This window comes from Mercurialis annua, linkage group LG3 (assembly GCF_937616625.2).
Source record: "Mercurialis annua linkage group LG3, ddMerAnnu1.2, whole genome shotgun sequence".
NCBI lineage: Eukaryota > Viridiplantae > Streptophyta > Magnoliopsida > Malpighiales > Euphorbiaceae > Mercurialis > Mercurialis annua.
The window spans coordinates 10,460,441-10,532,529 of record NC_065572.1 but is presented as its reverse complement, the minus strand read 5'-3'; the positions used below and the strand labels follow the sequence as shown (position 1 = coordinate 10,532,529).

At 31.8% G+C, this 72,089-nt stretch overlaps 4 protein-coding genes and 1 long non-coding RNA gene across 7 annotated transcripts; 3 read left to right on the top strand and 2 right to left on the bottom strand.

Annotated features, from left to right (window-relative positions):
• Positions 1–30,201: 30,201 nt before the first annotated feature.
• On the bottom strand, positions 30,202–39,492 carry LOC126675234 (uncharacterized). Its single transcript, XM_050369842.1, has 4 exons — positions 39,366–39,492; positions 38,808–39,256; positions 37,764–38,361; positions 30,202–30,768 (listed from the first exon to the last, which is right to left on the bottom strand). Exons 1-4 carry the CDS (start codon positions 39,459–39,461, stop codon positions 30,310–30,312), a joined length of 1,602 nt encoding a protein of 533 aa, XP_050225799.1. The 5' UTR covers positions 39,462–39,492; the 3' UTR covers positions 30,202–30,309.
• A 5,341-nt stretch (positions 39,493–44,833) lies between these two features.
• Positions 44,834–49,006, top strand: LOC126671965 (pentatricopeptide repeat-containing protein At3g09040, mitochondrial-like). 2 transcript variants are annotated; one of them, XM_050365812.2, is made up of 3 exons: positions 44,834–46,852; positions 47,469–47,764; positions 47,939–49,006. In XM_050365812.2, the coding sequence occupies exon 1, from the start codon at positions 45,086–45,088 to the stop codon at positions 46,850–46,852; it is 1,767 nt and encodes a 588-aa protein (XP_050221769.1). In that variant the 5' UTR covers positions 44,834–45,085; the 3' UTR covers positions 47,469–47,764; positions 47,939–49,006. The 2 variants fall into 2 exon arrangements, with proteins under 2 accessions (XP_050221769.1, XP_050221768.1); XM_050365811.2 differs by having other exon boundaries at positions 47,930–49,006.
• A 2,074-nt stretch (positions 49,007–51,080) lies between these two features.
• On the top strand, positions 51,081–53,623 carry LOC126671967 (uncharacterized). Its single transcript, XM_050365815.2, has 8 exons — positions 51,081–51,260; positions 51,387–51,556; positions 51,642–51,704; positions 51,805–51,824; positions 51,918–51,962; positions 52,853–52,914; positions 53,185–53,309; positions 53,409–53,623. Exons 1-8 carry the CDS (start codon positions 51,188–51,190, stop codon positions 53,505–53,507), a joined length of 657 nt encoding a protein of 218 aa, XP_050221772.1. The 5' UTR covers positions 51,081–51,187; the 3' UTR covers positions 53,508–53,623.
• A 209-nt stretch (positions 53,624–53,832) lies between these two features.
• Positions 53,833–56,595, top strand: LOC130015316 (uncharacterized). Its single transcript, XR_008790342.1, has 2 exons — positions 53,833–54,081; positions 56,357–56,595. It is a non-coding gene; the product is annotated as an uncharacterized LOC130015316 (long non-coding RNA).
• On the bottom strand, positions 54,378–57,433 carry LOC126671966 (type I inositol polyphosphate 5-phosphatase 4-like). Of its 2 annotated transcripts, none has more exons than XM_050365813.2 (7): positions 56,823–57,433; positions 56,640–56,733; positions 56,429–56,551; positions 55,742–56,350; positions 55,214–55,477; positions 54,888–55,077; positions 54,378–54,750 (listed from the first exon to the last, which is right to left on the bottom strand). In XM_050365813.2, exons 1-7 carry the CDS (start codon positions 56,923–56,925, stop codon positions 54,652–54,654), a joined length of 1,482 nt encoding a protein of 493 aa, XP_050221770.1. In that variant the 5' UTR covers positions 56,926–57,433; the 3' UTR covers positions 54,378–54,651. The 2 variants fall into 2 exon arrangements, with proteins under 2 accessions (XP_050221770.1, XP_050221771.1); XM_050365814.2 differs by having other exon boundaries at positions 56,429–56,539; positions 56,823–57,431.
• Positions 57,434–72,089: the final 14,656 nt, after the last annotated feature.

The following is a 72,089-nucleotide window of genomic DNA, read 5'->3' as shown; positions in this document are numbered from 1 at the left end:
TCGTTCGTGAAACCTCAATTTCTTCGTCCGCAAGCTACGCTTTTACTCGTACACGCAATCCACCATAAATTTGCCCCAAATAGTCGTTTTTCACCTAATTTCCACTGAAACACTAACAAACACTATTAAACGTAAAAACGCCAAATAATGTATAAAAATAATACTACGCATGATGAAAAACCGAGTAAAATAGACCTTAAATATAGGAGTAAAATACTCCTATCACCCAGCTAAACCATACTCCTTCAACAAATCTAGCACATATTTACACTGAGATAGTGAAATACCTGATTTATTACGAGCAATCTCCAGGCCTATGAAGTATTTGAGAGAACCTAAGTCCTTCAATCTAAATTGGCTGGCCAGATATTATTTGAGAGTAGATATAGCCTGAAGATTTGAGCTAGCAATTATTATATCATCTACGTATAGCAGAAGATCTATGAATCCACCAGAGTCTGATTTTGTAAACAAAGAATAATCAGATTTTGATTGAGTGAATCCTTGAGACAAAAGACAAGCAGTAAACTTCACATTCCATTGTCTAGATGCTTGCTTAAGGCCATATAATGACATTTGGAGTTTGCAAACCAGTTTGCCAGCAGATTTGGACTCCCCCTTAACAGTATATCATTGAGGTATTGACATATAAACATTCTCATTCAACTCTCCATTGAGAAATGCGTTGTTAATGTCAAGTTGAGACATGTGCCAACCATGAATAGTTGCCAAAGCCAGAAAGACTCTTACAGTAGTGTGTTTAGCTACAGGACTACATGTGTCCTGGTAATCAAGACCAAATCTCTGAGTGTAACCCTTAGCCAGTAGTCTAGCTTTATAACGAGCTATACTGCCATCAGAATTTGACTTTATCTTGTAAATCCGTTTTGATCCAATAACATGCTGACCTGGTGGTAATGGAACAACAGACCAGGTATTGTTTTGTTCCAGAGCTGTTAACCCTTCTGTCATGGCTTGTTGCCAATTGCTGTGTAAAGCTGCTTCCTTATATGTTTGAGGTTCATGATGAGAGGAAACTTGAGAGACAAAAGAAAAATAGGATGGTGATAATTTGGAATAGGAAAGGTATTTTTGAATGGGGTGAGAAGTAGAACAGGTTGAAGCTTGATGATGGTAATCAGAAAGATAAGAAGGTATAATATGTGGTCTGGTGCTTCTTCTAAGAGGGATAAAAGAAGTAGGCTGAATTTCAGAAGATGGTTGTGTTTCATGAGTAGGATTGGGGACAAAAAAGTTGTAAGGAGGAATGATTGGTAGCACAGGGGATGAAGGAGCAGCAGAAGATATTGAATGAAAAGGGAAAATGGTTTCATGGAAATGGACATCTCTAGAGATAAATGTCATTTCAGTTATGAGGTCATATGGTTTATAACCTTTAGTATGCATAGGATAGCCAATAAAAACACATCTTTTGGCTCTTGGATCAAACTTCTTTTTATGAGGATCTACATTTGTAGCAAAACACAGAGACCCAAAAACTTTAAGGGTAGTATAATCTGGCTTGTGATGAAATAACTTTTCATAAGGACTCTTGTTTCCCAGAATTGGAGTAGGAATTCTGTTGATGAGATATGCAGGAGTAAGAACAGCAGAACCCCAAAATTTCAGAGGTAAATGTGCTTGAAACAGTAAAGATCTAGCCACATTAAGAAGATGTTGGTGCTTCCTCTCTGGAACACCATTCTGCTGAGGTGTGTAAACACAAGTGGTCTGATGAATGATTCCCTTGGAAGAGTAAAAATCAGAGAGAAAAAACTCTTTACCATTATCTGTTCTGATAGTTTGAATGGACTTATGAAACTGATTGTAAATCAGTTGATAAAACTGAGAGATTATGCTTGAGACTTGGGACTTGTATGCCATCAAATATATCCATGTAACTTTGGAATAATCATCTACTATGGTGAGAAAGTAGTGATTTCCATTCAAATCAGGAGTAGAATATGGACCCCAGACATCCATATGAACAATTTCAAAAACTGACTGTGTATTATTATTGTGAACAGGAAAAGGCAACCTTTTCTGTTTTGCCAAAGGACAAATATCACAAACATGATTCAAGCAAATATCAGATATATGTAACTCAGATTGTAGATATTGCATTCTAGGCTTAGAAGGATGACCTAGTCTACAATGCCACAAATATAAGTTTACAGCAGCATTAACTATGACAACTTTCTCAGTATTAAAACTACTAACTATCTTATTCTTATAATCTTCTATTTGAAGATAATACAGTCCTTGAATGACTTTAGCATGACCAATCTTCATCATTGTTAGGTGATCCTGTATCACACAATAATCAGCAAGAAACATTAGACCAAAGTTTCTGCAGTGAGTCAATTTACTAACTGAGAGTAAATTAAAGCTAAAAGAAGGGACTAACAGGACATTGTGAATGATCAATTTGGAAAATAATTGAACAGATCCTATGTGTGTTATAGGGGCTTTCATTCCATTAGGTAAGTGAACAAACCAATTAGATACAGATTTGTATTCATAAAACAAATCTTTGGAACAAATGATATGGTCACTGGCTCCTGTATCAACAATCCAAGTATTCAAGTTCACTTTTCCAGAACATGCATTCATAGCTGTAAAAATGGATGATGAAATAGTCATACCAGAGGAAGATGAAATTGGCATTGGTTCTGATAAAGATGGAACACCAGAGGAAGGAGAATTATTCAGCAGCATATACAACTTCTGCATCTGCTCATCACTCAGATTGAAAGAATTGGAGCTGTTTGACATTTCTGGTGTAATGGGTGTAGAGTCAGTCCATTGAGTCTGAACACTATAGGCAGCTCGAGGACCTTGTGAAGATGAATACTGATTATTTGAAGTGCCTCCAGGCTTATGAAAGGCTGGAGGATGTGATGGTGGCCTGTACTGATTATACTAGTTGTTACTAACCAAATTAGGATTCCGGGTTGGTGTTCTGAACTTGAAACCAGGTGGAAATCCATGTAATTTGAAACAACTATCCTTATCATGCCCTTGCTTGCCACAATGTGAACAAATTATGTCAAGCTTGGGTTTTCTTACTGCCATTGCTGCTATAGAATCCACCATACTGAGTTGTTGAAGAGATAGAGCTCTCTGACTCTCATCTCTCAAAATCATATTATAAGCTTGGTCAATATTGGGAAAAGGTTTAGTGTTAAGAACTTGTGATCTTTGGTTCTGAAAAGTGTCATTCAAACCATTGAGAAACTGGAACACATAATCCTTCTACTGCAAATCATAGAATTTTTGAAAACATTCTTGATTGCAACGCCCACAACTACAATGTGGCAAAGGTCTATAACATTGAAGCTCCTCCCATATAGCGTTCAATTCAGTGTAATAAGTATCCACAGACTTAGTACCTTGAGTTATAGTGCACAGTTTATGTTGCAATTGACAGATTTTTGCATCATCTGGTTGCAAAAACCTTTGACTTAACTTTTCCCAAATTTTACTAGCATTGTCCATAAAGAACACAGTAGATGCTATAGATGGAGAAATAGACCTTAATAACCATGCTATCATCAGGTTGTTGCAACGAGTCCAGGCATTGAAGTGAGCATCTGTATATGATGGTTTAGCAATGGTTCCATCAAAGAATCCCTGTTTGTTTCGAATAGAAACAACAAGAAGAAAAGACCTTCTCCATGTAACGTAATTTGACGAAGTAAGTTCTGGTTGAACTATGACAGAACTATGATTTTCAATAGGATGCAAGTAAAATGGAGAAGATGAAGAAGAATCTTTAGATTGTTGAGAAAACGCCATTTTAAGATCAAGAATTGGAAATTTCAGCTGTGAAATTGATGTGATTCAAGTGGAAATCCAACAACAATACTTGGATATTCAGAAAGAGAATGATATGTAGATTCAAAATATGTGATTTGTGATGAGAAAATCAAAAAAAGAAAGAATGGGTCAATAGTGTTTGGTTGCCGAGAACAATGGCAGTTACCAGTGAAAATCAGAGAAAAACCTGCTTTGATACCATGTTAAATGAGAAAGTGAAAAGAGAGTAATTTGCCAAATGAATCACGTGATTATTCATTAAGCAATGAGCTGTTTATATACATAATGAAGAGCTCACTATATCTATAATACAAGCTGAAGTAGAGAATAAATATCTCTAACTAACTTCTCTAACTAACTATTCTTTACAATTAGTAAGCACGAAGAACATATACATATTTGTAATTTAAATGTATTAATTAATTAAACAATAAGTTATAACTTAACTGAAGATATAAACGCTTGGCAGAAATATGATAGGTCATGTATTCAATTATTCCACAAGCGTTTAACCTCCCAAATTATAAAAAAGTGGCTTTTTACAAAAGTACAAATTTCAGCTAAATGTTTATAAAAATACGCTCTAATTTTATTTTTATTTTATAAAAATACGCTTTTTGGTAGATTATTAGTAGATCATTGATAACATATTGAAAAATGAGATATTTTTTTCAAAAAAAAAAAATAAGTTAAAAGAAATAGTTTTGCAACATCACCAAGTTAAGCGTATTCTTATAAAAATATATAAAAAAAAAGATGGAGAGTGTAATTTTCCCTAAAAAAGGTATTGATTACTAAACTTTGTAACATTAATTTTTAGTAAATATGATTTTTCTTTTATAAATTATTTTAAAAAAGGTTTAATAAATTATGATTTTTTTCCAATGAGTTTTTTTTTTAAATTACCTTTCAAAATTACTTTTATATTTAATATTTTCGAATTGTCAAACTTCATATATTTGTTAAATAGTGTTTAATGTAATATCTTTGAAAATTAATATTTTCCTGGAATTTAATTTTGAAAATAATAGTTTTTCAAAAAATAATTTCAAGATTCTTACAAAACATATAATATTTTTTAACTAATTTTTTAAAATAATTTTTATATACTATTTTTAAGAAATATTATATTTATAAAATTAATTTTTGAAATCAAAAATAAATTATATACTCATTAAAAACAATATTCCTATTAATACTTATTTTTAGATAGTAAAAAAATTTCACTAATGTTTTCTGAAAAATAATCGTATTTTTTCCAAAAAAATAGAATCTTTAAATTTGAATTTGTTACACGTTTGTGACAGATTTAGACCTTTTGGAAATGCGTCACTCATCTGCAACAGATTTACATCTGTCATAAATTTATGACGCCAACAACTGTCATAAATTCGTCACAAATTTGTGATGGATGTAAATTCATTATAAATTTGTGAAGGATATGTGATGGAAATTGGCGTCGCACAGTGATGGAAATCTATTGCAAATGTATGACGGATTTGTGACCGATTTTCCGTTACAAATATTGTTTGAAAAAATAAATATTATTTGAACAAAAGATTCTTCATAAAACCGTCAAAATTTGTGACGGATTTAGGATAAAATTTGTGATTCAAAAACTCCTTCACAAATCTGTCTCAACTGTATAAATTCCTCAAAAATATGTGATAGGGTTTTCTCATTACTATTTGATAGTTTTTTTTTTATAATTGTGTAGGAACATTGTCGAACACTTGGAAAGTTTATAGAAATTTTCTAGCAACAAATTAATTTCCAAATTTCATAAGTTATTACATAAGGAGATCGTAGGAGAGAACTCTACAGTAACAAGACGTGAACAATGAGAAGAGCAAAGCATAGTGGGACTTTGCGAGGGAAAAATTAAGGTTGGTATGAGCAAAGTAGTTTTCAGGAGCAGACTATGCAGTTCGCAAGCGCGAACTTGGAAGGACATAAAGACTAGAGCAACGACCATTTATTATCTCAATGAAGACCTGATAAATCAGTAGAAATTAGTCGTTGGGACTTTACCAAATTCATGGGCGAACTACAATTTATATGCGCAAACTTCACCAACATTATTTTCAAGTTCAAGACGTCTAAGATTGATAATCTTATTTTCATAAGCGTTACTCAAGCAGTTTTATTTTACAAGTCATTCCATCCGGCTTTTAGTTACTCTTGTTTAGACGTTTTCCGTAGTTTGAATATGTTCTTTATCCATTCGTGATTGTATTAGTTCCTTTGCCATCCACTATTTGTGGATGAGCTAATACAAATATCTTTTTTATCAAAAAAAAAAAAATTCACCAACATTCTTTAAAAATGAAATGCTGGTTTGTTGCTCCTTGGTTCACACAAAGGAGCAACAAGAAGATTTGTTTCAGGGGACGTATATATCATACCTTTTAGGCTTTAAGTATGTTTGATGGTTAACAACTTTAGCATTCAAACATTTAAACCAAATTTTAATATTTGTGTGAAAATCCCTTATAATTTTGTTGGTTGTGAGTTATCCCTTGAAACTTATTTGTTGTTGTTTGTTTTTTTCTAATTTTTTCTTTGTGAAAAACTAGGGTTGTTGTTGGTTTTGTTAATTTTTCCTTTATTTAATCAGCTTTCTCTGTTCACATATAAAATAAGTAAGTTAAATCAAGATTTAAGCAAAGTAAACAATACTCAATCAATTCAAAAGTTCATAATCCAATCAGATCAAATAAACATAATCCGAGAGTTAATCCTTAATTAGGGTTTAGCAATGATAGAAGAATTCATAATAGAAGAATACAAACAATCAAATATGATGAATCCATTGTCGTCGTCTTCTTCCTTTTCAATCTTCAATCTTCTTGTTTAGGGTTACAAAAGTAAAGAAAAAGATGTAAATATTATGTTCTATGTTGCTAAGTAAAATTGCTAACTATTGCCAACTCTAACATACTATTCTAATTTGCCTTAAGTGTTTAATGTTGTAGGAATGATTCCGCTCTTGTCAAGACTTTCTCTTCGAGTTTAGTTAACTTTCGGTATGTTGCAGTACAAACCGGCTCGGCCCTATCATGATATGGCCGAATCCTGGAATATTGCAGCGGACGCCTGTTCACTGAGCACAAAATATGCTCGACAAGCAGGTCATAAATTTTTCCTTCTTTGCTTTATGCTCGTCTAGTTTGAAGAGCAATGAGTCGAGCATGTTATAACTTTGGCCCGTAGAAGTTTTAGGCATTCTTGCTCGATGAGCAAGATTAATTTTGGCCAGTAAAATTTAGTTCCTTGTGATCCGAATTTGACTCTTCATGTGTCTAATAAAACCTGAAAACTACGAAAATCATATGCATAGTGATTGAAACACTTAAACACAAATATTAGCATAATAACGCTCAAAATTTTCTTCATCTCCGGGAATATGTACATCTACAGTTGAAAAAAAGCTAAATATTTTTCAGTTACCAAATTATATATATTTTTATATGATAATCAACGAATTATAAAAAATTTATAAAACTATTATAAAACTATTGTAGTTTTATAAAATTATTACCGAACTATAAAAAAAAATTGTGACTGTTTTGTAACTTTCTAAAATTTGGTAACCATTTTATGGAAAGGCCATATCTAATTCGGTAACCAAAGATATCTAACCCTAAAAATTGTGTTTTCTCATATATAATGTGAGTTATCCAAAATATTGCCTTACCTTTTGTGTGAATAGATCATTGATTACCTTCTTCTCTCGAGATTACTGATGAATTAATCTTTAAACTATAGGCTCATTTAACATTATTTTATTACCTTTTTTATGAACTAATAAAGACTTCCCTTCTTGCTTTGTTTGCTTGTTAGCTGTAGAAGATCTTCATTTCCTTCAATTCCAAACATTGAGCATCAGGAGAATGGGTTACATAATAATATACCAAAAATCGCCAACTGAATCTACAAGTCGTAAGCTAATCGATATTCTGAAATAAAAAATGTTACAAATATTATAAATATAAAATTTCGGAATGTAGAATTTGATACTAATAAGAAGAAACCATAGCTGGGATATAATTTTGTTGACATGAGCGAGATGACACCGGGAGTTCCCCCAAACACTTCAGCAGGGCAACAGTAGAGAATAAAGGCCCCAATGAAGCGTTCAGGAGAACTCTAGACGACACCTCACAATTTCTTTCTGCTTTGTTTTTGTTGAATATTATTGGTAATAATGCATGTTTTGGCTTTTAAAATACATAACTTCCTTCGTCTATATATAGACATTCTGAACTCTGAATCTCCTCTTATCTTTAGATATTATGTCACTAAATTTTCTCGTGAAGGGTTTCAGTTAAGTGCAACAAAAATGAGTTAATTATTTTTGCGGTTACGAAATCACTGTTGAAAATAAACCCAACTTGTAATAGAGTGGACCTAAGTCCGAGTTATCGATCCCACAAGGAGTGAATTCAAGAGTGATTATCGATGAGAATGAACTTTAGTTGCGATTCAATTCGTTTAGCATAATAGACAATTGGAATTTGAATTCAAGTATCAATTTAACAATAGCAATTAACTAAAATAAAACTTTCAATTAACAATTAAACAACAATTCTAGAAGATTAAAGCGCGTAAACAATTACGGATAACTCAATTAATAAAGGGGTTTGGAGGTCGAAACTATACTTAGGTCATGCAATCAATGGTTCGGGTCTAGGGCTTCAACAAGTGAACCGAGCGTTCCTAAAGCATAACTCACGCTCTCTCGAGCCTCAAGGAGTTATAAAATCACAAACAAGCCAACTAACCAAGCCTAATCCACTCTCGTGGCACTAAACACGATTAACAAACCAATTGGTGATTAACAATCCACTCTAAGGTTTCCTAATTTCTAACCCACTCTCATGGTGTCATTAATTAGGATCCTAATTGATCTATCCAATTAATTAACCTTCTCTCAAAGTGTTAACCAACCTAGAATCATGTTTTAGGTAGCTAAACTAAAACAAGCATTAGGGAAATCAATTAGAACAACAACAAAGAGCCCAAACCCTAACCCAAATCATACATTTCTAAACTTCATTTCAACCCCCAAACAAAAGGGGTTTTAGCCAACCATGGCTAAAACAACAAACATCAAGCAAATAGAATAATGAATCATTGAGAGATAGATCTAATTACCTTTGTAGAAACCCAAACCAATAACATTCAATAAGATAATACTTCAATAATAAAATGAGAATAAATCTTCAATAGAAAAAGCTTAAGTATTCAACAATGGAGAAAAATAAGAAAATCTGGAAATTCTATTGAAGAAGGTAAGGACTAACACTTGGGGATTTCTAAAATTAGGAGAAGATTCAAAAGTACAAAATAGAATAAAGTCTAGCAAAATCTTTTATACCTAAAATAAAGATAAGGCCCCATATATAGTACCTACAAAAGAAGGAAAAAGACAAACATTCATTTACACATGTGTTGGGCCCAAAATAGCAAATTAATAAAGCCTTAATGCATCTTGAATTAAGATTTCCCCATTCCAGCAAGCCCAAGCTCGAATAGAGCTCCTTGGGCTAAATGAGAAGCCCGATTCGAGCTGCCATTTTCTGCTCCAAATCTCGATCTTCAAACCTTCGTAACTCGGTGTAGAAATGTCCGAATAAGTCGATTCTTGAACCGTTGGAAAGCTCAGGACGTCTACTTTAACTTTCATGAAGATCACGAGTTCATTTGAGGCTTCTAGCTAGTCCAAATTGGTCAATTAGTGCCCCGGGGTCAGCTTTTCAGATTTGCAAATGAGCTTCCGCATCGCTTTTGTCGTCTTTTCCAACTATTGCACCAAAATGCTTCCGCAATGCTCCTAAGTACCTGAAATACTAAAACACGTAATAAGGCATACGAAATACCATAAAACCGTGATAAAACGTTAATAAAGCATGCGGAAACGACGCTAAAGATAGGAGTAAAAATACTCCTATCAATCACTCACCAGATCAAAAAGTTACATAACAGTTACCGAATTGTAGACCTTTTATGAAACGGTTACTACCTTGTTGCGTGACTGTATATTCTTACCTCTTCTACATAAGCAAGTGTCCATCAACAAGCCAGTATACAAAAATTAATAGTTCGATAACAATTTTATTACTTTTTATAATTTGGTAATTTTTTTATAGAGAAGACATATTTCGATAACCATTAATAAATTTTATAATTCATCAACTGTTTTGTAAAAGAATTATACTTAAATACATAAATATTTAACTCCAACAAAAATAATAGAAAAAAAAAATTCTTAAATTAAAAAATAAGCTATATTAACTAGGTAAAGTGAATTTATTTATACAAAACTATACCTCGTTTGTCATATATTTTATAATCTTTAAATCTTTTTTTTTATGAATGAAAATTTTATAAATACGGACTTATAATTTTGCATTATGTGAGCTCTGTTAAGTTGTGTAAGCTCTGGTAAGTTATGTATATATTTGGCAAAGGTCGTAAAAATGGTAAAACTGAAAAAATTGGCTTAGTCCATAAATGACGTGATAAACTACGATCTATCAAGAATTTTTTTGCTTTCATATAGATAGGGGGACCAAAATATATGAGAGATACTTACTAGAATAATGACCAAAACTGAACCTGGTCAGAATGGCGGATAGGAGAGAAAGATGAGGGAATAATAATACCCTTTTATACTCTCTAGTCTACCCATATATTTCCAGAATTGCAGTGAAAATGAAAGGATCGGGAAAAGGTTGGAATTGAACACAAATTGCAACTCAATCGAATATCTTATTCCCTATCTTCAATCTCTTCCATCTTCCAAATTTCTCTGGCACTACTTCCTGTCCAGATTCAATTTCATAAAATGGAGTCTTTTCTATCCGCTTAGAACTAAAATCTCTTTTGATCGTAGTATTATTCCTCAATGTTATTTGTTTTATATTTCTTTGCTACTTTTTCTTTTCTTTTTTGTGGTTGCCCTACTAATCCGGATCCGACCTGCGTCGTGCACCTGACATGTTGGGTGAGTCCGCTAGCTGGGATTTTTTAAATTCACAAGACTCGAATCTGAGACCTTTTTTAAGCGATATCAAGCCACTTACCATTTGTCACTGTTCTTTAATTCAAAGCAGTAGTGGACAAACGACAGCAACCATGTCTTCTCCTTAGGCACCAGCCGGGGATGAACAACAAAAAGGAGAGGAAGTTGATCCCAGGCAGGGGCGAAACTAGAAATTATGTAAAAAGGGAGCAAATTTTATAGTTTAGTACAAAATAAATAATTAAGGTGGCCAATATATATAAAAACAAGTACTATAATATATACAACTTAAATTGATTAATACTACAAATTAGTTTTTTTTTAAGAAGCACCGATCCCAGGCGTTGCATCGTACATGAAGAATAATTGGACGACGGTTGTGGCATGAAGAAAAAGATGACGGTGGAGGTGAAGGAGCAGCAGTTGTGAAAGAAGAAGAAAAATTAGGGTTAAGTTTTTTTTTATGATGAATTATGTAAAGAATGAATAAAAAGTACAAAGATCCTTTAATTTTTATCTAAAATTAATTTGATTTCTGAAGTTTATAAATATAAGGGTTCTGATTAAAATTTTCAAATCATTATATACTAATATTAATAAAATAAAAGTTAGGGATCTTTTAAAAAAATTCTATTTATAATGGAAAATGTATCTCACTCGAAGGGGTGGAAGTAGGGGCTGAGCTTTTATATACAAAAATATCAATTTCTTAGTCTGTTTGATTCGCTGTGCTTGAGAATAACGTTTTTGATCTTTTTATACCAAATTGAGATGGTGAATGATCCTTGTTCTTTCTTTAATTAATATTTCATTATTGCTTTTTTTTTGACAAATGATGATTTTACAAAGTATAACTACAAAAATTAAAAGGTAAAAAATTCAAAAAAGGACTACTCAATTGTTCTCAACAAAACACAAAAAATAATGAAAAAAATCATTATCCGAGAAAGGAAATTGGGATGAAAAGAAGAATAATATAAAACCGCCTTCTAAATCGTTAAATAGATCAAAGAATCCAAGAACAGGTTTACGTTTCAAAAAAAATATTATAAGGAGCATTTGATAACTCCAATACAATATAATTTTAGTGATTTCAAATAGTTTGAACTTAAATAAAAAAAAATTGCACAAAATACTTCCTTTTTATAAATTTTTTTTTTTTCAATATCTCAATTTTAAAAATTTATTTTTTTACTTTATTTTTCTATTGTTTTTAGTTATACTCTCAATTAGCAAAATAACTTATTTGTATTCTTACTCTCACTTTTTTAAGGACATACATATTTCATTTTTTCTTTTTTTTTTCTTTCTTTTTTCTCTTTCTTCTTCATCCTTCTTCTTTTTTTTCTTTTTCTTTTTTTTCTCTGCAATTTTTTCTCTATCTTCTCGTTTTCTCTCTCTTTGTTTTCTCTTTCCTCTTCCTTCTTCTTCTTCTTCTTCTTCTTCTTCTTTTCCTTTTTTCTGCAATTTTTTTCTTTTTTTCTCTTCGTCTTTTTTTTTACTAATTGTGAATGAGATTAAGGGATAATATGATGGTTGATAGATGAGAAATTTATTCTTCTTCTTCTTTTTTTCTATGTTGTTTTAAATTATTGTAGTTGGACTTTTTTCAATTTTTTTTGAAAAAAATCGTCATTTTCTTCATTAATGATGTTTTAACCTGATTTTAAAACGTTTTTAATTAATTTGAGAAATCATTTGAAACTGCTTTTTCGAAACTATTTTATATTATTCGAAATCTATGTAAACGGATTGAAACTATTTTATATTGTGCGAAACTGTTTGAAACTGTTATTTTTAGACTGTTTGAAAGTGTTTTTTAGAAACTATTTTAGACTGTTAGAGACCTTTGTAAACGGTTTGAAACTATTTTACATACTGTACGAAACCTTTGTAAATGGTTTGAAACTGTTGTTTTGAAACTGTTTGAAACTGTTATTTTTTAGACTTTTTGAAAGTGTTTTTTAGAAACTGTTTTAGATTGTTTGAGACCTTTGTAAACAGTTTGAAACTGTTTTATACTGTTTGAAAGTGTAATTTTTTAGACTGTTTGAAAGTGTTTTTTAGAAACTGTTTTATATTGTTTTAAACATTTGTAAACGGTTTGAAACTGTTTTATATTGTTCGAAACCTTTGTAAACGGTTTGAAACTGTTTTTTACAAAACCTTTTAAAACTATTTGAAATTGTTTAAACTGTTTTTAATAAATTTTTAATTAGAGAAAATGAATTAATAGCTGTAAAATAATTCGATTTACTAATTTCTTATCTATTCTTTGTAAATTTTGCAGTTTTTAAAGAAGTTTGGATCTAAATTTGAACAACTTGATTACAATTTGATAAAAATGCAATAATTCGAATAAATCTGAAAGAATATTTAAAAAATAATTTTTGGAATTGTTTATAAATTAAAATCTTGAAAGGAAATAATGAGCTGGAGGTTTTATTTAGAGAAGAAGATGTTTGTTATAAAAGAAAACATGTAAAGTAAAGTTTCGGTATAAAAACAAAATGAGCAGAGTAAAAAAGTAATTTAATGACACGCTAGGGTACAAAAATAAAGTCAACAAATAAGGGTTATGAAATGCTAATATTTTCTCTAATTAGGTATTCTCCTAATTTTCCCCTTAAATAAATTGCTTGAATATCCAATATATATGATTATAATAACCATACAATATAATATTAACTCTTGATTCTTTAATCCATTATTTTAAACCTTAATTTAGTAATTATTATTTACTTGATTACATAGTTTTAATTTAGTTAAATAAAATTCAAAAATACCATTTTTATCGTTAGACAATGATAAAATAAATTAAATTGGTGAATGAATCGTATTGTCCTTGTGGGAGCGATATTCAGAATTCTAATGTTATATTACTTGTGTGATATAGTTCACTTGCGGCATTTTTTCAACATAATTTCAGTAGTAATTTTTATTGTTGTCGTTGTTACATTTTCAGTAACAATTTAGATTTTTCTAGCAATCAATTAAGATGATGATGTATACGCAACAACATGACATAAATTTTATTTTTGTTTCTGCATGTTAACAGTAGCAAATTTAATTGATTTTTTCAATAAAAATATTTGCTCGTAGCTCTAATATTACGTGTAGTGAAAATTCATCCCATGTTAATACTAAAAGCAATTCTTCGAATGCGGCTGATAGGAGTAGATATACTCCTATACTCGATATGTATTTTGGGTCATATTCGGGCAAGTTACGTTTGTTTTGGACTTCTTTATATTCATTTTGTGTATGAGTATTTCTGGCACCATGTGGCCATGTTTTATGAATTTTAAGCCATTTATAAGCCTTTGGGATCAGAATTGAATTATATTAGAATGCGGTACAAAAATCCGATGAAAATAGACGCCGAGAGCACAAGCGCCTAGTTGTGAAATTGACCCTGCTACATTAATTATAGATTTTAGAGTACTTCGAGACTTCTAGTGAATTTGTATCCTTCACAAGAAATAACGTAGACATCTTAAAATTTTCAGAAAATCAAGAACCAACTCATTCTGAGATGTCTACATCGAGTTATGGTATTTTGACGTTGATCATTGCGCAGCTGAAAAGGGTGTGCTAGCACACATGCTCTTTGAGCTGGAGCGAGCTCCGTTCGAACGTACATGTTCAGTCAAGTTTAGGTAGTAGCATATGAGCCATAATTGTGCCAGAAAAGACAATGGGTATGCGAACACACACTCCAAGTATGCGATTGCACACTCTACAAAGTAGAATGCTGAAATTCCGTTTTAGCCATACAATGACATTTGAATTTATTTAAACTCAAGGGTGTTTCCAGAATTTCACATGGGTATGAACCAAAACCCTTCTCTAGAAAACATATACCGCCTCTAACATCAAAGCAAGGGTTAAATCCACTTAGACCTAAACCCTAGATTAGCTTAATTTTAGTTGTTTTTCATACCCATTACTAAATATTTATTATTAACTCATCAAGATTGAAGGCAGAGCCAAGGAACGATGATTATGATGATTTTGCAAGAGACTGATTAATTGTTTGTATCTTTTCATACTACTAGAAAACAGTCGTTTAACGGCGGATCTTAGTGATGAATTTTAAATCAGTCGCTAAAATCAGATTTAGTGACGGATTTAGCGACGGAATTTGCATCCGTCACTATCCTAAAAATATACAGACACTTTTAGCGACAGAAATTCCATCGTTAAAAATGAATTTTCGTCGCTAAAAACCCCGCCAATTTGTATTTAACTTTTGTGACGGATTGTGAAATCTGTCGCTAAAAATATTATTTTTATAAAAAAACTATTTATTAAAAAAATAATTATTTATTTAAAAAAATTATATTAGAATGCGAAAGTAAAGTGTAAAAATAATAATTTATTGTTTTTATTTACAATAAGTATTAAAAAACTAATTTATTCATTATTTATTTAAAAAATAATTAGTATAAAAATAATTATTTTATAATGCGGGAGAAAATTATGGGAGTAAATATTTGTTCTTTTTAGTTATATTTAAATATAATATACACAAATATATATCTAGAATTTGAGTTGGTTAAAATGGAGTTACGCGCGGGAGAATTATAAGACTATAGATATTAGGGTGGAGTAATGAGAGGATGGGTGACCTACTGAGAAGTGGAAAGTTTGCAAAAATTGCGGGTGGGTAACAGTGTGTGGTCTATCGCGGGTGGGTGGGTGACGGTGGGTGACTGATAAAATTAAAAATAAAATTATTTCTTTATTTTTGAAAATTAGCGACGGATTTAATCGGTCTCTAAATCCATTGCTAATTTTCTTTAAATCTATCATAATTGTTTTTGCAACTAAATATTTAGTAACGGACGTTTTCCGTCGCTAATTTATCTCTAAATGATTGTTTCCTAGTAGTATAATTATGAGTAGGTAAACCCTTATTATAACTATGGGTATTGTCATGGTCATTTTATTATTGTTGAATTTCTTTGGATTATGAGTATGTAAATCCTTATTTAGGGATTATTGACTTAAATTATGTGATTCTAAATATATTGAATTATGAATATTTGTTCAAATTATGTGTTGGTTATTGTTTTTAATGTTTACTTTACTTTGTCTATGTAAATAATTGACATGCGTTTTGATTAGCATTTGACAGAGTTTAATTGAAATAGACCATGACAATACACAATTTAAAAAATCAATTATACGAGAGCGAATTAATGAATAGGTGTTTTCAGAGTTTTTTTAGTAAACATTAATTGATTGATTAATTAGGTTAATAATTATGCGAGAGTGAATTATTTACATGTTAACTAATTTAATTAGATTTTTTTCTGTAATAATTCGAGAGAACTGTATAGGTGCTTTCGAACAGTCAGAACTATAATTTAATAATTTAATTCATAATTCATTTGACTGATAGCATAAAGATAATTAGTAAACCTTAATTTTCCATCTTATAAATTTAAAACCTTAGTTTAGTTCAGCTTTATTTTATTATAGTTAGGCCAAATGTCGTAGAAAGGCCAAATATTTTACAAAATTTTCACAAAGTCCTGATCTTTTAATTTTGTCGATTTTGGCCAAAACTGATTATTTGGTTTCACAAAAGTCCTGACCTTTCAATTTTGTCGATTTTGGCCAAAAATGGATTATTTGATTTTACAAAAATCCTGACCTTTCAATATATGGCATGCCATGTAGGCGCCACATAGACAAATTGAAATCAAATTGAGAGTTGGCCACAATTGAAATTAAATAATCTGTTTTTGGCCAAAATCAAAAAAATTGAAAAGTCGGAATTTTTGCGTAACTTTTATGAAAAGTTTAGTCTTTTTACGACATTTGGTTTTATAGTTATTAGTTTAAATTGCTTTCTTTCCAATTACATTATTTACTGGATAAATTAAGATTCACAATTAGTGGATATATTTTTCTATGGGTACGATATCCGGACTTTACAGTCCTATATTACTTATTTGATTGCTTTATACTCGCTGTATTTTGCTAACGGAGGCTAACGAAAGATTTCATGTTTACAATGGGTAAAGAATAGCGCAATGTGGGTAAGTAGTCCATTATTGCTATTGAAGTTTAGAAAGTGATAATGTGACATTAGCTGTTACACATATCAGAAAAAAGAAAAAATGTAGTAGATTGATCATAAATGTAGAGCTTAAAGCTCTATCTATACAAAGCAAATTATAACCGTTTTTTCTTTTAATAACAAACTAAATCCGAAGCTCTAGCTGACGTAGCAAGCTGAGGGGGAAACGAGTTGTAAAATGCAGTAGATGAGATAAGGAGTAATAGTGTAGAATTTGAAATAAAAAATGTTAAAAATATTATAAATATAAAATTTCGGAATGTAGAATTTGATACTAATAAGAAGAAACCATAGCTGGGATATAATTTTGTTAAGTTGACATAAGTGAGATGGCACCGGGAGTTCCCCCAAACACTTCAGTAGGGCAACGATAGAGAATAAAGGCCCCAATGAAGCGTTCAGGAGAACTCTAGGGGACACCTCACGGTTCCTTTCTTCTTTGTTTTTGTGGAATATCATTGCTAAGTTGCTAACACATGTTTTGCCTTCTTCAATACCCAACGTCCTTCACTTATATATACACATTCTAAACTCTCCATCACCTCTCTCAATTCTTAGTAACTTTCTTTTTCCACCTTAAAAATTAAAGATTTAAATCTGCCATTCTTTAATTATAATATAAAATACATATTCACCAATGAGCTATAACTCAAATGGTATACGCACTAAGCAGTAAACTGTTAAATCGTGGATTCGATTCCTCCCACAAGCGCCCCCTTCCCCAAATTATCAAAAAAAAAATACGTATTCAGTTTATGTAATATTTTTCAAAATAATATTTAGACAATATGAGATTATAACTCGTTTGTCTTTAAAAAAACTTCTCAATTTGGTGTACTGCGACTTTTGTCAAATATATCTGAAACTTCTTTAGAGTTGACGTGACGCTATATTGTACGTCCACATATAAAAAATATGTCATACTTGATATATATAGTAGGCTTAATCACCAAAAAGAACCCCATCTTTTATTCCCTTTTCAGTTCCACCCTGACATTGCAATTTTATCAGCTGCACCCAAATTTGCACCGTTGGATTTCAATTCCACCTTCAAAATCAAATTGGATACTTTTCCACTCGAGAAAAATTCATAAAAACCCTTATAAAGTATTTGTTTAAACTCTTTTTCATATAAAAAGTTAAAAATGAATGAGTTATTTTAACTTTTGCCAAATGGAGAAGAGATCAATTTAGTACTTGAGGGTGGAATTGAAATCCAAATGTACAATTTGGGTGCAACTGACAAAATTGTAACGTCAGGATGCAATTGAAAAAAAAAAAGCTAAAAGGTGGGTTTTTTTTATAATTAAGTCTATATAATATTGCTTCGCATCAGTTCCAAGGTATATGTACAGAAATATATGGAAAAGGTAGTAAACATGATAGATCAAACTAATAAAGTTTAAGAATTATTATATGTATTTAGTAAATAAACTATTTTTGTGGAAAAACAAATTTATTGTGACAAAACAATTACTATCATTCTTCTCTTAATATAATAAAGTTATTAGCTTTTGTAAATTTTTAAAATTTAGATTTTTTACTTTGAATCTTTAGGTATTAGGTAACTAAATTCTTTTTTTTTTGTATATAAAGATTTTTAGTTAAATGCAGCTAAAATACTCCATTTTAAAATGATAGTTCACTTTATTATTTTTATATAATTTTAAAAAATATGATTAATATTCGAAACTTTACAAATTTCTCTTCATTTGTTTTGTTAAAACCGTATTCTTATTAAATATTATGATTAATTCATTTCTTTAAGATAATGATAATAAATAGTGGGATTTAAATAAAAGCAATATCTAAAGATTAATTATAGGATGGATATTTACTAAAAATTGAAAAATATTTAGAGAAAAGCTAGAAGGGATGGTGCTTTTAACTTATCGGTACTTGAAAGAATTAAGATTAACATATATGGCTTTCAAAATGGGGACCAAAGGTCCAAAATGTACCAGAGCTGCTTACTATAATTATTACCAAAACTGAACCTGGTTAGAATGGTGGATAGGAGAGCAAGATCACAGAATAATATTCCTTTTTTTACTCTCTACTCAACACATTTACTTCCATACGAGAAATTCTTAGGTAGACTCGTTCTAACACGTCATCCGTGGACTAAACCTATTACGTTATGACACGTTATTAAAATAGTGGCACTATTCTAATATTACCAGTCAAAAGTGTAAATAAGTTAGTTCACGAATGACGTAGTAAACCGAGTCTACCTAAATCTCTCCTTCCATACTTTTCTCCAGAATTGCACTGAAAATGAAAGCATGGGAAAAGGTTGGAATTGAACACAAATAGCCACTCCAACGAATATCTTATTCCCTATCTTCATTATGTTCCATCTTCATGTCTAGATTCACTACTCAGAACATTCCTGTCCAGATTCACAATTATTTGGCTCATATTACATTCACAGATATCCAGATACAAGAAACTATCCACTAATTAACAGATTAGTTGCTTAAAATCTGAAATATAATTTGCAGTGATGTTTTTGATGTCAGAATATCAAATGTCATCAATGTTTAATTTGTCGATATTGTGAACTATCTAGTGCTCCAAACCATAATGTGCAAATTTAATTAAAGGAAAAATAATTTTTCCATAATATTTTGCCAAATATATATATTCCTAAAATAAAATTTGGACAATTTTTTTATTAATTTTGTAAAATGGGATAAACATGTTCTGAAAATGTCTCGTCCAACATGAATTGCTTACATTGATTTACTTGATTGGTCTATTTAGAAAAGACCAACATTATAATTTTGATTAAATTAGTTGAAATTTGGATATAATTATTTCAATTAGCAAAACTCACAGATCATATTTTTCAAATTCTTTTTAAAAAATATATTTGGCAAAATGATCAAAGTCATTGATGTGCAAAATTGCATGTATATAAAATAATATAAATACGTAAAGTATCGATCGTGATAAATCGGTGAAAACAGGGGGGTGATTTACTAAAATTTCGGGACCTAAGAATAGAGAATAAGGTCAAAAAGAACGCGGAAGGAATTTTCCGGGCACTCATTCCGACGCTCAAATAAGTAGTTGGTGAAGAAAAAGAGAAATTTAGAAATCAAAAAGGAGTACCTTAGAGTTTAAGAATAGAACGTTTTTATTCATTGTATTTTTTTCTTCTTCACTCGTACTTCTTGTGGTGAGATGACCCTCTATATCGTAGTTTTCGCTAGCTTTTTCAATTATTTTAGTGTTCAGAGTGCGGATGGCGTGGTATGTGTATATTCTCTTGCCATAGAATTTTTAGTGGTCCTCTTTACTAATGTGAGCTTCCTTTTTTTCTATACAAGCGATGCCTTTATGCCTCAATCCCAACTGCTTCCTTGGTAACACTGGTCCGGGTTAACTCATAGGGCAATCCCGGATAAAGACTTCATTAGTCCGGGATTAAAGTACTTGTGGGCCTATGGGCTTGCCTAACTCCGTTTTTTAGAGTTGGTGATATATGTATTCTTCGGAAGTTGTTTCGCCCTTACTAGATTATCATGGATTATCACTAGTCCACCCGCTAAAAGACGTGCAATTATTCATGTCCGGGGTTGATGTTTTTCTTTAATTTAAATTTTTCTTTTCTATAATAGGGACTCGATGAATCCGCTGTTGGGTATGTGTTTTGATTGGGTTAAGTGCTACACTGTCTTTTGATATATTTTTGGGTTAAAATATAAGAAAATAATTATTCCTTCCTTCATTTTTGATTTGTAGATTTTTCCTGGGCCTTTGAATTGAATTTAGGGTTTTTTACACAATTCCCTCAAAAGTGTTATGGTGTTTTGTTTTTACCTCACAATTTTAATTCTGGATCACCCAGAAAAATAAAAAACTTTCGCAAATCCCTCAAATAGGTTGGTTTTAACAATAAATAGGACAATTATACCCCTTCTTCATCTTCTTCTTCTTAACATAATAATCGGTAATGGCCGAAGATCATAATCTAAGGATTCAAGACTTGATTGAAAGTAAAGTTAGAAAATTGGAGAATCGATGAAATTTCAGAGAAAGATTTGAAAGCGTCAATTTTGAAAATAAGGCTACAACGTGATAGAGACAATTGGTTTGATATGGCAGCGCGGCGGTCGGACCGGCAACATGGAGGTTGGACCGGCGGTGCGGTGGTTAAATCGTTGGCGCGGTGGTTAAATCGGTTGTGCGGTGGTTAGATCGGTGGTCCGGTGGTCTGACTTCTTCGTATTTGGTGGAAGATATTGAATAAGTTAACATTTGTTGTTTGTCCAGATTTGGTGGGATAGCTTACTTGATGTTATGTTTGTGCTAAGACAAAATTTGAGGTTGAAGATGATGAACAAAATACTATTTTGATTCGAATGGTGTTAAGTGATATTTTAGCCAAAACTAAGAAAAGTCACTATTCTTGTCAATGTCATTATTTTCTAATTTTTAATTGATGTAAATATCGGTAGATAAATTAAAGTTGATTTGGATTTTACATGTATTTGATATTAAGAAGAAATTATGAGTAATTTAGCTTTGGGTTCCCTTTCTCATGTAATTTATATGCATCATACATTTAAGCATTGTTTTAGATATGTGTGTTTCATCTATAGAGGGAATGCATGCTGATTGGGATGAATGCAATGGAAAGATTGTAAAAGTGATGTTTGTAAAGCCAAATAAAGAGATATTGGGGCAATGGTTTTTTTTATAGAACATACAATAATGCTGCAGAAGTTTGTACTAATTTCATTGTTTATCTTGGTGTTTCAGGGGCTGGACAAACAATTAGATTCAAAGAAACTACGTGGAGGATGTATTTGCAATTTTGTAGCCTAGAAAAATAGGTTAACAGTTAGTGTAGTAAAAGTTCAAGCTAGAATGGAAATGCAAAATGTGGATAGATATGAATAAGTGGAAAGTGGTACATATGGCAAGCATTATAGGTTAGCTAATAACTTAGAAAATTTTATAATTCTAAATAAAAAAGAATAATTATATTTTTTAAAAATATGACCTAAAATTTCACATTCAGTTTATATTTGGTTATTTCTAGTTCAAATTCAATTTAATTTCACTAAAATCTTATATAGTTAACCATTAGTTTATTTGTGAATTTATAAGTTTATTTTGATAAACTAAATTATTAATAAATTAATTTTATTAATTTAAAATAAATTTTATTAAAAATTAAATCAAGGTAGTTCGGTTGATATAGGTTCACATAAAGTTCATATCAGGTTGATTTTCGATTTTATAAATTATTAAATATATTTCACGAGATATTAAATTTGTAGATTACACTTTCAAAATTCTCTCAATATAAAATGTCAGTTAAAATTATAAAGAGCAGTAAGATAAATTTTACAAAAAAATGAATTAAGATAGTTCAGTTGATATAGGTTCACATCTGGTTGATTATCGGTTATATAGATTGTCAAATACATTTCACTTAAAAGAAATATTCAATTTATATATTACACTATATTTCAAAAATCTTTCAATAGAAAATGTCAGTTAAGATTGTAAACAGCAACAAGACAAATTTTATTAAAATAGTTCAGTTGATATAGGTTCACATCAGGTTAATTTTTGGTTTTATAATCTGTCAAATATATTTTACTTAAAAGAGATATTCAATTTGTGATTACACTAAATCTCAAAATTCTCTCTATATAAAATGTCATTTAAGATTGTAAAGAGCAGGAAGACAAATTTTATTAAAAATAAGATTAAGATAGTTCAGTTGATATAGGTTCACATCCGGTTAATATCAGGTTGATTTTCGATATTATAGACTATCAAAAACATTCCACTTAAAAACAGATATTCAATATGTATATTACACTAAATCTCAAAATTTTCTCCATATAAAATATCATTTAAGATTATAATTTTATGATAAATTTTAAATTAAATTTAATTTATTCAATATTTATACCAAATAAAAAATTAAAAAATATAATGACATGGATTATGATAAAAATATAACTTTTCTTTAATAATGGTCAAAATATTAATTTAACATCATCATGATTAAAATGGTATTTTTTACATCATCCTCAATCTCTACTATTTCTCTTTTCCAGTGAAACAAACCATTGATATAATTCAATTTCTACTTTAGTGGATTGTAAATTTGAAGGCTAACAAAATAAAAATAAAACTGACATTGATTTAACATTAAACATATTCAAATCAAAAACAAAACTAGAAAGCCATAAAAGTGAAAACATTTGAATTAAAATGACATGACAATGGATTCACTATAAAATGCAGAAATATAGAAATTTCATGCTAAAATTACAGCACTCATAGACTTCAAAATGACCACTACAATTATTATAGCAAAGATATTACATAGGGTGAGAAGAAGGTCGTGGGACAAGTTCGCGGCGGACATTCTCCACCCAACCTTTGAGTTACAAAATCCCTTTCTTCTTTATCAGCTCATCATCGCCGTAATTAAAATAGACAACATCATCCATCTTAAAATTTTCATTGATCGGAGAATGAATCATCGTTCAGATCTGTTAATTCTTTGAAAAGACAGCAAGATTTGTAGCTTTCCTTTTTGAATCCGACCACAGCAGTCGATCTCCGACCACCGTTGATCCTACCTCCAACAACCTTCAGAGAATAATGAAAATACTGAGGGGGGAATTGGGTGTATGAATTGCACAATAATAATTATATGACAAGGACAATTTAGTAACTTGCAAATGAAAGGGGTAGAGATGAAAATGAATAATTAAAAAAAAAAAATTTCTGCAAAAAAATTATGTTGGGTCACTAACATAAACTTTTCAAAATTTGGGATATATGGTGACATTTTCTTTTGAATTTACGTTTCTTTCTGGGCCTCTTTGTCTTGGACCTACACTTCAGGGTTAACAAGTTTGTTTTTCCTTAATTGCCACTTTAAGCGGTTGAATTTTAATTCAATCTTTTTATTATTACGTTCTTATATGTAATTGTCTGTCATAATTATCGTTTTCTTTCCAGTATATCGCTTCAATTTCTTTTTGACCGTTTCATCTGCCCTTCTATTTCCATTTATTTCCTCTATAAAATAGGTGTTCCTGTTTTATCTTTCCTTATTCCATTTTTCTGCATCATTCCTCCTCTCTGTCATTACATTTATTCTTTATAATAGTATTGAGTTCTATTTCCTTTAAATTATTGCTACAAACTTTTGAATGAGAGTTGTTTTTTGAGACAAAAACTGTTGATTCGCTCTTTATCGAGTGTTAACTTCACTTTATACGATGATTTTCTAATGAATTGATGGATTGGTTGTTTAAAAATCGCAACTTTTAAAAAAAATGGACTCTCGTTATTGTCTTTTCCATTTTCTCTCTTGAAGATTCTATTTTCCTTAGATTACCCGGCAAGAGATTCCTATCTCCCTTTACAATCCGACAGTTATGTCCTGATTTCTCTATTGACAAGTTTGATATGCTTAATTTGTATAGTACATTTTCTAAGTATAATGTGTGCATTATATATTATTTTGTGGTTATTATGCTTGGATATGTGTTGTTTTGTAGGTGATTTATGCAAGAAAGTCATGAACCGAGAATCGAAGTAATTTGCAAAGAAACGAAGAAATTATATCAAATTGATCCTTGTTCATGAACTGATAGTTATGTCCTTCTTCAAGACCTCAAATTGGAAAGTGTTCTTCATATGAATTGTTGTAGACATCCCAATCTTTACAAAACATTAAGAATTACAACATTCGGATGTAATACCCCATGTTTTTCTGATGAACTGTCTATTATGATATATGTGATCTTTGGTGGTTTGGTTGTCTTAAATCTTGATTTGGTATTCTTCAACTTTGTTTTGATTTGATCGTGTTTAGGTTGCGTTTCAGATCGTTTGGAGCGACTTTGAGCATAGGCCAAAAAATCAAATTTTTATGTCCATACCCTCTATCACGGGCGTGACAGAGGAGTGTTACGGGCGTGATATGTCTGTCACGGGCGTGATTGAGCATGTCACGGGCGTGAAAGACACTGCACAGCTCGTCGTTTTTCTGTTTAAACTCCCTTATTTTGACCTAAAAACATTTCTTTCAGTTCTTAAAACCCTAAAACTGCCCAGACACTATTCTAACTCATTTTCTATCATAATCCCTTCATTTTTTTAATCATTGGTAAGCAATTCTAATCTAGTTTTCATTGTGTATTTCATTGGTTCAATATTCAATTGAATTCCTTTTCATTTGTTCTTTGTCATAAAGCTGATTTGGATTATTATTTTCTGGGTTTTGATCTATTTGTCCATTCAAAAGATATGCAACTCCATTTCTATTGTTTTCATGTAAGGATCTACAGGTTATTTTGCTAAATTGTTGATGTTGATTGTTAGTGTTGTGGCATGTAAATTACCATTTTTGACTTATCTAAAATCTGGAAATGTTTGTTAAGATTAGTGCTTAGCTTGTTGTTGTTGTTGTTTATACCTTGAGTATGATGGAATCTTTGCGTAGATCTAGATGTTATGTCAATTTGTGGGTTCGCTAAGATTATATAACTATTTAAGGAGGTTTAAGGGGCTGAAAATATATGATATAGGGCTGATCTAATGTATTTAGAATTGTGGCTATATGGATGTTCATTTGGTTGGTGATTTAATTGTTGGTTTGCGAACTTTCTATACATGAGAGTCATTTTTGCATCTTCTTTCAAAATAGAATTATGGATATATGACATTTAAAGAAAAACTAATAAAATCTAAGCGGCACGTGTCAAAATTTGGCTGCTACACATATGCGTTTTATTTCGAAAAACTCATTCAAAATAAAATTATACTTTAATAACAATATAAATAAATAAAATTTGATCACCAAATTTTTTTAAAAAAAATATAGTAGTTTTGATACCTACAATATCAATTACCCCATAATTCAATTATTGAAAGCCATTTGCAGGGAGGATCTTCATTTCGTTCAAATGTTGTGCATCAGGATGAATGGGACTTGTGAATCTGCAAGAGCTAATTAGTTAATGTAGGCCTAATGGCAACCAACTGAATCTGCAAGAGCTAAATTAATAGAAATGGTGAAATGGTGAATTGAAAAAATGTTAAAATATAATAAATATAAAATCACTGAATATCAAAATGTTTTTGAAAACTAAAAAACAATACTCCGAAATGTTGAATTGGATGAGTTTGTATAGTATATGCATAGAATAATAACAATAAGTGAGATGACACCGGGAGTTCCCCCAAACACTTCAGCAGGGCAACAGTAGAGAATAAAGGCCCCAATGAAGCGTTCAGGAGAACTCTAGACGACACCTCACAATTTCTTTCTGCTTTGTTTTTGTTGAATATTATTGGTAATAATGCATGTTTTGGCTTTTAAAATACATAACTTCCTTAGTCTATATATACACATTCTAAACTCTGATTCTCCTATTATCTTTTTTTTTTTTTGAGAAAAAATTGCTCTTTATTAACTAAGAAGAATTAACAAAAAGTTCATTGATCGGGAAAGGAACTTCACCGACAAACGAGCAATCTCTACCGATAAACATCCCCCATTTAGCCATGGCATGGGCAATATGGTTACAAGATCTTCTAACGTGCTTGACCCTAATCAAACAATTCAACTCCATAGCTAAGCAATCCTCGACTACAAGCTGAATATGGTCGATAGCATTCAGCGGGTTATTAAAGCGTTGCACCACTCTGACCATTATTAAAGAAAAGTTATTAGTATATCACTAGGTATTAGTATATCACTAGGTATTAGTATATCACTAAAAGTTATGAAGGATTTTGCTAAATGCAACAAAATTGGATTAAATATTTTTACGGTTATTGAACAATAGTTTATAAAATTATTATTGAATTATAAAAAATCATAAAATAATTACCGAAATATATTTTTTACAAAATGGTTAGGATTAATGGCAAAAAAACCCAAACCTTTACGATTTGTTGCAATTATATCCAAACCTTTTAATTTTTGCATTTAAATTCAAATTGCATTATTTTGTTACAATAATATCCAAATTGCACTTTTTATGTGAATTTTTTTGAGTTTTTTGCCATTTTTTTGGGACTTTTACTATATTATTATACATCAAAACATAATAATAGCCTAATATCTTAATTGAAAACAACAAGTTTAGCCATCAATTTAACTATTATTGCTAAAAAAACGCAATTTGGATATTACTCCAACAAAATAATGCAATTTGGATATTATTGCAAAAATTAAAAGGTTTGGATATAATTGCAACAAGTCGTAAAGATTTGGTTTTTTTTTACCATTAGGCCAAATGGTTATTAGGTTGCTGCTTGACTATCTTTGCATCATCCTCATCAGCAAGTTGGTATATAAAAAAATATAGTTTGATAATCATTCTGTAATTTTTATAATTTAATAACAGTTTTGTGAATAAAAATTATAGTTCGGAAACAGTAAAAATATTAGAGAAAAAACAATGAATTTTTAATTTCAGAAAAAAAAAATAGAGTAATATGAACTAGGCAAAATAACCTTATCTACCGACAATAAACAATAGCTCATTTGCCAAATATACTGTAATTTTAAAATTTTACTAGTTTGTCCCATCATTTGTATTTGTCAAATATAATCATATCTAATTTTAAGCTTATGTGGTGCAACATTTTGTACGCGTGAACTTATAATATTAAATCATGTAAGCTCTAAATGAGTTGTATATATATTAAACAAAGCCTGCAAAAATAATAAATTAAATTAATAAAATTTAAAGATTGATATATTCAGGTAAAGTCATTTGGCCTTTCAACTAACATCCGGAAATGATAGTAATCTTCCTTATGGATACTTTTTTTTGTGAAAACCTTGTGGATACAAAAATAATTACCAAAACTGAACCTGGTCAGAATGATGGATAGGAGAGCAAGATCACAGAATAATATTCCTTTTTCTACTCCCTAGTATCTACATGAGAAATTTTTAAGTAGACCGAGTCTACCACGTCATCCATAGACTAAGTCACTCATAATACAGCACCTCATTAAATTGATGGCAACATCGTAATAATTGTGCAATAAATGCAATTAAATTTTAATGGTGATATTATGATATTGCCATCATTTTAATGAGGTGTTGTATTATGAGTGGCTTAGTTTACGGATGACGTAGTAGACTCGGTCTACTTAAGAATTTCTCCTTTCATACCAAAAAATCTAAGCTTTTTGTGCCAGAATTGCACTGAAAATAAAAGGATAAGAAAAGGTTCGTATATGTTAAGCATTCCTTATCTTCAATCTGTTCCATCTTCCTGTCCACATTCACTATTCTGACCATTCCTGTCCATGTACAAGAAACTTTCCAGTTAAAAAGTTCTAACTTTTAAATCACAATATCAAATGTGATGAATGTATAATCTGTGTGGAAATGGTGAAGTATCGAGTGCTCCAAACCATGATGTGTAATCTATACTATCTATAAAAGCACGGATGGGGGGGGGACAGGCAAATTTACCAAATAATCCTTTTAAATTTATTACTAATTGATTAGTTAATTAAAGGTTTTATGGTAATTAATTAATTAATTAATTTTAAATTGAAATATATATTTAAGTATTTGAGTTAGAATAGAAATAGAAATTGATTTGAATAAGAAGTTAAGTACAACGAAAACTGTTAATTAGTATAAAGTCTACTGTAACTAATATTTAATATTTGAAAGTTAATATAAATTATGGTTAATTTTTATTTTAATTGGTGGGTTGTTGTTTGTTTATTGAGTTATTAAGGAAAACCGTGTTCTTTGTTGTTGGTTTTTGTTAATTGGGTTGTTTATTTGTTGAGTAATGAAGAAATTTGTTTGTTATTTTGATGTTGTAATTTGTAGGTTGTTAAAGTGTATGTGTCTGTTTTTGGAGATGTAGAAGAAAAGAGGTTGCGCTTGCAGTTGCAGGGTTAAAGGCGAAAGCTAAATACTCTTGAGATACGGTTTGTAGAAGATGAATCTTTTGAGAGAGGAAGTAGGGTAAGTCCTTTTACTATGCATATGTTTAATTTTATTTGTAAGCATATGTTTAATTTTTGTTTTGAAGCACTAAGTCGTGAAGATTATTATTATTCATATAAATATTATTTGTTTTGCTTAATTATAAATATAAATATTAGTTATCAATAAATACAATATTTTTTATATATATTTGTTTCTGTTTAGTGGAGCTTTTATTTTAATTTTTAAAAGAGATTATATATTGTTAAGAACTATAAAATACAATGAAACAAAAAGATGATATCGTATCTATAATTTAAATTCAAGTAAAAATTAATTATGATGAATATTTAATAATAGAATTTAAAAATATCAGTTATTAGATGAAATTAGTAATAGAAATCTATAGTAATTTATTTTTAGCGTAAATGCACCAAAAATCACCAATTTTTACGTGTTTTACATATTTAACATAAACTTTAAATTTTGGTATGAAAGTACACGAACTTTCCATTTTTGCAATTAAGACAAACACCGTCTTGAATGTAACGACACCGTTTTAAATGTAAAATGACACCATTTTTCAGAAGAGACACATTGCAAAAATTAGAAAGTTCGTGTACTTTTTTGCCTAAATTAAAATTTTATGTTAAACATGCAAAACACGTAAAAATTGGCGAATTTTGCTATATCTAAATCTTCATTTGTTCAGGTAAAATGTCTATTTATCTTAGATTAATTCATGTTAATTTTTTAATTAATAATAATAAACTTAAAATAATATTACTATTAAAAGGTAATTATCAAATATTATTTATTATTTGTTATCAACTAAAATTATACTATTTTTTTATAAATAAAATCAGACTATTATTGTCTTATCACATTACGAGCCACGTGCGTAGCACGTAAAGTAATACTAGTATAAATAAATGCAAGAACATGAATCTGCTGATGATGAGTTATTGATTTTTAGATTTAAACAATTTGGTACCTCATTTTTGGTTCCGTCAATAATTTGGGGCTTCTGTTAGTTCCGTTAATAATTTGATATAAACTTTCCAATGATTTGGTACCTCACTTTCAATTATATTAACAATTTGGTACCTTATTTTCAAACGATTTCACATTTTATTCTATTAACGATTTGATACCTATATTTAACAGAATGTAACTGTTTGCAAAATCAAAACTGATGTACCAAATCGTTTGATTTTAAATAAGGATACCAAACTGTAAATTATGACAAACGTGGGGGGTTTAGAGTAATTTACTCTAATATTTATGTTATTTACTACACAATTACTAATTTATCACGTTATTCAATTTTATTATTACAAACTTATAGTACATATGAAAAGCATCCATGTTTTATTCTTTAATATATTAATTACCACATCAAGTCTTTCTTTATAGACACAAAGCATAGAGTGAAGTTCCGGCAGTCCATGTGGGGTGGAACCTTTTCGCTAAGCCGACTGTGAAACCATTCCCAAAGTAAATACAGCCATAGGCCGCCGATACACCTCCATAAATAGTAGCACCAGAATTATAGGACCATATAATTTTTCCAGTTCTCGTCTCCATTGCATATAGAGGACCATTAGGAGCCACTGACCCAGCAAAAAGTAGATCATTGACTACTGTGACGGGGCCATGGGCAGTCTCATTGCTAGGGTTTTCCGTGGACCATAATATTTGGCCGGAATTTGCTTCCAAAGCTACCCATGCCCCGGCTGTTGTTGTTTGGTTAGAGGGCGCTAGAATGAATGTCTCTCGGAAACCGTTGACAATATTGGTGTAGACTGTCCTACTATCGGTGGCTGCACCCCATAGTCCTCCTCCCTCCAAGCTACCTGGTCCAGCTAGCTACACAACTTAAAAAAAATTTAATGAATATCATGTGTATATTAATTTATTAGATTAGAAGCACTCTTTTGGCCATACTTTTTGAGTTAATTACATTATTATATCACCAACTTTACACCGTTTTTCATTCAATTATGTTTTCTAAATTTTGTCATATAAATCAACCATCTTTCAAATATTTTTAAATTTATCACCGTTTTAAAATCCGAAAAATTTGATATGGCTGGAAAAACAAAAAATGATGAGATAGAACACGTCGGGATTCCACATATGATGGTTGAATGGAAGCCTCTATCCTATCATAGATATGAAGAACTTTGAAAGGTTGTTATAAAATTGAAATATAGTGTAAAATTGGCGATTTAATATGTCATTAACCTTTAAAATAATAGTCTTCCACGTCCTTCGCCGGATTTTGAACCGGTAATAGATTTACAAAAATTTGAACAATTTTTTTTTAAAAAAAAAACTTGATCAAATTGAAAAGGGATGTCAATGCGGCGGTTATTTAATATGCAACTATCCCTACTTTTTTTTTTCTTGACTAAATGTACGATTTGGACCTTCATATTTCTCAGTTTTTGAATTTGAATTTAATAATTTTTTTGTTTCTAAACTTGCTTATCATTTTTAAAAAGCACAATATATTTTTCTACCCACAACTTTAGTCATTTTATCAAATATATCATATTTTTAAAATCGTGTCACATTTCATATTTACGACCTTTGCTAAATACACCCATGATAAATTTAAAGATGATGTGGCACAATGTTGTATACGCCATGTAAGATTAATTTTCTGCAGGTAAAAATATACATCGAGTCACATCAAATTCAAATAATTGTGGGTATATTTGACAAAAAGGTCGAAAAAATGAGTGTAAAGATGGCACGATTTTAAAAACTTGGTATATTTGACAAATTTTTTTTTTTTGATAAATGATGGGTATATTAGCTCTACCACAAAGCAGTGGAAGGCGAAAAGCTCAAAAGAGCTAAAAATCGTTACAGAAAAAGACTAGATTTCTGAAAACATCATTTGCAGAATAAAAAAACCCAGGATGATGATCCTTGTAAAAGGTTACTGCTCTACAAATACCCATATAAACTAAAGTATCTCTTTCCTCGAATTTATGCCTGAAAACCCTCTTGTTCCTAGCTTTCCAAATCTCCCAAATGCAAAAAAACCAAATACACTGCCATAATGGACGATGTCTCTTGCGAGAAAGCGAACTCCAAAAATCGAAAAAATCATGAATAGAAGAAGGAGCCACCCAAGAAATATTGCAAAGATTGAGAATAAAACTCCAAACAGCCCAAGCGACTTGACAGTGAATAAGAATATGACTGCAATTCTCTTCCTCTAAACATAAAGAGCATAAAATCTGATTTGAGGAAAGAATACCACGATGAAATAAAGTCACATTTGAAGATATCCTGTCCCTTTCTACTAACCACAAGAAGAACAAAATCCTTGGGGGAGCTTTAAATTTCCAGAATCGACCATAAGTGTGAGATAAAACCCGACCTGCAGGCTGCCGATGCAACAAAAAACTGGCTGGAGTATAAGAATTGTTACCTCTCCAACTGGCTGTATCAGTATTGCAATCGAGCTGAGGCTGCCGAGAACCAATTAATTGCATCAACTCCCCAAGCTGCTGCTGCTCTCCCAAACGAAGCCTCCTGCGCCAAGAAAAAGAATACCGAACCTGCTGGAAATCGAAGACAGCAGCAACAGTTGAATCTTTATTCCGAGAAAGAATAAAAAGCCCCGGATACTGAGAGATAAAAGGATCTGAATTACACCAATTATCATGCCAAAAACGAGTTCGAGAACCATCCCCTACCTTAAGCTGAAGACCCAACTTATAAGCTCCCCAAACGGCTTCGTTTTTAATGCAACCATTATAAATTCCTTTCCAAAGGTGCGAGAGATGTTTAAAGTTCACTGATTCTAGATCAAACCAAAAATTTAAGTTCGAGCTACATGAGACAACATTATACCAGAGAGAATCTCTATTGGAAGTATACAATTTCCAAATCCACTTGATAAGTAAACTTTCATTTTTTAATCTAAGAGGAACAATATTCAGACCCCCTAAATTAAGAGGAAGACAGACATCAGACCAAGCAACTTTACTAAAACCCATCTTAGTTGCAGAACCATTCCAAAGAAAACGACGCATAAGTCTTTCCAGAGCATCAATCACAGACCGAGGGATATAGAACGAACAAAGGAAATAGACAGGCAAACTGCTCAAAACTGACTTGATCATAACTAATCTACCAGCCGGAGATAAGAGATTACCTTTCCAACCTGCTAGTTGCTTCGAAAAGTTCGATATAACAGGATCCCACGAATGCGCCTTAACTGGTTTTAGAGAAAGAGGAAGACCCAGATAGGTGATAGGTAGCTCATCAATTTTGCAGCCCAAGATACCCGCAGCATCAGATAAAGAATGCTCATCCACATTAATACCAACAACAGAGGATTTTTGGTAGTTAATCTGGAGCCCAGAAACCAATTCAAAACAACGAAGAATCCGAAGAAGATTCCTTACCATCTCCAAATTATTAGGCAAAAAAAGTAATGTGTCATCCGCAAATTGCAACATAGATATCGGCTTCTCATAACCATCAATGTGAATACCATCTAACAAACCCGCGTTGACTGCATTATCAAATAAAGCTTTCAACCCTTCGACTACCAAAACAAATAACATTGGAGAAAGGGGATCTCCTTGTCTAACCCCTCTTCCCATGTTAAAATTCTTTGTAGGACAACCATTAACCAGGACCGATAATTGTGCAGAGGCGAAAAAAGAAGAGATCCAAGCAATCCAAGACTTATCAAAATTCATCCTAGCAAGAACTTTAATAATGAAATTCCAAGAAATGGAATCGAAAGCCTTTTTAAAATCAAGTTTTATAAGAAGAACCTGATTTTTGCGCCTATGAGAAAGGTGAATCAATTCCGAAGCAATCATATGGCAGTCGTGAATACTTCTTCCCTTAATGAAGCCAAACTGGTTTTCAGAGATAATATGAGGCAGAATAGGAGAAAGTCTATTAGCCATGACTTTCGACAAGAGCTTAAAGACCCCATTAATAAGGCTGATGGGTCGAAAATCTTTAATGTCTCTTGCCCCCTTCCATTTAGGAATTAACACCAAAAAAGCTGTGTTTAGGCCAGCAGGAAAAACACCAGTGCTATGAAAGGAGGAAAACAAGTCTAAGAAGTCTTGTTTGAGGAATTTCCAAGCCTTCTTATAAAAGAAGAAATTGAAGCCATCAGGACCCGGAGCTTTATTATCCACACAATCTGACAAAGTCGTAAAAATTTCCTCTTCTGAAAAAGGCCGAACCATACTAGAAGATTGGGCGTCAGATAAAACTCGAATAGGTAGGCTATCAATAGAAAAAATAACCTCAGTCTGCCTCTGATAAAGCTTCTTATAAAACAAGTGAATATGCAACTTAATCTCCTCAACCTTAGAATAAATAATATTGTCCACAACAACCTCAGAGATCAAATTGTTTCTAGAGTGAACTGAAGCCATGGTATGAAAAAACTTGGAATTTTTATCCCCTGAAACATTCCAGTTAATCCTAGCCTTCTGGTGCCATAGAGACTCCAGCTGCTTCGAGATAGAGAAGAAATCTGAACGGCAGGTACACAAATCAACTTCTTCTTGCGTAGACAACTCTTTGTAGTCGGCTGCAGCTTCTAAATCTTGGATATTATGCTGGGCAGTCTCTAATTTCGTGTTCAAATTACCAAACGAATGAGTATTCCAAGTTTTGATAGCCTTTCGCAACTCCCTAAGCTTTATGACAAGGCTAGCATTAGGGAAATTCAAAGAAACAGAATGCAAAGAAGTTGAAAGGATATCAGGAAAGGAAGCGTTACACCACCAAGCATTAATGGAGCGAAACGGTTTCGGACCCCAATTCTTAGCTGCTGCCGAACAGAACAGAACTGGACAGTGATCTGAAAAGCTACGAGGAAGAGCATGAAGAGCCAGGTCGGGCCATTGAACAAAAAAATCCGGCGAGAGGAAGCAGCGATCAATCTTTGAACGGGAAATCGAATTATGCCAAGTAAAGAAACGACCTTGAAGCGTGGCCTCCTCGAGGTTGGAAGAGCTAATAAATTCCATAAAATGCATCATGCCAACAGAATACCCATTACAATTCACTCTCTCCGTCGGGTGCAAGATCTCGTTAAAGTCGCCAGCCATGATACAAAGCCTATCCGAAAACAATTCAGGACCAATACTAGACCACAAAGCCCGTCTATCTGCTGCCTGAGAGCATCCATACACAAGAAAAAATCTAATGCTGATGTTAGAAATGTTAAAATCTAAACAAATCCAACGCGGGAAGATAAGAGTCCTCGATACTGAAATTAAATTTTTATCCCAGACACAAATAAGACCTCCTGAAGCCCCAATGGAAGGAGAAAGGCAGAAATCAAAATCCATATTCGGCCATAAACGACTAATAAGAAAATCATCGACCAATTCTTTTTTAGTTTCTATGAGACCCAAAAGAGAAAGTTGATTTTTCAAAACCAAAGAACGAATTACCCTTTGTTTTCTTGAAAAGGAAACACCACCTCGACAATTCCACGATATAAAGTTAAATAAATCAGACATAAAATGATATTTAACCTTGAATGAGAGAAAAACCTCTAAGAGAAGTTTTTGATGCCCTGTGTAATGAGAGAAAGAATTTGTTGTTCATTCTCCACCTCAAACAAACCCAATTGAAGCCCTACTGCCCAAGTTTTCCTTGCTTCTGCCTCTATTTCTGCTTGGATAATGGTATCCTTGTCATTCTGAGAACTTTCTTGTATGTTGCATGTTGGAAGTACAGAATCAGGCCTTGATGTTTCCTCAATTGATTTTTCTTTATCCCCGTAAATAATTGGTTTAAATTTCTTCCTGAGTGTCACATTATGAAGGTCCTGAGTTGAAGATGATTCTGTTTCTTTAGCTGCTAAATCAGCCGAATTGGGTGAGTGCAAGATAAATACTGGGCTGCTTGTAGGAAGTGTAACAGTATCTGAATATTTCTTAACATTTTCCATCTCAAAGCCAGGAGGGAAATCAGAAGTAATAGAAGCAGACCGCTTTTCACCAACAAACTTAATTCCAGAATGAGTATCTGAGGCTTTGGATTCATATTCTGAACCTGAACCACTACATTCAGAAGAATCAATGTCTTCCAACTTCAGAACCATAGGCAAATCTGATTCTCGAGCCGTAATCGTAAATTCCTTACCATCTATAAAAGCTGGAAACGAGCAATCAATAAAAGGTAGCGCTGTAGACACAAGCAACGAGCCTGCATCCATCCGTTCTTTAGTTAAGAACATGTTATGAGCTGAGATTACATCTCCAAAACGATTGCCCAAAATAGTGAAAAAGTCCTCATTCCAGACACCAATAGGTATCCCTGTAAATGTTATCCAAGTGTAACGTTCCTTGGCTACAAAAGAGCCATCCCATGGAAGAATTTCTGAGAAAAATAATGGTAGTAGTGCTGCAGAATTCAATTTAAACTCCTCCAAGTGAGCAAACTCATCAAACTCTAGTGATAGGTGTCGACCACCAAGGTATGAGATAGAAGAAAAAGAAAACCTCTTGTTCAATAGGACAGATTTCACGTTAGGTAAATCTGAAATTCTTGAAACTGAAACAATTAGTCTCAATTCAGATTCAACAAGCCTCTCTGAAGACTTGTAAATCACAGGTTTGTTGAGAAGAACGTTAACATAGGATCTAGAGTCTCTGGTGGAGTCCTTGAAGGGTCTTGGATTAGTTAAACCTTGGTTGATATTAGGGGCAATACCTAGTTTAGGGTTTTGCATGGATACCTTCTCATTCCTGTTATGAGTAACGTCAAAAATTGGTTTGGGAAATCTAGAGATGAAAGCCCTAATTCTGAAAGACCCAATTGATACTGAATTCATTCGATTAACCACATCAGTAATGGAGTGATTGTTGGCTATGTGTAAAAATCCAAATCTCTTATTCATTCGATTCTTCCTCCTGATAATTATTACTTTCCCATAAACCCCAAATTTCTCAAAAGCTTTCTGCAGGTCCGAGTAAAACCAATGGTCCGGGTAATTCTCGAAGTAGATGACAGTGGCATTCCCCGAGATGTTGCGCTGATCGGTAGAGGGTTTGATGCTGGCCGGAATTTGGTGGCTAACGGTGTTTGGCTTAGGGTTAGGGTTGAAGATGGCTGTCATGGTGCTACGTATCCGAAACAAAAAAACATGATTATATTTGACAAATTGGTTAATGTCATGGATAGATATGAATATTTTACAAATTAAAAATGTCAAAATTGATCCTCCTATAAATAATTTTTTTTAGCCGTTACTCATGCTGACATAAACAGTATGTGTTATTTATAGAAGGTCCAGTTTATATATTTTTCTAACATTATTCTAAATTGAAATAAATTAGTTATATATTAATCGAATAAAATGTCACATGTATACCACATGTTGCTCACATCAACAGAAATAACGTTGAATTTTTTTAGAGGGTCGAGTTTACTATTTTAAATAAAGTTAGATTCCACTTTAAAAAAATACTATTAAAGTTTAAATTAAAAACTAACATTTAGCTTTTTTTTTTTTTTTTTGAAGTTTCCGGTTCAATTTTTATATATTTGTTGGCAGTGGCGGAACCAGGACTCCACCTTAGAAGGGTCGAAATTTTTACGTTCGGTTATTTAAAAAAAATCAAACGGCTGTAATATAGAGTAAATTTATAAATTTTCTGTTGTAGGGGCGGTTTAACCGCCCCTACATGGAAAAAACCGCCCCTAACACATGTAGGGGGGCGGTTATAACCGCCCCTACTGAAAAAAAAACTTGTTTTTTTTTTCCGGCGAGGAGGGTCGGCCGACCCTCTTCGACCCTCCCTAGTTACGCCCCTGTTTGTTGGATTACTTTAATACCTAAATATGCTCACCTTAAACCAGACGAGATCACCAGTGTCACGGTCGAGAGCCCATGCAAATCCACTCTTCGGTACAGCAACTGCAACATCACGTTTTTTTCCATTAGCAACTATACTAATCAGCATTGGAGCCTCTCCAAAGTCTGCATCCTTGTTAGGACCTACTGGACAAGTAGGGCTATTGGGAACCAAACAATTAAAAGTAAAGGCATCATAACCCCCCAGTTGAGTTGCCCATGCGATCTCCCCCGAGTCGAGTTTTATAGCGAGAATCGAGTTGAAATGAGCATCTGGTCCGAAGCATGGCTGAGATGGTTTTGTTGTTAGATTGTTTTGTGCTTCTTGACATTGACTCACTTCAAGAGGAACTGCGTACAGGTTCCCGGTTCCCACATATACTAACTTTCTTTTCCAGTCAATCGCAGGGCTGCTTCCCCATACCGCGGCTCCTGCGTAGCCTCCGAGATTTCCTCCATTGTCGGGAAGCATATAGGTTTGCCATTTAACTGCACCTGTTCGGATATCTAGCTTGGCTACGCTTCCCCGGAAAATGCAGCATTCGTTAGCTGGTAACGCTTCTTCTAATGATGATACTCCAACATAAAATGCCCTACAATAAATAAATAACAATACGATTGATACAGAAAAATGTGTCATTTCATTTTCTGATATTCCATCTATATTATATTGAGGGGAAATGACGAAAAATATTAGCAAAATGCTATTTTTGCAAGTTTTGATACGTGGCAATCTAAATTTACTAGTTTTACATTAGAATTTTGTCATGTATGCATAATTTTATTTTACACTGAAATTTTAGGACAATTTATGCAATATATTTCAAGTTTTTAAGTAAAAATATAAATTTGGCTGCCATGTAAACATTTTTTCTGGAAAATCGTTCGTTGAAATAAAATTAAAGTTTAATAATCAAAATGAAACAAATTAAAACTTGATCACTAAATTACAAAGAAACGATAGTTTGAGACCCTTCAAGATTAATTATCAAGTTTTTGTGCAATAACAAAAACTTATGACTCAAGAGTTTTAACTAACCCTATGTAAAATGTTCCAGATTGTGTGATCAAGGCTCTAGGACGTGGATCTAGACGAGTTAGCCAAACGAATCTTCCGCTTGATCGCTTTACTGCAAGAACATAAGCCGGTCCATAAATTGTGATAATCAAGAGATCACCGGCAACCGTTGGGGTTGATCTAGACACGGTTACATTCACTCCGGATACGAATCCTGTGCCGCTTAGTCCTGTCAATTGACTAATATTCTGCTTCCATATCAGTGCACCATTGAATGCATTCACAGCATACACATATCCGTTCCACGACGGGAAGTAGATAGTATGATCTGCTATAGCTGGGGTAGCAGATATATCTTTACCGGCGAAAAACGACCATTTCAAACGCAGATTTTGCACCGAAAATCGGTTGATTAACACCTCTCCCTTTGCATTCCTTGTATTGCTCATATCAGCTCCATGATTTAGCCACTGGAAGCAAATGAAATGTCATATTGCATATGGAACTGCATATAAATTGTAAGAAACATTCTGAAATTTAGCTTGAATAAGTAAAATAAAAATCTTTATTGTGACTTACGTTTGCAACACTGTCATCTAACATTGAAAATAAGCATAGAAGCATGACAATGATTCTGATGATGCCATAATATTTTGGGGTTTCAACATTAGCCATGTCCCTTTGAAATTGAACTGATTTTTTTTATCATCTATTAAATAAAGGTTTAATGGTATTAAAAAGGCAATTTTCTTTATTTTTAAAAAATATATCCAAACATTTAAAAAATTATAAATCTATCACAATTTAATTCGTTGGAGATCTATCTAATTTCTTAAAATCAATTTAATATTTTTCAAAATTAATTTATCAGAATCATGTGATATCCCATTTGACAAATTTTTTTCTATTTAATTTTGGAAAAACATTACATATTCAACTGCTATTGTAGGAATAATTAAATCAATTTTAATAAAATGGATATGGGCTAAATGTATATATTGGACTATCACGTTTAATTCGGATTTGAATTTGGACCCTAACGAACTTCTTTTCTATGAAGGTACTTAACGTTATATAAAAAAATTCACATCGGATCCTCCGAACCTAAAATTACAAATCTCCGTTAGTGGCTGGCCAACGTGAACAATTGAACCTGGTGCTAAGTTGGCCAATCACTAATATAGACATGTGGAATTTTAAGTTTGAAAGGTCCGATGTGAAATTCTTTTATAACATGAAGTACCTCCATCGAAAAAAAGTTCATTAGGTACAAATTCGAAACCGAACCAAACGTGAAAGTTCAATCTGTACATTTGGTCATGGATATATTTAAATGAATTTAAATTTGAATCGATTTACAACTTTTAAAAAGTTTGGATATATTTTCAAGAGATCGAAAAGATTTGACTTTTTGACACCATTAGACCTTAAGTAAAAGAGTTTCTGAACAAAGCAGATAATTGATATTGGAGATATTCAACTAGTGCTTTCTTTTTCATTTTGGTGATCGAATTTTGATTACTAAACTTTAATGTTACTTTAATAGAGGTTTTCCAGTCAAAATAATGATGTGTGGCAGTCAAATTTTGCCACTTGATAATCGTTCTTTGCTTGTATTTTCCTGAAAGATTGTCACTTACGCAAAATTTTAATTCAACATAGAGTTTCTTGATCAAATTATGCAAACATGTCAAGTTTCTAGGCAAAAAATAAATAAAATCCAATATGTTTTTTCTTCCGAAATTTTTTTAGTTGAAATAAAATTAAAATTTAATCATCAGAATATAAAAAAAATATAACAGTTTGAATACCTTTAGAGTTAAGGCCAAATGTTGTAAAAAGGCCAAACCTTTCGCAAAAGTTTTACAAAAGTCCTGATCTTTTAATTTTGTCGATTTTGGCCAAAAACTGATTATTTGGTTTCACAAAAGTCAAAACCTTTCAATTTTGTCGATTTTGGCCAAAAATGGATTATTTGGTTTTACAAAAGTCCTGACCTTTCAATATTTGGCATGCCACATAGGCGTTACATAGGCAAATTGAAATCAAATTGAGAGTTGGCCACAATTGAAACCAAATAATTTGATTTTGGCCAAAATCGATAAAATTGAAAGGTCATAAATTTTGTGAAACTTTTATGATAGATTTGGCCTTTTTATAACATTTGGCCTAGAGTTAAATACCCTAAAACTAGCAATGAAGCTCAAGCTTGGTGGTTGTTCCATATCTAAGTTCCAATTTTGCTTCCACCTTTTCTAGTTTGCACAAGTTGAAAATAAATGTGAGTTTTGACTTTGCAATTGATAGAGTAGAGCAATTTAGGTAGGGATGCACATCATTAATTAGAATTTATATGTACTGCCAGCTTTCTAGCATCTTGCAGTGATAAATTTATATTTTGTTGATTAAAAAAAGAATATTTAAATATATTTTTTAAAATCTATTGAATCAAACATATTTTAAACATTCAAACAATTGTTAATTCAATTGAATATCGAAATTGAGAAAAACAATAAAATCATGTTCTTTAACATTAAAAAATATTGCCTCTAATAGTCTTAAACTTACATATAATTACCAAAAACCACTACTAGAAAACAGTATTTTAACGACGGATTTTAGTGACGAATCTAAAATCCGTCGCTATTGTTTTGATTAGCGGAGGATTAAAACACCACATTAAATTGGCGGGAGAGATCACGCCAACTTTAGCGACGGATTTTCCATCGCTAAAGTTGGCGGGAGTAGTCCCGCCAATTGTTTTTCATAAAATTTAGCGACGGATTTTAAAATCCGTCGCTAATTATTGCGCGGGAATACTTCCGCCTTTTATTTTCTGCAATTAGCGACGGATTTTAAAATTCGTCGCTAAATTACGCCTTTTGCGACATAATTAAATCCGTCGCTAATTTGCACTGTTAAAAAAATTAAAAGGTATTAAAAATATTATTTAAGATAGTATTTAATAAAAAATAGTTAATAAAATTTTTAATTAAATTTATATTATTTTAATATAACGTTTTTGTTTATAAAATAATAATTAAATCTTATTTATGAAATAATAATTACATATTATTTATTTATTTAAAGTATATAAATATTTTAAAAAATTATTAATTATGAAAAAAATTATCTTAAAATGCGGGATTAAATTATGAAAACAAATATTTGTTGTTTTTAGTTACATTTAAGTATAATATATATAAATATATAACATGAATATGAGCTGGTTAAGGTGGAGTTACGCGCGGGAGAACTATAAGGTTAAAGAGTCTTGAGTGGGAGCAATGGAAGGATGGGTGACCTATTAGGAATTTAGCGAAAATTGACAGGTTCCGTCGCTAAAACTGAGACCAAAATTCTTCGCTAAATTTTTTTCCGTTGTTATCAAACGTTGCGACCAAAAATATAGCGACAGACTGTTTCCGTCGCAGATCCGTCGCTAAACGTGTTTAGCGACGGAAAAATTCGTCGCTGAATGACTGTTTTCTAATAGTGAACACTGAAATACTACTGTGAATTAAAAATGAAACCCTAACTAGGAATAAATAAGTAATTTAAGCATAAACATAATTTACAATTTTGAAGCCCTAACTATTGAGTTTGGCAAAAAGTGATGGACCTCATGAGTAAAACTGATGTGTATCGATTGTTAGCCGATTTCTGATGAAATTAACTCAAAAAATCGCTCAAATTGCACACCTCAAATTTGAGCAGAAATATAGAACTATCACTATACAGCTTTTTGATTCAATTTCCCCAAAACTCTAATTATTCTCTCGGAACAATTTATAAATTTTATAAGTTAGTTAGTTTGAAAATGTTTCACGTAAATATTGTCTTTTACGAGCTATGTAAATCTTGTGTTTTTTTTAATTCAATTCCTTATTTGTTATAAACTTGATTTTGTAATTGATTTTCTTCTATTCCGCTGCGACTAATATCAAAACAACTAGTATCATAGTAATAGTTCTGATTTGGAATTTATTATTTGTGAAATTATTTTATATGGCTTTGACAAAATTTGAAATTGAGAAATTTGATCACACCAAGAGTTTTATATGGAAAATCAAGATGCGTGATTGTTTAACAGAAGTTGGATTACAAATAGGATTATTGAAGAATGAGAAGCTGGTAGAGAAGATAAAAAAGATAAGATTGAAAATTTGAATGGAAAAACTCAATTTATCCGGCTATGTTTATCTGATGATATTTTGCGTGAAGTCCTACACGAGAAATCTGCTTTGTATTTGTGGAAGAAACTTGAAACGCAGTTGTTGAAAAAAAATCTCACTACTAAACTTGTTATCAAAAACCGTCTACACATGCTCCACATAGTTGAAGGTACGTTTTTGAAAACACACTTTGAAAAAATCAATTCCATTAGAGTGGATTATGATAGTTTGGATATTAAATATGATGAAGAAGATTTGTCTCTTATGTTGATTCGTTCATTTCCTTCTAATTATTAGAAATTTCGTGAAAATTTAATATTTAATCATTATGCACTTTTTGTTGAGAGAGTTAAATCTGCCTTTTTTTGAACGAAATTATGGATAAGAAACTAATGGGAAATTCTAGTCAGATGTATGATACTGCTTTTACAATCAGTGATAGCATGAAGACAAATTATGATGACAATTGTATGAAACACAAAAACTCTACTTGTAACTATTGCAAGAAGAAGGTGCATCTTGTTGAAAAAATTCAAAAAGCAAAAACTATTAAAAGCTTGTCTTTAAGGTTAATATTATTGAAGATGAATCAGATGAGTACTATGAAGATGGACTAGGAGTTTAGGACAAAAAATTTGAGTTTTTCAGGCGTTCTCAGTGTGAACTGGACCTACGGCCAGTACTATCGAGCTAATCGGCTAGAAGCCGAGATGGACAAAAAGGTGAGGCGGATCTTCCCAGAGAACCGAATGCTTAACTAGTCAGGTTTTAGGGGGGGCGGTTTTACAACCTGTTCAACTTAGAAAACTGACTGCAAAATCGGTTTGGTCCAAAACAGCAGCATAAATATTATAGTCTAAAAATTTATGTAGATTCAGGTTGTTCATATCATATTTTTGCCAATTTTGATTGGTTTTCCGACTAAAACAGAGTTGATAGCATAGTTGTAGTTATGAGCAACGATCAAACTTGTAGAATTTTACACATTGGTTCAGTCAAAATCAAGATTCATGATGGAGAAGTTAGAACCTTCACCGATGATCAATATGTTCCTGAAATGTTTAAGAATCACATTTTACTGTTTACTTTAGAAATTTTTGGATATAAGTTTTATGGTGGGAATGAGATTTTGGATATTTTTGAAAGATGTTGTGGTGTTACTGAAAACTCATAGAGTTGGTCGTTTGTATAAGATCGATGGATCAGCTACGACTTTGTCTTTTATGCCAGATTCTATAAACCCGAATAGATTCGTCCTTTAAGGAGGATGACAACGTTCGTCCTCCTCCAAGGGACTAACCCGGATCTGGGTTTATCCCTTAGAGGAGGACGATTAGAGGACGACGGCGGCCAAAAATATTATGGCGGCCGAAAATGTAGCCACATAGGTGACCTGAATATTGAAGGGAATGAGGTTGTCGTAATTTAAAAAATTTTATTAATTATTTAATTAAAAAAAAATTCAAGGGTATTTCGGGTGTTTTAAATTTGTAGAGTTTTTTTTATTAAGTGTTTAGTGATGTGAAGGTGTTTGTATTTCCTTTAAATGACACCTCAGCAATGATGTCTATGTTTTAAAAACCGAACTGGTTGCTAAATCGGTAAAGCCACCAGTTTCCGGTTTAAAAACTAGTTTAACCAGTTTAATAAATTTTAGAAAATTAAAAACAATTCCAGCTCAACCTCCTATTCACCGGTTCAACTTCCAGTTTTTTGCCGGTTTGATCTGGTTCATCTGATTTGATCTTATTCAGCCGTATTTCAGTTTTTTATAGTTTTATATCGAACTACTAGCCGGTTTTCGATTTAACCGGTTCACCGTCCGGTTTTTAAAACACTGGTGTTAGTGTTTATTTGGTCGAAAGAAATTTACCAAAACACTAGGAGTTTAGTTATCAAAAATAAAATTTAAGAGGTTTATTTTAAGAGGCCTAAAGATCAGGGGCCATGAGTCATAATTAGCCCTCAACGGAGGAGTGCGAAAATCGCCACCCGTATATGGGTCTTCTTCTCTTTATTTTGTCTCTTGACCAGTAGCTTTTCTTAGCCCCATCGTCATTCATTCCTTCAAACTCGGTTCCATAAACTACAAAAATAAAAAAAATACAGCAATTGCTCTCTTTGATGATTAGAGAAACTATTGGCTACTTATTGCACCGTTGTACCAAGATTAAAGCTTTTAATCATGGGTTTTCTCTTCATGCTGCTGCCTTGAAAACCGGTTTGATATCCGACACTATTGTATCCAACCATGTTGTAAATTTATACGCAAAACGTGGAAACATAAAACATGCTCGTCAAGTGTTCGATGAAATGTCTGAAAAGAATCTTGTTTCTTGGTCAGCTATGATTTCTGGTTATGACCATACTGGGCAGCCTTTTTTAGCGCTCAAGTTGTTTTCTCAAATGAAACTCGTGCCGAATGAATATGTTTTCGCTAGTGTTATTAGTTCATGTGCTACTGTTATGGCATTGCCTCAAGGGAAAGAAATTCATGCTCGGTCTTTGAAGTATGGTTTTGCGTCTGTTTCTTTCGTCTCGAATGCGCTTATTTCAATGTACATGAAATGTGGTCAGTGTAGATACGCTTTGTTGGTTTACAATGTAATATCTGAACCAAATGGTGTCACTTTTAATGCTTTGATTTCGGGGTTTGTCGAAAATCGACAGCCTGAGAAAGGGATGGAATTTTTTAAAGCTATGCACCAAAAGGGTTTTGTTCCTGATAAGTTTACTTTTGCTGGACTGTTGGGAATTTGTTCCAGTGATAATGATTACTGGATAGGAATACAATTGCATTGTCAGGCTATTAAGGTTAATCTTGAGGATTCTGCATTTGTTGGTAATGTGATCATAACTATGTATTCAAAGTTTAAACTGGCAGAAGAAGCGGGGAAGCTTTTCGGGCTGATAAAAGAAAAGGATCTGATTTCTTGGAATACGTTAATAACTGCCTGTTCTTCTTGTAAAGATTATGAAACAGCTTTGAAGGTTTTTAAAGAGATGATAGATGATTGTGTTGTGAAGCCCGACGACTTTACTTTTGCTGGTGTACTAGCTGCCTGTGCTGGACTGGCATCAATTCGGCATGGGAAGGAGATTCATTGTCATCTAATTAGAATACGACAGTATCAAGATGTTGCGGTTGGTAATGCCCTTGTCAACATGTATGCCAAATGTGGTTCTATTAGACACGCATATGACGTATTCAGCAGGATGATTCGTCGCAATTTAGTCTCCTGGAACACTATCATTGCTGGATTTGGAAATCACGGGCTTGGAGCAATAGCCCTTGGACATTTTAAGAAAATGGAGAGTATGGGGATAAATCCAGACTCTGTCACATTTGTTGGACTTTTAACAGCTTGCAATCATGCAGGACTTGTGGAAGAGGGCCAACATTATTTTGATTGTATGGAAGATATTTATGGGATTTCACCGGATATAGAGCATTTTGCATGTCTTATTGATTTGTTGGGACGGGCTGGGAGATTACAAGAAGCAGAAGCTTACATGAAAAAGCTTCCTTTTGGGCAAGATCCTATTATTTTAGGGAGTTTGCTCTCCGCATGTCGGCTTCATGGAGATGTTGTCATTGGGGAAAACTTAGCAAAACAGCTTCTGAAACTTCAGCCTGTAACTACTTCTCCGTATGTTCTACTGTCAAACTTGTATGCTTCGGATGAGATGTGGGGTGGTGTTGCGGAGGCATGGAAGATGTTGAAAGGCAGTGGACTGAAGAAGGAGCCTGGCCATAGTCTGATTGATGTGATGGGAATTTTTGAGAAGTTTACAATGGGTGATCTTTCACATTCAAGGGTTGAAGAGATAAAATACATTCTCAGAGTCTTAAATTGGGCAGTGAGCGAACTTTCTATCAATCCAAAATAGGTAAGCTACACTTTGTTTGCACTAGCATTCTCAAAAAACTTGTAATTTCATCAAGACTTGAAATCTCTGGTTCCTTAATCAGAAAAACATTTTATTTTGTATGATGCATATTATCTGATAGTCAAGATTTTAAATTGCTAAAGTTTTTGTATTTTAATGATTTGGAATTTATGTAGTTCTGCGAGGAATTAGGTAGCTTAATGAGAAAAAATATTCGCAAATTACTGCTGTTGCCTGTTATGCAGACTTCGAAGTGCTTAGTTTAGAAGGATTTCAAGTTATTGGTTTTATCTGGCTATCCGAAGTAGGATTTAGTGAAGTGTGGAGATCATCATTAAGAATGTTGCTATATTTTTGGTTTTGTGGGGTTGCACACTGCTCACTCGGTAGAAAATTTCATTTAATAGCTTTAATCTCTAGTTCGGCTTGCACAAAAAACTTATCCAACTTGACATTGCACTGAAACATCTGCTTGATGTTTTGAATATTAAATTTTTGAAAATAAATTTTTGTCTTCTGAATTGTAGCTTGTGTGAACCCGTGTGTACTTTTCTTCTGTTAAAATTGTATAGTAGAAAATTCTAAAGTTTGACTGGTTTCTTATCATTATGATCAGAGTTCTTTCAATAAAGGAGAGATAGTGGTTTCATCTAAAGCACCTGTTTCTAAAACTTTTGTGGAACATCCAATGAAAACTCAGCTGGTTCTGAATGTTGGTGCTGAAAATGGAGTGGGTTCAGAACATGGAGTAGCTGCTAAGTTGCAACATGAAGAGTTTGCTTTTTCATGTGCACAAGGAGATGAGAATGCAGAAGAGGTCATAAGTTTGGCTCCACAGGAAGATCCTGAGAGAATCAGGCATGAAACAGCTGCCGGCCACAAAGGCATCAGGCTGCTATTAGAGGTTATCTGGTAATCTCCTCATCTTACTACTGTGTTTTGCATAATTATTTATTTGCTGTCATGCTGTTTATGCCGTCTCTTATTGATGTGGCATTAGTTTTTCAGTTTTTTTGTTAAACTCCCTGTCTTTTGATCATTGGATACTAATATCTGGAGACCCCTGGATTTTGGAAGGGGAGTCAGGTTTCATGGAGACTGTTGCTGGCCAGGGTTAGGCGGCTCCATAGTCTGGCAGTTATTTGAGTATGACGTCAAACAGTGGGATAGAGATGTGCTAGATGACATGTTCAATACTTGTGATATAGTTCGAATTCTTAATATTTCTTTAAGCATCCGAGACTCAGCTGATAGTTGGTATTGGAGGTTTGTGTCGAAAGGGCTTTTTTCTGTCAAATCGTGCCATAGGGCCTTGCGGGGGAAGATCTGGTCCAGTTTCAAGCGTTTGGAAGAATATTTGGAAGTAGGAAGTGCCCTTGAATATTAAGAATTTCTTGTGGAGAGTTTGTTCCGGGTTTCGTCCCTACAGCAGACGCTTTAGCTGGAAAACATTTCTATATCAACAGCTCTTGTCCGGATTGTCGCCAGAAGAAGAAACCATTTGCCATCTCCTTAACTCCTATGTGTTTGCTTCTGACTGTTGGACCTCAGCTCTCCTGAGGTCAGTTGTTTTGAATAAGTAAGACCCAAAGGCCTGGTGTCTTAACTGGTTAGAGGTGCTCCCGTGCTAGGGAGAGAATCGAGATGATCAAGCCCTAGCTGCTGTTATTTGTTGTATGGAAAAACTGTGGGAGCACGGCAGCTGGTGTGGTTAATGAAGCAGGTTTATTCCTGCATGCATGGAAGAGGGTGAACGTGGAGGAGAAGGGAGGTTTTATCACTCAGAATATTGGTGATGGTGATGGAACGGTTTCTTGGGTCAGGCCTGGTTCGGAATGGGTGAAGGTTAATGCAGACGCTGCCGTGTTCCGTGAGACTAGCAGCATTGGAGTTGGGTGTGTTGTCCGGAATGAATCTAGGTCAGTGGCCAACCCAGAGGTGTTAAGTTGGTTCCATGGTTGATCGAAGTTAGTGACCGGATCGGATACCTTGGCAGTTATCAATGACTTGAGACATCTGGAGATGGAGAGCGGTGATTTTATTTTGGATGATTGCTTTGGTTTGTTGAAACAATTTATCTTTTCTTAAAACGAACACACTTATTAGCGCAAAATGCTCGTTTATTAGCGCAAAATGCTCGTTTTGTCAGGTTAAGTCATCGACTTTGGTTTGACAACTATCCCGAATTCTTTATTGCTGTAACTATTTCAAACTTGATTTAAAATATCCATCCTTTTCTTTTAAAAAAAGTGTGTTTGATATCTTCAAAATTAATTTTTTTAGTACTTGTTTTTGTGATAAATATTTAAAACAATATTCGCTAATTACAACTTTAATCATTTTATTAAACTAGTTTCGCATTACGTGCTATGCACGTGGCTCGTAACGTAACTCGTCAATGTACATATTAGTAAATTTATTATAATTATATTAATTTTTTATTTATAATTAATATTAAATTAGTTAAATTTTTCTGTAAAAGTAAATATGATATATTCGGTTATTAATTTTTTTTACATACTGAATTTATTCTTCTTTTGATTTAATAACCACAATTAAATAATTAAGTTAATTTTATTAATAATATCTTTAAAAATAATAAGATAAAAATTTAAATAATAATATATTTACCAAATACAATATTTTAATTTTGTAGTTAAATCAAACTAAAAAATAGGCATTCCTACTAATTTGGAGACAATTTTGCTATTTTTTATATACTAAAAATTAAATTGGAGATAATATAGCTACCTATTCTAATTAGGACTTTAATTATAATAGTGATTAATTAAATAATTAATTAGTTAATGACTATAAAACCTTTATTTAGTAATAAACTGAAAGGGATTATTCAGTAAATTTGCCTGTCCCCCCCCCCCCCCATTCGTGCTTTTATATATAGTATAGATTAATATTAAATTAGTTAATTTTTTTTGTAAAAGTAAATATAATATATTCAGTTATTAATTTTTTTTACATACTGAATTTATTCTTCTTTTGATTTAATAACCACAATTAAATAATTAAGTTAATTTTATTAATAATATTTTTAAAAATAATAAGATAAAAATTTAAATAATAATATATTTACCAACTACAATATTTTAATTTTGTAGTTAAATCAAACAAAAAAAATGGGCATTCCTACTAATTTGGAGACAATTTTGCTATTTTTTATATACTAAAAATTAAATTGGAGATAATATAGCTACCTATTCTAATTAGGACTTTAATTATAATAGTGATTAATTAAATAACTAATTAGTTAATGACTATAAAACCTTTAATTAGTAATAAACTGAAAGGGATTATTCAGTAAATTTGCATGTCCCCCCCCCATCCGTGCTTTTATATATAGTATAGATTAATATTAAATTAGTTAAATTTTTTTGTAAAAGTAAATATAATATATTCGGTTATTAATTTTTTTTACATACTGAATTTATTCTTCTTTTGATTTAATAACCACAATTAAATAATTAAGTTAATTTTATTAATAATATTTTTAAAAATAATAAGATAAAAATTTAAATAATAATATATTTACCAACTACAATATTTTAATTTTGTAGTTAAATCAAACAAAAAAATGGGCATTCCTACTAATTTGGAGACAATTTTGCTATTTTTTATATACTAAAAATTAAATTGGAGATAATATAGCTACCTATTCTAATTAGGACTTTAATTACAATAGTGATTAATTAAATAACTAATTAGTTAATGACTATAAAACCTTTATTTAGTAATAAACTGAAAGGGATTATTCAGTAAATTTGCCTGTCCCCCCCCCCCCCATCCGTGCTTTTATAGATAGTATAGATAGATATATTTCTAAAACGTAATTTAGAAATTATGATCTGTCGTTTTTACGAATTGGGGTATATATGTTCAGCGTCAAATTATACTCATTTTTAATATTTATTTTTATAAATTTTTGATTCCATAAATTATTATTTTGCACAATTGATCTTTAATTGAATTTAGGATCTAGTTTAAAATGAAAATTACATCTATGAAAATAGATTTAAATTGAAGATTAATATATTTATCCTCAAAATATCCAAATTATATTTTAAGAATATATTTAAAAAAATAATTAAAGTTATGGACATGAAAAAACATTTTATCTTTGACAAAAAAAAAACAACATTTTATCTAAAAATATTTTAAAAATGTTTTGCAAACTTATCGGGCTTAAATATAAAATCCACATGCTGACCAACAGAACCATGAATAACTCTATAAATAAGCAGCAGTCCAATTCATAACTATTCGTTCAAAAGAATTTGCAGCGCCAAACAGAAAACTCCTCTCTCAGAAACAAAAGAATCAATGGCGGGAATGGATTCAAAAAAACAATTTCTAAACCTAATTCGCGACTGTGTTTCGGAGAAATCACGAGGAGGTCAAATTAACAATCATAAATCTCAGAGACGATCAACGTTTAATCGCGTTTCTTTTAATTAATTCCTGCAATTTTTTCTCGATGATCAAACCTAAGCTATTTTTAATTTCTGTTTTTGAAATGCAGAGAGAAGATTGATCGGATTGAAGAAGAGAATAGACGAGATTATATCTGATCTTGAATCGACAAATGCTGAGCTAGAACTGTCGAAACGGTTAAAAGAAACTGCTGAACAAGAATTTAGAGGCTACGAAGTTGAACTATCTATGAATGTTGCTTTTATTCAATCCCTAGAGGTTCTGATTTCTACTATTTGATTCAATTTTTGTGTTTTGATCTGTTTTTTTTTAAAAAAAAAATTGAAATGTATTAGCATTTCAGGCAAGAAATTCTCATATTCAAGACGACATATCTTCTATTGGATCAGAAATTGAGAGTTTGAAGGTGATATTATTGACTAAATTACTAGATTGATTTGTTTGTATGTTTATAGCTGTTGTTTGCTAATTCTTGTTTTTTGCTCTTTTTTTTTGATAATTTACAGATTGAAGCAGCTGGCTCTCGGTAATGGACTTTTTTTGTTAATTTGTGTTTAACGAATAAAATTAGTTTTTAATTAATGATATATTGATAATGGGAGCATTAATTTGATTGCAGAGATGAGTTTATTTGGCAGATGTTTGAGCTAAACACAAAGATAAGGTTTGTGTTTCTTACTGTTTGAAATGATGATATTTTTTTAATCTATAGTTTCTGGTTGTCTTTACGAGTACTTGGAAGCTTACATAATTACTAAGTATATATAAATTAGGCAATTGTCTTTTAGTTAAGGTCAAGATATCTGTAACTGTTGGTGGAAGGTTAATACCTTCATACATTGTTTGGATAATTCATTCCTGCAAAATCGTGTTAATGTTGATATAATTACAATACTTTCAATATTCTTTTTAGTTTTTCGGATGGGAAAAAACTGAATTCTAGCAATTATGAACTTTCCAAGCATGAGATTGGCAAGATATAATTGAGTTGAATTCTTGCGTTTTTTTGCTGTTCTTGAGTGTTAGGCAGAACATTTATAATATTTTTGCAAGGTTTTGCATGTCTCGTTACCTGCTGTTATCTGATGCTATGCAATTTGTAGAAACAAGTTTGGATCCTTATATTTGTGAGCATGATGTATAATAGCTCAAGGCTTTTGACTATGAAGTAACAATTTCAACTTTTATTTAGTATTGGTGCTGCTTGCACAGATGTGTATGTGCATTTCGAAATTGCTAAATCTAAAGGGGAGGCTCTATCTTGATGTACCAAAAAATAAGAAGAAGCTTCATATGCTATATTTCTTGTTTAATAGGTTTATAGCTGAGAACTTAAAATATCAATTACATAGATAGTACATACATTATTTTGTATCTCATAGCAGATTATTAGATTTATATATCTGTTGATACATTTGTGCTATTTTCCGTTGCTTCACTGGTTTATATTATTCAAAACTAATGTGAGGAGTCTACTATATCAGATATTTAAAGTGCTATTAAGTGCTTGTTTATGTGAAACTACTGATTTGCAAACCTTACTTGTCAATTTAGGAAATTCCAGGAGACTGTATTATCTGGATTCCAGAAAGAGAACAGCAATGGAACTATAGCAGGTAATAGCCCATCTAAAAACTACTCCACTATTCAGGACTTCTAGCTATGAGGCCTGCCAATTTAACTGTTTTTCTGTTTTATTGAGAACCTAAAATGATTTTGATAGTTGCAAAATTACAAAGACACGTGCACTGCTGCCCATATCTGGATCAATTAAAGCAGCCACCATTCTTTCCCTATGTACTCTTTCATGATTAAAGCAAATTCTTTTATCAGATAGATTTTGTTACTTTTGTATATATCCTTTTAACACTGCACATTCATTTCAGAACCAAACCATGAAGTTGCAGAAAAGAAATCTACTGAAACTGAATCAAACGCTCTTGCGCATGTTATTTCTCAAACAACTAAAGAGGAACAAGAATATCTAGCTGAGCAGAATATTCTAAAGCAGGTAGGATCAAACACATAGAAATGATGCATTGTCATAGCATATATCTGATTGTTAGAAAACTCAAATGTTTTCTTTATCAACAATAATTGGTCTCTGCAGGTCCAACAGGAGTATATTGGCCTTGAGAGGAAGGTATCTTTGGTAGGAGTGATAATGAAAGAAACAAAAGCGCTGCAGGATTTGACTAGATATCCTTGAATATTTTATATTGGTCAAGTTGAACTATCATAAATTCACCATATTTTTGCTGGATGGGGTAGAATACAAACAGTGAAAGCAGAGAATGTATAAAAAGAAAGGTTCATGTTTGAATTCATGGTAAATGTTTTGAGAGCAATATTATGCACGAGTTCCCATTAAAACTATGTCTTTCACTTTAGAGTACCTCACAGTCAAAATTTATCCTTTTTAAATTAACCTATCTTTTTCAAGGTGATCTTAGGGTCAACAGGAGAAGCTTTGGAAAAATTTGAACCAGCAAGGTTAAAAGGTTTTGTGAATTATTGTGAGGGCCTGAACTTGTTTTTACCTACCTGGTTAAGAAAGCAAGAACATACTCTAAGTTATACCAGCTTCTACTAATGTTGTACTTATTGTAATTATTGCCAAAATTTTATCTTTAACTGAAAACAAGCAATCTTCTGATTTGGAGCAAGCTTGTGCTTCTCTTGGTGAGGAGTTGCAGCAGAGATGTGCTTGTCCCAATTGTCTTAGAGATAATGTGGAGTCCCTGAGTGAAATTCTTCAGGAAAATGAGGCAATCTGAACTCGTGTAAGTATTCTAATTGCTATTTCCTTGCCAATCCCTACTGCAAATTTGCTCTCCCTGGTTTTAGTATTTTTAGTGCTTATCTTGATGCTGGATGACCTCAATGACACACAGACACTGAAGGACAATTACTACAAAGTACTGTGTTTTTTCAAAGTATTTAGTCAAATCATGACGTCAACAAGTGTCTTAAACTGATTCTTGGATTTAAGAATTTCGTTTTGCATCTAGAAATATTTCAACAAATCAAAGTGGTTAAATCATTACCTGCTCTTTACTCTGATGTCTGTTGATACACATGAATGAAGATATGTTTACTTTGTAAAGTCAAAATTGCTGTAGAAAGTCCCCTTAATACAAAAGTCATAAATAAATTAGTTAATAATGAATACATTCATCTATTCAACTTCCCTTTCTTCTATAAAAGATCGTAAAAAAATATTTGCACTTTAAAACCTGAATGCATTGGGTGAAAAAATTATGAAAAGAATATGATTTTGAGAGCATGGAATATCTCCAAAAAGCTATATACTGCAGGAACATAGTAATTCAAAGGCCTATCTGCACATTTTATCATCTGTTTCCGCTGTAATTTTGTGTATTTGTAGGTGATGCTTCTTCATCTTTTGCCATTAGAAATTGCAAACTTGATTTGGTACTGTTGCTAGGCACCTGAAATGATGTAATTTTATTAATATTTTTACAATCATGGCTACGAGTTCTTGAAGACAGTCCATTTTAGCAGATTTGAGTAGTATAATGTCATGTCGCAGAACAACGTAATTTATTACTGAAATTCAAGAACTCACCTTTTCCACTGGAGATGTCATGGTGGGAAGCATGGTCTCCACTGGGACGACTTTTGAACTTGAGGGCCTCATAACCTCTACTGGTACAGAAAATAGAGCAGAAACAGGACGATGATCCGAGAATTTACTTTCGCTTCGAAAATAGGATAGTTGCTTCACTCCTTTCCCATACCATAGGATTCTGTCACACCTGCCACCCAATTCACACGAGTTTCTACATTTTAAAGGCTGACATTTTATATAATGCTAAAAAAGTAGATTTTCTGGCTCGGTTTATGGCCCATGAAGAGTAAGTAGAGCAGTCTAATAATAGAACTAGAACATACCATGCTGGAGTTCTTTGTTTTTCTCCTGTTCTGCTTGGTAGGCCACCTGAGTATCGATTACAATTTGATGAAGAGTACTTGTAAGTAGGTGCAAATTCTATATTTTCTTCTCTCCAACCTTGAAATACTCCATCATCTTCTAGTTCTGTTCGAAGCTGATCAAATTGTTGCAATGCCTTCCAGTCTTTCTGCCTTATCAAATCTCTAGCTAGATTGTCTTCTAAGTATAATCTATAGTTGAGATCCCCGAACCAGAATATACGGCTGCACAACACATTGACTCTAGTTCATTAAAGGTTTGACGTATACAACGTTTAATTTCCAAAGCTAGTATATGTGGAACCTAAACATAAATAATTTTGAAGAGAGAGTTAGATTTGAATATAGATTTTGTTGATAATAGAGCATTTCTGCTCGGGTAAATTCAACTTCTATCTCCAAAAGACATGAACCATGGTTGTTAATCAAGTATTTTTATTTTATTTTTATCTTTTGCTAGGTAAGCTGTTTTCTGAGAGGACTACTTACTCATGTCCTAAGATGGTGAGAGGACGAGGATTATGATCATCTTTAGTGGACCGAGGGAAATTAGTTCGTCTAAAAATCTCGGAAACTTGATGATTTCTTTTGCTTTCATCACCCTGTTTCTCCCCAGAAGCTAAATGAGCAGCAATAAAGCAAAAACTTGTACCTTCTATAGACATGCTAACTGAAACCGAGCCTTTGTTACCCAAATAACCCATGATGCCACATGCCACTGAACAAACTTTCACATTCGAAATGCAGTATTTTCTCAGCAATTCCTTCTTCATCCATACACTTATGAATACCCCAACCATTTTCTTGCTCGCCATGAGCTTATACTTGCTGCCCCCATCTAATCCATCATTCTGCATCTCCAACGGCTCTCCCATCTGCATCCCAGAATAGCCACTAAAACTTGCTCTCCTTGATGAATCAGACACCTTCTTGTAGTGATAATTGTCACTTGAAATTGGATTTATCGTAGGAGTCAACCATGGGCATCCATATTTATTGTTCAATGTTTTTCCTATAAGCATGTTCCAGTTTGTTGCTTCTGTTGGGTCTTCTGCTCCTATCACAGTTCTTGTTTTTAACGGCACAATTTCTTGAAATCTGCAGGTGGAGGTAGGCATATTCGTCAAACGGTAATTCCAGAGAAATTGCATACGGATCAAATGAAGACTTACTTACCCGAGGACATACATATCAGCTGCATCCTTGAGATTCAACCACTCATCTAAATCTACTGCTAGGCTTCCTATTGGAGATCTTCCAGCAACATTCCAGGTACCCACGAAAATCCTAAAACATTTGCTGTCAGATCATACATTCTTACGAATTAAGCAAGCAATTATCTCTTTTTCCGCTTATAATTTGCATACAACATCATGAAAGTAATCACCTTAGCTCGTTAGTTGAAATGCATGGATCCATCTCTGTTGATCGAACAAAAACATCATCCTCCAGGCTATCATCAACGTCATCTTCACTTTCGTCTGTAACAAATAAGAAATAGCACTTAGAATTCAGGTTATATATGAAGAAACATTTAAGAAGAAAAACATAGAAGTTAGAAAAAAGAAACCTGAAATTCCATTCAACTGATGTGCTTCAGCTCTCTTGTCCTTTCTTTTAAACCACTTGCGAAATGTACTAGTTTTAGACGTCTGGTATTTGTTGTTATACATAGCTCAAGTCCATGCCACAATTGATTACAATAGCAAGATTAGAGGTATAGGTAGATGAAGATCCAGTTTATGCAATTCTTCAAATCTTATTGGCTATATTAAATGCATTAACAAAACACGAAAATAGAAAAATGTAGAGAGAATTATAGTTTTAATCGCCCTATAGCAGCATCCAGATGAGACTAGAAAAATCCAAGAAACAAAGACTTGAATTAATTCAAATGAGAATCCCAAGAGAACAACAGAGAATCAAGAGAAAAGAGAATATGACTTGCCAAGTCAAAACTTTTGATAGAGGAAAAAACTGAAGAAGAATAAGGAGAAGGAGAAGCTTCTTCTCTGCTGCATTTGATGGTCTAACTTAATTAAAATAATTAGTTTATATTCACATAGAAGAAAAGTTGGCCTCACAAGGTTCTATCATTTCATAATTTAGTTGATTATTATTAGCTGGTGGGTGGTAATGATGCTGGTCACGTATGTCTTATGGGACTCTACAAAGGTTTTATTTCCATTTTCCAAGTCAAACAAACAATGTATTATATAATGAGTTTAACATTAAGATTGTTTAACATATGCATATGACTATGTCCGGTTTTATGAATAAAAGTGTGAAAGAAACATAGAATAAGTATTTTCTATAAGAATTTATTCATTTGGGTTATTAGTAATTTATAATCATAATAAAGAAAGAAACAAATAAAATTATAATATTGATTTCTATTAAAATTACATATCCTGATGATAGTAATAAATTAGATTAAATGGAAATTAAATCATGAATTTTAACGTGATTTGTGAATAAAATATGAACTTCAAATTTGATAAAATCAGTCACCAACTTTCATTTTTTGTAAAACCGAAAAACCAAACTATTTTCCATTAAAAAAAAATATTGATGTGAACATCAGAATAGACACTATTCCGATATATCAGTTGTTCCGATGTATTAGCATTTTTCAACAAAAATAGGTAGTTTTGATTTATCAAAAAATAAAAATTGATAAATTGATTTTGATAAGTTTTAAGGATTGTGTTATAATTGCAAAAGAGATTAAAGTTTAAGATTTTTTTGCAATTAATCCTAATAATTTTTGTAAAGAATTATTTCTTTGAGTTAATTTAGTAATTTATATAAATAATAAGAATTATATTCTAGAAAATAATGGTAAATATATAAATTAAGTAAATAACATCTAAACACATGATTGACAACTAATTATCCTAAATAGCTTTTTAAGGTAGGTAGGCGGCTAGCTTTTCATTTCTCACATAATTGTAATGTCTTATATGGTCCTTGTATTTTGTGCCGAAATGTTTGTGTTCCAGTGGGTTGTTCTTTTACTGTTTCAAGTGCTGTGGTTGTACATTATTGCATTATCTTTTGATGGTGTTTCTTTATATGGATTCCAATTTTGGATTTCTTAAATCAAAATTGTTTAGATTTGAAAGATTAAAATATTCAGGCATAGAACTTATAGGAATCTCAGCTATTGATTTTGGATTTTAACCTCTAACATTGTTACGTTAATCTTTGTACCAGAAGGGAAATTAGTAGTTTAAATTTGAAACGTTTAAACAATGTATTTCTCTATTAGACTATGTCTGTTAAGAGTCGTATGCAATTAGTAAGATCATCTTAATGTATACATTGTTAGAAATATCAAACTATTCTTGAGATTCTTTGTTTTGGACATAAAATTAAAATCATGAAAGAAATTAATAGAGAATTATTAGATTACATTTTAGAATTAATTGGTTCTGATTGAAGAGGTCTAGTAAATATTTGAACATTAATCGATCTTACTGAATATGAGATAATACTATTTCGTAAATTTTATAAATTTAAAATATTCAAAATTAGAGTCGTTCTCATATCATCAATATCAATAGATCTTCAAATGTCGTTGAATATGAGATAATACTATTCGATAGATAAATTTCTTAAATATTCAAAAACAGAATCTTTTTCATATTATTAATTAAGTTTTGAGCATAAGTTAAAAGGTAGGATTTTACTTGCATCTCACGTTGAAACTATATCTGGAATTCTCACCTGCAAACCTAACTAATAAATTTGAACCTTCACTCAGAAGCTTGAATATCTATATAATGTATTCTATAATAACATCAAACTTTCAGGTATGTGCTAATAGCAATAGAACTTTAGGCAGAAATTTTTCATTACTATAGGAAATTATTGAGAGGGTCCATTAGATAGAGAGGAGTGGAATATTAACCATTTTGTGATCTTTCAATTATTTGTTTTTATATAATAAGTTCTTATCCTCAACTTTTATTCACTCGTCCCAATCACTCCCCAAGAAGTAGATTGGTGACATGGCCCATATCACTAATTGTACCTCCAGCTAAGTTGGATATTTCCCCTAATTTTTAATTTTTTAATATATATATTTTGTCACTTTGTTTATCCTTTAAATTATACTTTAGGCATAGTTTAACTCATTTTTTTCTATAATGAATATCCAATTCCCGCTTCAGCCTATACCTTGAGGAATTATTTCATAGATGTTTTTGTGTTGGCCATAGAAATTGTCCAGAGGAATCTAGAAATTTTAAGAGATCTAATAATAAATTGAAAAATTTCTAAAAATATTAATTTTATTTTATCTCACCCAACAATTTTAAAGACTATTAAAGCAGAGAAAGAGTAAATGGGCAATCTTATCGTACTTTCCTTTTTGAGAAAATTATAAAAGATGCTCAACAAATAAATTGTTCTCATATAAATTTGGCAAAAGGTACAAAAAAATTCTCCAAATTTTTTCAAAAGTACAAATCAGCCTTTAAAGTTTTTTTTGGCACAAAAAAGCCTTCATTGTTTTTAAATCAAAAAAAAATGCCCTTCCGTCCATGACTTTGACTAACAGACGTTAAGTAGCTGACGTGGCGTTAGGAAAAAAATTCAAAAATACCCTAAATGTTTAAAATACTTACCAATTTTATATTTATAAATTTTTTAAAATTATATCACCCTCTTCTTCTAAACAACTCTAATTTTTTTTAAAATCAATTATTAACAATATCAAAACACGACTCTCTCGAAACAAACGACTGCAGGGATGCCAAGTTAATTTGTTATTCTTTTAAGCTTAAAAAAACAACCTCCGGTGGCCTGAAGTCGTGGACTGTTGAGAACAGACCTTCGAAGGTCTGTGTCACAAACCTTTGAAGGTCTCTGTGACGCAGACCTTCAAGGTCTGGTTACAGACGTTAGAGAAGGTCTGTATAAGGTCTGTCACCAGACCGTTGAAGGTCTGTGTTACAGACCTTCAGAGGTCTGTGACAGACCTTTGAATGTCTGTGAATCATGACTTCCGGCCAGCGGAGGTCGTTTGTTTTTATTTTTTTTAATTTTTTTTAATAAACAAATTAATCAAAGTTAATTAGGAAGAGGGTGAAATAATACAGAATAAATTATAAATATAAAATTGGTAAGTATTTTGAACATTAAGGGTGTATTTGAAATTTTTTCTTATCGCCATGTCAGCTGCTTAACGTCTGTTAGGCAAAGTCATGGACAGAAGGGCTTTTTTGTTCAATATAAAAATAATGAGGTCTTTTTGTGCCAAAAAATAGTTTAAAGGCTGAACTTTCGAGAAAATTTAGAGGATTTTTTTGTACTTTTTATCTATAAATTTTATAGAAATATTTTGCTGTTATCAAAAATGAGAAAATTTCATTAGATGGAGCGCCATTATTGATTTATTGTTACCGTAATCATCATTCGATGTTGGTGGTGGTGGTGAGCCTAATGGTGATCTTCACAAAACTTGTAAAGAGAAAAGGAAATTGAATGAGAAGTTTTTAGCGATTTATTAATGATGATTATAATAGAAAACAAATGTGTATTTTAAGGATAATAGTAAAAAGGATAATTAGAGAAATATCTGAAAAAGAAAAAATTAATAATTTTTCAGCTTGGTTTCTATTTTAGCGTGTTTATTCTTTATTTTTTTACTCTGATTTTTTGTTTTCATACTTTGCCGCTTTAAATTTATACTTCATCTTCTTTTTCTTCTTTTAGTTCATCCAAATAAACAAATAAACTCAGAATTTTCAGCTTATAACAATTAAATAGATTGATTTTTATAAGGTGTATTGGCAAAACAAACTCTAAAGTTTCATTTTTTTTGCGATTTAAGTCTAGCGTTTAAAACTTTACAAAACAAATCCTAACCTTTCTAATTTTTGCAAATTGTAGCCTAAGCCGTTTTTCGGACATCGTTTTCTTATGTGGCAGCCATATTATTGGAATATTAAATTCCTACGTTTTAAAATTTTGCAAATAAAATTCTAACGTTTCACATTTTTGCAACTTGTAGCCTAAAAAAATGACAAAATGGCTGGAATTAGAACTTGAGTTACAATTTGCAAAAACTGAAAAGATTAGGATTTTTCTCGTAAAATTTTACGAGAGGTTTAAATCGCTAAAAAGGTGAAACGTTGGGATTTGTTTCGTTAATACCCCTTTTTCTAATTCTATCATAACTTCTTAAAAATTTATCGTAAGTTTCAAATTTATTTCCCGATCTGCTCGAATTTTTAATTCGTAATCTAATCGCTTCAAATTAAAATCCAACGATCATAACTTTCTCTAAAAATAAAGAAAACTGTAAATCTTTAATTTATTTGTTCTCATTAAAAATGGTTTCAAATAGTTTCAAACAATTTAAAAAAAATAGTTTTATTATCATTTAAAAAAAAAGTTTACAATTGGTTCAAACAGTTTACAAGTGTTTCAAATAGTTTCAAAAAAAAACAACTTCAAACATGTCATAAAAATTTCAGACAGTTTATAAAAATTTCAAACGGTTTCATAAAATACAATTTGCAATAAATATAGTTTCAAACAGTGTAAAAATATTTCAGTACAAAGGTTTCAAGTAGTTAAACATTTTTAAACAGTTTACAAAAATTTCAAAAACAATTTACAAAAGATTTCAAACAATTTACAAAGATTTCAACCAGTTTCAAGCGTATTTTAAAAACAGTTTCAAACATTTCATAAAAAAATAAATTAGTTATAAAAACAGTTTAAAAACAATTTAAAAAGTTTTCAACAGTTTATAACCAATTTAAAACGATTTCTAAAAACAGTTTCAAACAGCTTGCAATAGTTTCAAACATATGAACAAAATCATCAAATAAAAATTGAAGACTAATACATGAAAAAATAAAAAGAGGAAGAAGAAAATCCAGAATAAGAGGATATAATGGCGACGATGGCAAAATTTTTGTTGATTCAAATTTTTTGAGTCCAATATTGTTACCAAAACGAATAGCCTACTCACTATAAGAACATCTCCAACCTCCTTAACTTTAGCATCTCCGGAACTGAATTGCGCCAAAAACGGAGATTGTAATAAATGACTGGGCCTCGTTGTCCTCTTTTTGTCCTCAGGTGTATTTTCATTATTCCCAGCATCGGTGGATGTACCAACATTTACCTTATCAGAAACAGCCTACAAACAATTTCGAAATAAATATCTATAAAAACATGAAATACATAAATGATACATAAAATATACATACTTTAAATTTCACTGAAAGAATGTAACAGCCATGAACACCAGCAATATCATCCCCACCATCACCGCCCTCTATTCCATTACCAACACCAATCTCGCCAGCATTACCACCACCATCACCATCGTCCTTAGAGTCCTTATCGTCCTTACCATCATCTTCGCCACCATCATCTTCTTCATTTTTATCACGACCATCTTCTTTTTCCTCTTGCTCATCCTTCTCCGATTCTATCTTATCAGCCATCTTCAATTTCTTGGCAATGACATCGCTCTTCTAAAATATAGTTTCAAAAAATCCGATATTTAAGACAAATACAAAATACATAAAGTCAATAAGGAACTACACAATACATTACCTCAATATCAATCAAAGCGAGACTAGAATCTTCATTATTGGACGACTGTTGAACTGAATTATCTTCCTTCTCCAATGCCTTATCAGCTATATTAGCTTGCACCTTATCATGAATACAGATAATAAAAAATATTAAACAGCACGTAGAAAACGACATGCATAAATACAAATTATTTCATTTTCAAAATACCTCAGAAAAGTTTAAATCAGGAACAGTATTACCACCATCCATACCAACGTGGACTTTATCCTAAAAATTGCAGCTACGGAGATACAACTGTCAGATACATAAAAATACATAAAAAAAACACATTCATGAGTGAAATAGTACCCGTAGATCTGACAACACAGCAGATATGGTTTCACCAATATTCGCAGCTCGTTTAACAAAAAATGCAACATCCTAAAAAATATTTTTTCACAAAAATTTTAAATTACAGCTTCTTAAAAGTATAAATATAACAAAAACTAATTCTACTTATTGAATCAGTGTCATCATCGATATCATCATCAATGACATCATTAAAATTCTTATCAAGATTGAATTTTTCATTAAAAATCGAATTATACTGCATAAAAGGAACAAAATTAGATACAAAAATATAAATCATAAATAATAATGCACAAATCAGCTTACCTGAAATTATTGCTCGATGCTTAAAGATTTTCTGATCACAAGCAATGCGTCCATAACGAAACTTAACTTTTTCTTAATGGATGAAATTGCAGTGGATTGCTGTTTTTGACTTGCAACAACTGAATCCAATTGCAGTGGATTGCTGTTTTTAACTTTTTTTGCATAAAATTGTCTCGCCTCTTAGATGATTTGCCCTTTTTCAGCTTCATATAGTCACCAAGAATCTGATCGTCATCACTTGAATAGTCGTCATTTTCAACAATTTTTGTTTTACCAGTTTGAAAAAATCCAGAAATATTGGGATTAGATTTTTTTCCAACCTATGGCACAATATTCTTCAACTTCAGCTGACATAATAAAAGTTAAAACAGTTACTAAACAAAATGTGGTAAGATACATAAAAAATTTATAAAGAATGACTAAACAATACTGATAATTGTCAAACCTCTTGACGCGATAGATTGAAAAAAGTTTCATTGAGATACTTTTTCTTTAGTTTCATATCAGTGTTGTACCACTTCAACATTCTAGGAACCATTGCATCATCTTCATTCAACAAGAAAATCTTCATTCTCGCAACGGGACAAACCTCATAAAACCACAGTTGAAGTACAAGCGGAAAGCCATTAAGAATATAAAATTGAAGACGCTTGTTCGAAAGAACTCGCTTTTTCATATCAGAAATTGTATTACGAAAAGCCAAAATTCTCCACGGAAAGGAATTGTAATCACCGCTATCAACCATATCTACTAAATATCTACTCACATTCTGGTATTTAGTTTCATGAGAAAACAGAAAACACTCATACACATAAATCACAGCCAACTTGACAGCATCCTCATCACTCCTAAACGACTTATTCATCAATAAAAAGCCTAAACTGTCTCTAGTAATCTCACTATTTGGAAAATATGTATCTAACATAAAGTTTCTAGGAGTAGAATACGAAAGAGTATTACAATCACCTACACATTATAGCCCAGTTATAACCGCAAACTCCTCTATGCTAAAACGCAACTTGTAGCCGGAAATTTTCAACTAAAGTTCAGAAGCATTAGAATGTTTAACCTCATTGCATCAGCAGGGAATGAAGCAGTTGTGGCTGGTTAAAAACAGGCTTCAGATCAAGAAAATGACCAAGAAAAGTACCACGAAAAAGTTCCAACTGTCGCGGAGTTAAAATATTCTTTATATTAATTTTGAATCGCGGGGAAATAATAATTCTACAACTGTAACGGTTTTCAGGAGCAAACAAGTAGTCCCAGTTCTACAAAAACAATAGAATAAAGCTAAAATACATAATACATAACACAGATACATAAAAACTACATAAAAATACATAAATATGTACAAAAAACAGGTTTCAAAAGGATGAAAATAATACCTCAAAAATACATTTACAAACAAATGAAAATAACCCATTTAAAATGAAAAACAATATCATATATATAAATACATAAACAATACATAAAAAATACAAAAATACATACAAAATCAGATTTCAATAGATGAAAATAATACCTCAAAAATGCATAAAACAACAAATGAAATAACCCATTTTAAAACAAAAACACAGTATCATATATATAAAAAATAACGTATAATTATAATCAAAAAATAAACTAGAACCCATAACTCTAAAAATGAATAACATGCAAATCTCTTTTAGTGTGATGATAAAAATACTTTCAGTAAACGGGTAGGATCTTTAAAAACAATTAGTTTCTCCTCCAACTTTCCAATAGAACCCGCATCAAAGCTTAGCTTACTCTTTTTTGAAACCCCAGTCTCAACATCCTTCACCTTCGTTTCAAAATCAGAATCTGATGCTTCTTCACCAGCAACACCACTTGCATTTCCTTTTTTAGTTAACTTCCGCTTCATTTTAGGTTTTTTCTTTTTTTTTCCTTCTCAGAATTAGGCGTTGATCTAGTAACAACTACCATGGTACTATTTATAAAAAATATTTAACAAAAATAACTGTTTAAATCGTGCCTACAGTTTAGGGAGATTTAATGCAAACAAAAAAATGGGTAGACGTTAAAAGTTCAAAAATTAAGCTCTGAAAATGGAAGTTAACGCAGAGAGAAAAGAAATGCGAGGGAAAAGTGGAGAAGAAAGAGGCAAGGAGGAGCACGTGTTAATCTTAACATTTTTTTATTCCAATCTTGGGCCACATGTAGGGCAGAGATGTTATTACACAATTTACTTACTTCATCTCTGCCCTACATGTGGCACGAGATTGAAATAAAAAAATGATAAGATTAACACGTGCTCGTCCTTGCCTCTTTCTTCTCCACTTTTCTCTCGCATTTCTTTTCTCTCTGTGTTAACTGCCATTTTCATAGCTTAATTTTTGAACTTTTTTTAACGTCTACCCATTTTCTTCGTTCGCATTAAATCTCCCTAAACTGGAGGCACGATTTTAACAGTTACTTTTGTTAAATATATTTTATAAATAGTACCATGGTAGTTGTTACTAGATCAACGCCTAATTCTGAAAAAGAAAAAAAGAAAAAAAAACTAAAATGAAGCGGAAGTTAACTAAAAAGAGAAATGCAAGTGGTGCTGCTGTTGAAGAAGTATCAGATTCTGATTTTGAAACGAAGGTGAAGGCTGTTAAGATTGGGGTTTCAAAAAAGAGGAAGCTAACCTTTGATGCAGGTTCTGTTGGAAAGTTGGAGGAGAAACCAGTTGTTTTTAAAGATACTACCCGTTTACTAAAGGTATTTTATCATCACACTAAAAGAGATTTGCATGTTCTTCATTTTTAGAGTTATGGGTTCTAGTTTATTTTTTGATTATAATTATACGTTATCTTTTTATATATATGATACTGTGTTTTTGTTTTAAAATGGTTATTTCATTTGTTGTTTTATGTATTTTTTGAGGTATTATTTTCATCTATTGAAACCTGATTTTGTATTTTTTTATGTATTGTTTATGCATTTATATATATGATACTGTTTTTCATTTTAAATGGGTTATTTTCATTTGTTTGTAAATGTATTTTTGAGGTATTATTTTCATCCTTTTGAAACCTGATTTTTGTACATATTTATGTATTTTTATGTAGTTTTTATGTATCTGTGTTATGTATTGTGTATTTTAGCTTTGTTCTATTTTTTTATAGAACTGGGACTACTTGCTTGCTCCTGAAATTCGTTACAGTTGTAGAATTACTATTGCCCCGCGGTCCAATATTATTGAAAATATAAAGAATATTTTAACTCCACAGCAGTTGGAACTTTTTCGTGGCACTTTTCTTGGTCATTTTCTTGATCTAAAGCCTGTTTTTAACCAGCCACAACTGCTTCATTCCCTGCTTATGCATGAGGTTAAACATCCTAATGCTTCTGAACTTTGGTTGAAAATTTCTGATTACAAGTTGCGTTTTAGCATAGAGGAGTTTGCGGTTATAACTGCGCTATAATGTGTAGGTGATTGTAATACTCTTTCGTATTCTACTCCTAAAAACTTTATGTTAGATACATATTTTCCAAATAGTGAGATTACTAGAGACAGTTTAGGCTTTTTATTGATGAATAAGTCATTTAGGAGTGATGAGGATGCTGTCAAGTTGGCTGTGATTTATGTGTATGAGTGTTTTCTGTTTTCTCATGAAACTAAATACCAGAATGTGAGTAGATATTTAGTAGATATGGTTGATAGCGGTGATTACAATTCCTTTCCATGGGGAATTTTGGCTTTTCGTAATACAATTTCTGATATGAAAAAGCGAGTTCTTTCGAACAAGCGTCTTCAATTTTATATTCTTAATGGCTTTCCACTTGTACTTCAACTGTGGTTTTATGAGGTTTGTCCCGTTGCGAGAATGAAGATTTGCTTGTTGAATGAAGATGATGCAATGGTACCTAGAATGTTGAAGTGGTACAACACTGATATGAAACTAAAGAAAAAGTATCTCAATGGAACTTTTTTCAATCTATCGCGTCAAGAGGTTTGATATTTATCAGTATTGTTTAGTCATTTTTTATGTATCTTACCACATTTTGTTTAGTAACTGTTTTAACTTTTATTATATCAGCTGAAGTTGAAGAATATTGTGCCATAGGTTGGAAAAAAATCTAATCCCAATATTTCTGGATTTTTTCAAACTGGTAAAACAAAAATTGTTGAAAATGACGACTATTCAAGTGATGACGATCAGATTCTTGGTGACTATATGAAGCTGAAAAAAGGCGAGACAGGTTTCTGCGAAAAAAGTTAAAAACAACAAGCCACTACAATTGGATTCAGTTGTTGCAAGTCAAAAACAACAATCCACTGCAATTTCATCCATTGAGAAAAAGTTAAGTTTCGTTATGGACGCATTGCTTGTGATCGGGAAATCTCTAGGCATCGAGCAACAATTTCAGATAAGCTGATTATGCATTATTATTTATGATTTATATTTTTGTATCTAATTTTGTTCCTTTTATGCAGTATAATTCGGTTGCTAATGAAAAATTCAATCTTGATAAGAATTTTAATGATGTCGGTGATGACGATATCGATGATGACATTGATTCAGTAAGTAGAATTAGTTTTTGTTATATTTATACTTTTAAGAAACTGTAATTTAAAATTTTTGTGAAAAAATGTTTTTTAGGATGTTGCATTTTTTGTTAAACGAACTGCGAATATTGGTGAAACCATATATGCTGTGTTGTCTGATTTACAGGTACTATTTCACTCATTAATGTGTTTTTTTATGTATTTTTTATGTATCTGACAGTTGTATCTCCGTAACTGCAATTTTTAGGATAAAGTCCATGTTGGTATGGATGGTGATAATATTGTTCCTGATTTAAACTTTTCTGAGGTATTTTGAAAATGAAATAATTTGTATTTATGCATGTCGTTTTCTACGTGTTGTTTTATATTTTTTATTATCTGTATTCATGATAAGGTGCAAGCTAATATAGCTGATAAGGCATTGGAGAAGGAAGATAATTCAGTTCAACAGTCGTCCAATAATGAAGATTTTGGTCCCGCTTTGACTGATTTTGAGGTAATGTATTGTGTATTTCCTTATTGGCTTTATGTATTTTGTATTTGTCTTAAATATCTAATTTTATAAAACTATATTTTAGAAGATCGATGGCATTGTCAACGAGTTGAAGATGGCTGATAAGATAGAATCGAAGAAGGACGAGCAAGAGGAAAAAGAAGATGGTCGTGATAAAAATGAGGAATATGATGGTGGCGAAGATGATGGTAAGGACGATAAGGACTCTAAGGACGATGGTGATGCTGGTGAGATTGGTGGTGGTCATGGAAAAGAGGGCGATGATGGTGGGGATTGTATTGCTGGTGTTCATGGCAGTGACATTCCTTCTGTGAAATCCAAGGTATGTATAGTTTATGTATCATTTATGTATTTTATGTTTTTATAGATATTTATTTTTGAAATTGTTTGTAGGCTGTTTCTGATAAGATAAATGCCGGTACATCCACCGATGCTGAGAATAATGAAAATACACCTGAGGACAAAAAGAGGATAACGAGGCCCAGTCATTTATTATAATCTCCGTTTTTGGCGCAATTCAGTTCCGGAGATATTAAAGTTAAGGAGGTTGGAGATGTTCTTATAGTGAGTAGGCTATTCCCTTTCGATAACAATATTGGAGATGTGCTTATGTCTACTGAATTGGTTGAATATGAGGATTGGATCAATTATGGAACACTGAAGTTGGTTAGACCACATGAGTAAGTATTTGTATTTTTAATATAGTATTTATTCTTTAAATATATACGATTATTTATATAATTTATTATTGTTATTAAAGGGAAGGTATTATAAGGAAGCAGTGAACAAAATTGATTCACCTTTTAATTTTGGTGTTGAACAAGTTAACAAGAAAGATTGGTTTTACCCAATTGCGGTTCGAGATATGAAATTGTCCAATTCGGTATGTTTTTTTTTTATTTTGAGTGTACACTGATGATACATTGTTGATACATACTTTTAACATATTTGATACACTTTTTTGTTAATTATGATAGATTACTGTTTTTTTAAGATACTTTATGGATACGTAATTCTGACTTGCATTTTGTATCTTGTTTATTTGTTTAATTGAAGCACATGGATGTGTTATTTTACTACTTGAGGAAAAAAGGCAAGTATGACAAAAGTTTGGCTTTGAAATTTACGACAACGGACAGTTATTTCGACCAAATCTTTCAATCATTTGTAAGTATTTTCATGGAACGTGAATTTGATAAAGATTTTGTGCTTGGGGATGATGTGATCGGTGAGTACATTAAAGGCAATCGTATGTATGCTAATACAGCTTGGAAGGACTGTGAATCCGTGTTCATTCCGGTTCATGTGAAAGAAAATAGTCATCGGATCCTTTTTGTGCTGAATTTGAGGTTTAGGAGGCTGACTGTTATGAATTCTCTGCGTACACCATCAAGTGTAAATGCAGCTAGGGTGATTATTGTTCATTATGCGACTTTGCTTCCTTATTTTCTTGACATGCTTGATGTTTTCAAGCTCAATTCTGTTTGTGATATGAGCTCACCATTTTACATAAGCCAAGGGTCTACTGATGCACTTGATTTGCTTTTTGATGACTGTCTGCCGCTTCAAGTGTACAAGTATGTCAATTTTATAATTTGCTATTTGATTTTTTAAGTCTATTCATTTCTCATTATGTTACTTTTTACAATGCGGAGATTGTGGTATCTTTGTATATTCTTTTGCTAAATACGTTGCTTATAGAAAATAAGACGATATGGTGAAAGAATATTGTATCAATGATCATCGAAGGCGTCTTGCATTCGGTCTGTGAAACTATGGCAACTGAAAAACAACTTTAATGTTGAAAGTTCTTCAGAGAGATGTGAGGTGAACAAAAAAGGAAAAGCAAAGGCGAAGCATGCTTCTAAACATGTCCAGGCGAAAGTAAAGGCGAAATGAAGAATTAGTGTTTAGTTATTTTAGGAAGAATCAGTAATTTAATAGTTTTTTAGTTCATGATACAGTTTATGTTTAGAATTTTTTTTAAAAATTGTTATGTTCGTTTGTGTGTGAATCTGTTATCTGTTTTTAATTAGTTATGACATTTTAATGTAGTTTTTAGTTATGATATTTTTAATCAGTTATGATATTTTTAATCAGTTATAATATTTTACCATATGCCGCTTTTAAAAACGTTCCATCAACAATCATAGCGGGGCTGCAGTGCTGCCACACTTTAATTGAAGAATTCAAGGCAGTAAAAACATATAAGAAGGAATTGTCTTCTCTCACCTGAATATCAATTATTACATTTTTAATCAGTTATGACATTTTAATAGATCGTTTATGTATTGTTTATATATAAAAGATGTATCGTGTGATTTCATATACTTTTGAAATATCAAAAACATCTCAGATGTACCTGGAACAAACAATAAAGATGTATCAAAGATGTATAATTTTTTTCTCTCACTTGAATATCAATTGCTGATCCTGGATTTGTCGTTCCAAGCATTTGTAAGAAAGTTGGTAGAAATTTATATGAATCTGATGGACTACCTCGTATCATTTCAAATGCCTTTTCTCTTAATCTATAAGCCTTCATATAGCTGACCTTGACCTCATTGATCATCTCTAAATCATTTTTGATATAAGTTGGTGTGTATGTCGATTTGACATTGAGGTATTTCTGTTTGATGGATTCTGCAATATGTGATGATGAAGCTTGTCTCTAATTGTTAAATCTTGTATCTACAGGACACGTGTGCTTCATGTTCAGATTTCGGATGATGAACAATTTTGATATGCAGCTGCTAGAAGCTTTAAGATACCAATCACATGTATCATCGATACATCTCAGTAGAAGTTGCTTTTGACAAGATTTGACAGTCTTGTGCTGATAGTGATGACTAATTGCGTGAAATCTCATGCATGTTTGAAGAACTCCTTTGTTTTTGAAAGATTGTCCAACTTTTAATTATATCTCTTGCACTGGTTCAGTCACTATTTGTGCACTTTTCTCTTCTGTTACTGTTGGCAAAAATGCCAACTCTTAATAAAATGGACTTTAAGTCCGGGTTGTCGAACCCACAGAGATGAGAGGTTTAAAGTGAATGAAATATGATTTTGAAGTTCAATTCGGAAAGCAATGAAAAGAGATTGATTTTTAGTCTCAACTAAACAACTAACCATCAACAATCACTAATCTAGCAATTAACAACTAAATTCACAATTATAAAAGACTAAAACGATTAATAATTAACGAGAATTCAAATGATAAACGAGGTTTGGAGGTCAACAATCCATCTAGGTCATGCATTCTCGGTATTCGGGTCTAGAGTCATAAAACGAAGGCCGAGCGTTTCTAAATCGCAACTTCCGCTCTCTCGAGCCTCAAAGAGCTACAAAACCACAACTAATCAAGCTTAACCTACTCTCGTAGCACTAAACACAATTAGAGCAATTACAATAAATCAAACTCAAATGTCACTTAATTACTAACCCACTATCATGGTGTCACTAATTAAGCATCTAATTAACTCTTTCCAATTAATAAACCCTCTCTCAAGGTGAATTTTAATCTAACAACAATACTTAGGTAGCAAGTCTAAGCAAGCCTTAGGAGCATTAATTAGAACAACCAAACT

Excerpts from the sequence above, each read along its gene's own strand:
- LOC126675234 (XM_050369842.1), bottom strand. The coding sequence starts at position 39,461 with ATGGCTAATGTTGAAACCCCAAAATATTATGGCATCATCAGAATCATT. Across the intron at positions 39,257-39,365 it reads TAGATGACAGTGTTGCAAAC|TGGCTAAATCATGGAGCTGA; the intron begins GTAAGTCACAAT and ends ATTTGCTTCCAG. Across the intron at positions 38,362-38,807 it reads TCTGGAACATTTTACATAGG|GGCATTTTATGTTGGAGTAT; the intron begins GTTAGTTAAAAC and ends TATTTATTGTAG.
- LOC126671965 (XM_050365812.2), top strand. The coding sequence starts at position 45,086 with ATGATTAGAGAAACTATTGGCTACTTATTGCACCGTTGTACCAAGATT.
- LOC126671967 (XM_050365815.2), top strand. The coding sequence starts at position 51,188 with ATGGCGGGAATGGATTCAAAAAAACAATTTCTAAACCTAATTCGCGAC. Across the intron at positions 51,261-51,386 it reads TTCGGAGAAATCACGAGGAG|AGAGAAGATTGATCGGATTG; the intron begins GTCAAATTAACA and ends TTTGAAATGCAG. Across the intron at positions 51,963-52,852 it reads GAGCTAAACACAAAGATAAG|GAAATTCCAGGAGACTGTAT; the intron begins GTTTGTGTTTCT and ends TTGTCAATTTAG.
- LOC126671966 (XM_050365813.2), bottom strand. The coding sequence starts at position 56,925 with ATGTATAACAACAAATACCAGACGTCTAAAACTAGTACATTTCGCAAG. Across the intron at positions 56,734-56,822 it reads TCAGTTGAATGGAATTTCAG|ACGAAAGTGAAGATGACGTT; the intron begins GTTTCTTTTTTC and ends TATTTGTTACAG. Across the intron at positions 54,751-54,887 it reads TGACATCTCCAGTGGAAAAG|GTGCCTAGCAACAGTACCAA; the intron begins GTGAGTTCTTGA and ends ACATCATTTCAG.